Here is a 72,089-nt window from a genome sequence, read left to right as displayed (position 1 = left end):
TAAAGGCAAATTGGAAATACTGAAAGTGAAAGGGGAGATTAATAAAATTGAAAGTAAGAAAACCATTGAATATTAAGTAAAATTAGAAACTGGCTTTATGGAAAAAATAAGGTAGATAATCAATGGCTAATTAGATTTTAAAAAGGAAAGAAGAAAGTCAAATTATTAACATCAAAATGAAAGGGATGAATTCACCAGCAATGAAGAAGAAATTATGACATTAGGCATTATTTTGCCAAATTATATGCCAATAAAATTGACAATCTAAGTGAAAGTGATGAATATTTACAAAAATATATATTATCCAGATTAACAGAAGAAGAAATAAAATACTTAAATAAATCAAGATTAGAAAAAGAATTTGAACACACCATTAATGAACTTCATAAGAAAAAATCACCAGCGCCAGATGGATTTATAAGCGAATTACACCAAACATTTGAAAAAAAATCAGTTCCAATACTATATAAACTATTTGGAAACAATAGATGAAGGAGTCCTACCAAAGTTCTTTTATGATACAAATATGGTGCTGAAACCAAACCAGGAAGAGTCAAAACAGAGAAAGAAAATTATAGGACAATTTCCTTAATGAACATTGGTGTAGAAACTTTAAGTAAAAAGATAGCAATGAGACTGCAGCAACACATCACAAGAATAATACACTGTGACCATGGTAGATTTATACCAGGAATGCAGGACTGGTTCAATATTAGGAAAAATATCAACTTGATTGACTATATCAATAACAAAACTTAAAGAAATCATTGGATTAATCCTATAGGTGCAGAAAAAGCCTTTGACAAGATGCACTGTGATTTCCTAAAGAACTAAAGAACATAGGAACAAATGGAGCCTCCCTTAAGAAAAAGCAATATTTATTTAAAAGCATTATTGACTTCAGGGAGGGAAGATGGCAGAGTGGACAATAAATCATACTCACTTTTCCTTACTGCCATTGAAAGGCCCATAAATTACTGCCCCAGGAAAAATCCTGGAACAGTGAAGCCAACAGAAAGGCTGAGTGTGACAGTTTTATTGTTTGTTTTTGTTTTTTTGTGATTTTTTTTTAGCTCATGAGGCTAGGGAGGTGAATGGGAAAGATTCCTCTTGCTATGGCTAAGGGGAGCAGTTCAGGATAGAAGGCATCTTGCCATACCAGATTTCAACCTATATTATAAAGTAGCAATTAAGAGAACAATCTGGTATTTTTTTAAGAAACAGATTGGTAAAACAGTGGAACAGACTAGGTTCAAATTACATTATATTAAATGACTACAGTAGTCTAGTACATGATAAACTCCAAAATTTAAAACTTTTGGAACAAAAAATCATTATTTTGCAAAAAAAAAAAAAAAACAACTAGGAAAACTGGAAAATAGTCTGCCATAAACTAGGTATAGACCAACATTTCTCATCATAAACCAACATAAGATCAAAATGAGTACATGATTTAACCATAAAGGATAATATCATAAGTAAATTTAGAGAGCATGGAATAAGTTATCCATCAGATTTATGGAAAAGGAAAGCATCTGGAAGGAAGGAATATGGGACTAAAGAAGATACAGAGAGCATTACAAAACACAAAATAGATAATTTTGATTACATCAAATTTAAAAAAAAAATTGCACAAACAAAATCAATGCAACCAAAATTATAAGGAAAGCAGAAAAATGGAGGGACATTACAAGTATCTCTGATAAAGACTTCATTTCTCAAATATATAGAGAACTGAGTAAGAATCATAAACGATCACAAGTTAAACCACAAAAAATACACCAGATTTATAAAAAACCACAATTTAGTTGACTAGCAGTTAAAAGATATGGTCAGTTTTCAAAGAAATCAAAAGTACCTGTGGTCATATGAAAAAATGCTGTGAATAACTAGTGATCAGAGAAATGCAAATTAAAACAACTCTCAGGTATCACCTCATATCTATCAGAGTAGTTAATATGACAAAAAAGAAAAATGTTGGATGTTGGAGGGGATGAGGGAAAACTAGAATACTAATGCACTATTGGCAGAGTTACAAACTGATCCAACCATTATGGAGAATAACTTGGAGCTATACCCAAAGAATTGTAAAACTGTGTACCCTTTGATTCAAGATTCAATTCTAGGTCAATATCCCAAAGACATTCAAAAAAGGGGAAAATGGCCTCTTTGTACAAAATATTCTTAGCATCTCTTTTTCTCGTGGTTAAGAATTGGAAAACAAAGTGATGCCCATCAATTGGGGGATGGCTAAACAAGCTATGGTGTATGATTTTAATATGATATAAGTATGCTATAAGAAGTTACAGGCTGGATATTTTCAGAAAAATCTGGAAATACTTAGATGAAATGATGTATAGTGACATGAACAAGACTAGAACATTGTATGCAGTATCAGCAGTATTATTTGTTGAAGAACTGTGAATAGCTTAGCTGTTCTCAGCAATACAGTAATCCAAGACTATCCCAAAGGACTAATAAGGAATCATACTATCCACCTCCAGAGAAAGAATTGATACTGATTGTATACAAATTTAACATGTTATTTTTCATTTTCATTTTTTTCTTTTATTTGGGTCTTCTTGTACAAAATGGCTACTATTGAAGTATTTTGCATAATTGCACTTGTATAACCTATTACTAATTGCTTACCATTTCAGGGAATGGGGAGGGGAGGGAAGGAGGGAGAAATAGAACTTAAAAGTCAAAAGTTTAAATAAAAATGCAAAATTTGCCCATAAAAGTTAACAGGTCTTTCCCAAAATATGTGTTAGAGTCAATATTTTTCAAAGAGTTTTTTCTCAAGTGTTTTCTGACATCAAGACCAGGTTTATATCCACTACATCATGTTGCCTCTTATATCAATATATGGAAAACCTATAATAAATGTAAGAACCTGGGTTTCTCTAGGTGAATGAATTTGCACCAAATAAGCTATGGAACTAAATAGAAACACAAAATGGATTATCATTTTTGAAAACTTATTTTCTAAATAAAGGCACACACCCTTGATATGCAATTGAGTATAATGTAATCTTGAAGTGATGGCCTAGAAGGTATATAAAATATTTGAAATTCAAACTGAAGTTTTTATTTTTATTTTTTTAAAGAACCCTGTTATATAGGAAGTGGACCATAGTAGATAGAAAGTTATGTAGAGATTCAGGAGGTCTTTCTTGGTCACTTAATAGCTATGTGGGACAAGTCACTTAACTTCCATGTCCATCAAGTGATTCTGCAGGACTTATTTACTATGTCATATACTAATAATAGCCTAAATGTATGTAGTGTATTTCCATGTTGTACTTTTCCCATGTTGAATAAAGAATTCTTTACATATCCAGGTATTATTAGATCTTTAGTACACTGTGGATAACTGGACATCAATATGAATTGTGTTTTACCTTACAAGGGCCACAAAAGTAGTTCATATGATTATAGATTTAGAGACGGAAGGGATATCAGAAGCCAGTTATCTCTCTTATATTTCTTTTACATATGAGGCACTGAGATCCAGAAAAGTTAAATGACTGTCCAAGATCATACAAGCAGCAAGAGACAGACAGAAGTGGGACTTAAACCCAGATACTCTGGTTCCAAATCCTAAGTCCCCTAAACTAGTTTCATCTTAACAGTAGATTTTTCTGTTGCTACACAGTGCATCTAGTGCTAGGTCAAAAATCAGGACCACTTGAGTTCAAATTCAGCTTTCAAAGTTTACTAGCTGCATGGCCCTAAACAAGTCACCTTGGTTTGCCTCAGTTTTCTCAACCATAAAATGAGAATCATAACACCTTCCTCCCAGGGAAATATATTTCTTTTCAAAACATCAAGAATAAGGACAATACCTGCAACTACACCTGCAACATTTAGATACATACCAAGCAACTGCAACTCTCTAAAGAATGCACTTGTCATATGTTTCTGCCCTATACCCCTAATCATTCCATAGAGTTATGAGTTATGTTTTATAGAACAGTTGTATACCCTACTTTCAGGAATTTGAGAGGTTCAGAAGAGCATTTTTATGTCTTAAAATATCAAATAATTTCCTGTTATCATTATTGTTCCTCCTGTTTTTATCATTATGATTATTAGTGTATAGTCACAAGCTCTGTAATGTAATGATGACTTCTTCTCTGAGACTTCTACTGTATTCTCAAAGAGCTCAAGCAAGCTCTATCATTTTGACTTTTGTCCTGTCACTATACCTCAATAACTCTGAAAGAGGGATTGAGGCTGACAACTTTCTAAAACTTCGTCACATTGAAATCCTATTCACTCACAAATCAAGTGAAGAGCTCATACAATGTGTGTGGAACAATATGGGAATGTTCAGGTAAATGTTCAATAACTGGAACACACAAAAATGTACACCCTTTTAAGTTTATTCTTCATTATTAACATTTTTTGTATATACAATCCACAAAATAATAATTTTTATTTTGGACAAATGTAAATGTAATGTAAATTTTTATACTGCAAATTTAATATAAACCCTTAAGAGCTAGTTAGAGTTAGGTCCAGCACACCTCTGTCTTTTCTATTCAGTATTAATATTATGCATAGTAAGTAGATATTTTTTTGTTGTTGTTGAATGGATGATGCATTGCAGACATCCTCCATGGAGTGTCATTGAGAAAGCATAAAAAGAAATTACACAGTACAGAGTATGAATGATTTTCCATCTTTCCTGTGGTGGGGTGGGAAAATCACATCAATGAAATTGAAAATTCATGGTAGTTTATGTTAAACAAATGAATGAATTGCTTATTATGATAATTTCAATAATTGGGAAACCATTTTAATAAAATCTCTTGATATTTTGTCATAAAACAGATTATTTGACAAAATTCACATTTTGTTTTTGCTTCTTTCCTTGAGTGGTAGCATGGTGCAAAGGAAAGATAGATGGTTTTATTGTCAGAAGACTTGGATTGACATATTGACTCTGTCACTTAAAACCTATTTGACTTCAGACAAGTCATTTAGTTTCTCTGGAACTCATTTGTCTCCACTGTAAAAAAAAAAATGAGGGAGCTGGAAAAGATATTCCCCAAAGTCTCTTCTATCTCTAAATCTCTGATCATTTGATATAATCTAAATGAATAAAACATGTTTTTATTATTGTTGTTTTGTGTGTATGTATGTATAGAATAAGTTGTCTGATATTCCTCAGGAAAATCTGTGAAATCCATTCCAAGGATCATAGACACAGAGGTGGGAAGGAGTGACAGAGATAATCTATTAAATTCTATAGATGAGGAAATGAAGACCCAATAATACTAATGCATTTGCCCAAAGTCATATGAGTATAAACAATCAAAGTCAGGATTTAAACCCAGGTACTTTGATTCATAAGTAAATGTTCTTTCCACATCTCTGATATCCTTTCATTTTTGAAGGGAGAAGATACAAGAAGAGGTGAGGGTGGTTTTTAGATATGTGATTTCATCCTTGTGGGGAATATCTGTTGCGACAATTCCTCTATAACTTTCACAAAATCCAAGTTTAAATTATGCATGTAGCTTAAAATTTAGAGAGTTGCCCCAAGAGTTGGTTCCAAAATTAACCTACCAATGATGCCACAATGCCTCTCTTGATATGCTTTGTTGATAGCAAAATATTCATTCAGAAATGTGAATACAATGTGTTAATTATAGATTTTTGTGGTAGAAATTTTTTCTCTAATTTAAAAGTCGTATTTATAAGATATATTGCAAAAATAATTATCACAAGAATTTGAATGACAGACAATCTGCAATCTACAGTCTGTGGTAGAACATATACCTAGATAGATAGGGATGCTCACCTTCTTTGTACAAGAAGTTCATTACATTTTTAACTAATGCAACTTATTCCTAATAAAAATTACCACATGACTCAAGTAACACTGATAAACACCATGCAAATTTATCATCATCATTGTTCTTACCTTTTTAGCTAAAAGTTAGATACAAATGGTCTAAGAAGTTACTATCCTACATTTTCTGATATAGTAGATTATTACACAGGTGGATAAAATGAGTTTTATGCCATTAAATAAAATTATGAAAATATAAACTTATCTTTCTAAGAAACATTGAAAGCACCTTTGGAGCTAGATAGAATAGTAGAATGGCTATATAACTCATTGTTTTCCCTATCATGATTTTAATTTTTTTGTCCATATTTTGAAGGTTTTCCATTCAGTATAATTTTGAATTTTTGTACATTCAGTATGGTGACTTTTGTTAAAAATATTTACCAAAATATGTATGGAATAATGTCATATCTGGGGCTTTTGTGGCAAAAGTTCTTTGGTTCCATTACAGTTTACTGAATTCTCAATGGTGTTTTAACATTTATATTCAAAGAATGAAGATTTGTTCTCTATTCATTTGTAAAAAAAAAAAAAAAAAAAAAAAAAAAAAAAAAAAAAAAAAACCAAAAATAAAAACAAAACAGCAAACAAACAAAAAATGTTACTAGTCATCTGATGCTGCCTTTCTTTGCTCAAAAAAAAAAAAAAGCATTACCTCTACAATTGAATGCTTATAGATGTGTTTTCTTGAATCTCTCTCAGGCAGCACAACCTGCTGCCTCTTGATGTATCTCATTCCATTTTTGTATCACTGAAGTTGTTGGGTATTTTTTTCCTTTGTATTAAGGCTAAATTTGCTACTTAGCAATTTCTACCCATTATTTCTACTTTCTTCTCTTATAATATGTTTAATGCATCTTCTTCATGATAGATCATTAAGTATTTGTATATGACTGTCACATAGGCTCTTTAGAACAATCCCCCACCACCACAGCCACCTGGCCATCAAATGCCCTTTCCAAGCTAAATATCTTGAAATACTTCAGCTAATGTTTATTATAACATGGGCCACAATCTTGTTGCTGTTGTCTGACTTGCCTTGTCTTATTCTGTTTTACCCTACACATCTTTATTCCATTTTATTCCCCACCATGTACCTAATCATAGAGGAAGCTGCAAATATTACTGCTTTCAGTACCAGTATCAATTTCAGAAAAAGAATAAAATCATAGATTATGAAGAAAGAGATAAAGAATCAATAACATGATATCATAAAGACCTTAATAGGGCACCAAATTCCTCTCAAATATCTGCCCAACTTACTTCAGTTCAGACTCATTTTCCTCAAACACGTTCAAGGTAGATATAAAACTTATTTCTTAAGCACTGTTATTATTTTTCAGTTCTTTATTCATTGAAGCACTACACCTAAATCCTGTTGTGGTACTTAGAAGCTCCCATGGTATGCTTGTATTACTCAATCTCTGTGAAGACTATTTTGTTATGATTCAGAATGATTCATCACCAACTAAACTACAGGGTGATAGATGATTTTTTTTTTTCAAACAACAATTCTTGAAAACTTCTGCTAAGTCGTAAAAGTGCTCTGCAATGGACATCCATAGAGCTAGTACAATAAAGAAAAAAATCAGAAATTCTTGAAATCCCATAACAAATATTTTGAGAATGCCCCTAATCTACAATGATCCTGTGATCTCACTGATGTTGTTATTGCATCCAGCAAGATGCATCACTCTTGTCTCAACTGCCCATACTGAGTCACTCTCATTTAAGTCCTTCTAAAGATTTCCCATAGGGATTTCCCTAAATGTACTGAACATCTTTTCATTTTCTCAACAACATATATGATTCTGATAAAACACAGGGAGTCTTATTTGGCTATTTCTTCTTGATATCATATGACTGAGCCATTTTTTTTCTCCTGCATTATATATTTTTGATGATACTTTGCATACTGATGCTGCATAATTTGAAGTTTGTAATGTGTTATATTCTGATCATGAGCAACATTTTCTCTCCATTGCCTTTTGATTGATTTTTTTGGAGAGTTTCATTTTCTGAGACTCACACTCATGGTAGAATCAGAAGAAAATGAGTATTCCTTTACATTAGTTTTCATTACAAATGCACAACTATATTTTGAAGCAAGCAATGTATCACATTTGAAACAGGTTTTTCATGGACTATGTTAGAAAATTAACCACTATTTATTTTATTTCTAGGGGAGAAAATATTATATTTGTCAAACAACCAATCTGAAAACAGAACAATAAAATCCCTCCTTGAACTAAGTTCCAGGGTTTGCCTCCAAATTGACTTTCATATTTTCATTTATCACACAATGGAACCTCGATATCCTAATGGATTTACTGGAAACCTTGGTCTTAATTCAGTGATCTATTAGTTATCAATTCATCCTGGGTAATAATAATAGGTGACAACTGTGTGGCACTTTAATGTTTACTAAACGTTTTAAAAATGGATATCTTATTTTTTTCTTACAACAGCTCTGTATGTTATATTTTGCAGATATGATTTCCCCTATTTTGGAGATTAAGAAAGTGAAGTCCAGATCCATTAAATGACTTGATCATTCTCACATTAGTACTATGTGCCAGAGCTGTTATTATAAATGTATGGTCTTTCCAAAATAATAATATCTTGGGGAGGTAATGAACTTCCATTGCCTGTCCTTTCCTAAATAAGAGATTTCCTCTAAATGGGTAGTGAGTCCCCTCTTAGCTCTAGATTTGCGATTATGTTATCTATTTCTCTACTATTTTAATTGTGTTTTCTAATTTTTAATTTTCTCCTTTAAAATTATCTTTGTGTATTTCATCTGCTGTTAACTAGTTGCTGATCTCTCCTTCCCTTGATATCCTGAGAAATCCTGATCTATATTTTTCATAACTCCCTAATAAAATGTTCACCCTATGTTCCTAATGCCTTTCCCCCTCCACCAACCTCACTCTCCCACATCCAGGGAGTACCAAACACTTCTAATGCTGTCCATCGATTATTATCTTCTTTAATAAATGATGGGACCATTGTCTTGTACATTTATATATTTCTTCACTTAGAATGATAATGCGTTCTTTCACAGAAAATGTATAATTGGTCAAACACTGAAATATACTTATGTATACAATGACTGATCTCCTTCTAAAAAATTCTAAATTCACCCCCTTTTCTATCTGGCCTATGTGTATAAGATATAAACACTGATGAAGTAATTTCACAGCAACCTGTCCAGCGATATTTCATAATCTGGATGTATATTTAAGTTTTACTCAAATTTATTTTAAAGTGTTGTGATTGACTTCATCCTAGAGGCTTTGTTAGTGTTCCAAGTCTTGATGACATTTTAAAATATCTACAGAGATATGCATTTGGACAACACCATTTAATGTTGACTTTTGTCTTAGTTAATCTTTTCTTTTGAACTAAGTAGTTTATAAATTCTAAATTTAATGTCCTTTAGGAACATACATTGCTTTTGTTGAAGATATGTCATTTTCATTTTAAATTAATTCAATAAAAAATCCTTTTGTATAGAATATGGTGCTAGGCCCTGGGGAAAATAAAAGGTTGAACTAGGGCTACTGTCATCATGGAGTTTTCAGTTTGATTGGATATATATAACATTAGAAAAGATGAGTATAATGTAAACTAATGTTTAATCAATTCATTGGAGACATAAAAAATGAAGTTTTATATGAAATCCAAATGTAAGAGAAAGGGAAAAGTAAAAAAAGAAATATATAAAAATGATATCTAAATTTCAAACATAAGAGATAATATGAATGTTATCACTAGTAAAAATATTATTCATAATTCATATATATATATGAATCAAATTTTAAAGAAATTTAAGAAGTTCAGTCTTGGAAATACTGATCTCTCAATATTAATCCCTCAATGGAACTTTTCAAGTGTGAGAATTGAGTCAAATCACTCCACTTTGCAACTACAGTTCTTTTTTAATCTCAACTGTAGTACCTGATGCAACACTCTAGCTTCATGCCTCCAGTTTCCTCTTAGTTATCTTTCCCCATCAAATTGTAAGCTCCTTGAAGACAGTGATTTTTTTCTTATTTGTATTCCCAGAACTTAGCCCATGTAGTGGTACTTAATAAATATTTATTGAATTGAATTGAATGTCATAGTGGGAAATGCTTTGGGTTTGTAGATTTAAGACATGAATTGAAATTTGGACTCTGGTCCTATTTCTTCTATTTTGACTGTAGGCAGATGGCTTAAGTTCTCTGGAACTCCATTTTCTCATTTGTAAGACAAAAGGGTGATAACAGAAGATATCAAATGTCCTAGTCAACTCTCTGATTGAATTGGAGAGACCATGTAAACATTTGGGAATATTGGTTTAGAGAGCAAAGGGATATGATAAGGTAGATTTAGGAGTTGTTCACAAAAAGTAATGATGAAATTATGGCAGCTACAAGGACTGGCAAGGTCTTCATCCTGCCCCCACCTTAGCTTTTGACATTAAATTTTTCCCCTCCTCCTACATATGTTTTTTTCAAACCTTCACTTCTATGACAGTACTCTCTTCTCAGAATTGCCTTACGTAAATGACTGGAGACTGAAAAATAACCAGTGTGATTAAAGGAATATAACCATAGTAGTATTAAAAATATTTTCTCTTTTTACATTCCTTTTAAATTATTTTATTTTCTGGTCTTCTAAGGCAAAATGCCTTCCACATTCAGAGAAAAAAAACATGGAATTCAATCACAGAATGTAGCAGATCATTTGTGTGTGTGTGTGTGTGTTATGTTTTGGTTTGTTATGTGATTTCTCCCATTTATTTGAGTTCTTCTACTCAGCATGACTATGGTGAAAATGTATTCAATAGGAATGTATGTGTAGATCCGATATAGAATTGTATGCCGTCCTTGGGAGGGAGGGGAAAAGTAGCAGGGAGGAATGAAGAAAAGAGAGTCAAGGTTTTATGGTAGTGATTGTAGAACATTAAAAATAAAAGAAAATGTATTTCATTGTCAAAATTCCCACAGCACAAAAACTTCCAAAAAGCCAAGTTCTGTATGGAAATATACACCTCAATTTGAGTTATATTTGGACCAAATATAACTTTTCGTGAGTTACAATTGCCTCTACAAATAAATGAATGCATATTGCTATTCAAATAAGGTTGAAATGGAAGCCTTTCAAGGTCATTATTTCTTGGATACTGTACTATATTGTTAATCTTATGTAAATATTATGCTTTAACAAAAGTTTATAGCTTTTAAATAATGTAGACACAAGGTCCCCATCTTCATTAAGTATAACGATCAACCGACAGCATAATGTTAAGCTTGGTGTTGGTAATAAAATCTTTCATAAGACTAAACTTTCAAATGCATAATTCACATGCCTTTATAAAGTATCTAAAATACATCTCCTGTGTAATGGCTCTCAATTTCTCTATGCAGTGTACCATACTGTGTGTCAGTACATTATGGAAACACATATTTTGTTAAATATGGAAAGTAAAATAAAATCTCGTTTTTTAAATTCATTTTGAAAGAGCATGAATGTTAGTTAAATTTGTAATATCTAGAAATATAGTACATATTGGGTAAAGTACCAAAAGCTATTTGTGGAGGAAGCAAATGTATTTCAAAGTTTTTATGACCATAAAATAAAATTGTTGATGTGATAAAATAACTGTTCATTTACTTGTGAAGTTGAATACTAAACAATGCATTTTCATATGAGAAGTGAAATGATAAAATTTATCTTTCTAAATAATGTATAGAAGCATAGGTAGTTATCAGCACCTTATTCCTAAAATAAATGTTTCTGTTGTAAGTATTTCTTTAAAAAAAATACCTGTGTGTCTGCTTGCTCCCCCTATGAATTGTAACCTTCTTGCAGAAAGATACAGGCATACTATTTTATTCTTTATATATCTAGTGCATGATACTTACTGCCTACTTGTTAATTGATTGATGATATGTTCAATGATATTAGGATTTAAAAAATGATTGTCACAAGAATCTATAGCAAAAGATCCCACTCTTCAGGGCCCCATAACAATTCAACATTGTCTTTCTCTTGGAATGAAATAGCAGAAACATAAGGGAGTTACTTTCTTTTATTTGATGAAAGTTTGTGTACATTTACAATAGAGCCCATTAATTACATTTTATGAAGTGAAGGAACAGGTAACAAAATTTATTAGAAATTCATAACCCTCTGATTCAATTAGCCTAGGAATATCTCCTGGGCAAACCTTAGCACTATTGACATATTTTAGATAATGGGAAAGTTGGAATCTCTGTTCACCTTGCTTAGATTGCAGGGATCCCAGCTTCCTGATCTACATAGTTTGATGCCTTTAAGGAGAGATAATGATGAGCAAAACCAAAAAAAAAAAAAAAAGGGTTTAGGATTCTGCTTTTAGAATTCATCCACGTATAAAAACTTAAACGACTGAGGACAGTATAAATGTAAATGTGTTATGGATTAAAAATTTATTGTGGAAAGAATTCTATATATAAAGTCAAATGATCTGGTATGTAATACTGGTTCTGCTTTATATATCTGAATGATCATGAGCAAGTTACAATTTGAGTGCTCCATTTCCTAATCTTTAAAATGAAAGGGTTAACTTGAATAACCTCTATTCCTCCCACTACTCTAAGTATCCATGTCCCTAGAGCCATCCTTCCAGTTTTTCAGGCTTGCAACCAAGTAGTCATCCTGAACTTCTCACTATCTCTCACCATTCCATCCTACTCCACTGCATTACTAAGCTGTTGCTAAGACATGTTGATTTCACCTTTTAAACACATGCCAAATACTCCCCCTTCTCTCTGACATAGCCAGACTCTCATTATTTCAGTCTTGGATTATTGCAATTGGTGCTTATAGGTGTGTCTGCCTCAAGATTCCCTCCAGTCCCAATCCATCCTCCATTCATTCACTAATATGATTTTCCTAACATTCATGTTTGATAATGTCATCATTCTCCATTCAATAAACTCAAATGACTTTTTATCACCTCCAGAAACAAATACAAAATTTTGTGTTTGGCATTCAAAGCCCTCCATAATCTCCCTCCCTCCTACCGTTCTAGTCTTCTTACACCTTAAACCTTAAACATTAAACAAACTCTTTGATTCATTGAAAGTGGCCTCCTAGATCTTTCACTCCTAGGATTTTCCTCTGGCTATCCCCCATGCCTGGAATACTATCTCTCCTCCTCTCTGATTAATGATCTCTTTTATTTTCTGTAAGTCCCAAATAAAAGCTACCTTCTTTTTCAATTCCTTTTCCAATTCCTTTTGTATATGATATGTGTGTGCATACATATGCATACATATTTATTTATTTATAATTTCTGAAATTAAGCAAGCATTTCTATAACATAGCACAATAAAAAGGATGAAACTGAAAATCCATTATGCACAATTTGATATTCCTTTTAAATATGAAACAAAATTATCATTTAAATTTCTTTTTACTTCCCTCCCTTAGTTATTAATTATTTATTGTGATTATAGCTCACTTTGTCTATATCTGTTTCTATATTGCTTCCTTCATAAGATTGTAAGTTCCTCTAGGCCAGGGACAATGTTTTGCCTTTTTTTGGATCCTCAGAGCTTAGCGAAATGTGAATATTGAGAATTTATATTGAGAACATATATTGCGAACTTATGTTTATTGATTAATTGATCAATTAATGGATATATACATCTTAGGCTCTTTCTAAAGTGGTCATCAAATATTTACATCAACTTTGTCTTCTTTGTTAGTTATCTTTTTCTGTCTTCTCCTTTTCTTCCTTGGGGATAACTAACACAATCAAGATGGCTTATAATTTTCATTTCTGCTGTTTATACTTTTTCATGTTTTCATAGTGTTATCCTAGTGCTTTGCCATAAGAAGAATCTTCTTTTAACAAACCCTGCTGGAGATGATAAATTAGGTCATCCTACATTTCTACAGGTTTTTTTTTTTTTAAATGAATGTGCCACAGGAGAATAAGATGCTTGTGGGTCCAATTCAATGTATAACATATTCATTATAAAAGGTAACAAAAATGGTGCTACATTAACCAATTACATGGCCCGTTATGGAAATGAACAGTGCTTTTGGAACCTCCTGAACATATTAGTAATATCATTTACCTGTAGATATACAGATCCACACAAAAGGGGAATAAAATGTCTGGAATTTCTAGCAAGTTGTTGTCTGTTTTTGTTTTTCTGTGTTTGTTTCTTGTCATTGCTGAAATACTCTCTTCAAGGTAAGTGATAATGCATATTTACAATTTTTTCTAATGACATTTTTCTCTACTTACTGCCTTTATCTAAATCATAGATACATACTACCATCATTTTCATAAACTTTAAAACCTACAGCAGCTTTTTAAATGAGCATTTTGGCTCATATATATTATTATCTGGTTTCCTATGAATTACAGCTATGAAAGAAGACTACACAACCTAGGGGCACTTATTTGCATTCAGGAAAAATGGTAAGAATATTCTAATAATTTTCCTCTAAAGTTGCCACGGTAACACTAACTGCTTATGGCATCATAAGTCACATATGAGAATATTAATCAGAATTTTAAAGAATACAAAACCAATGGGAAGAGAAGCTTGTTTCCACTTACAGAAAGCCTCAATACCCTGCTATCTTTATAATGTTCACCTCTCCAATTTCTTAGCCCACAGGATAACAGATACCTAAAATCTGCTATTACTCACATATTTGAACATTTTATTCCCATTTAGGTAGAAATATTAATCCCCCGTTATCTCATATCAATATTATTCTTTCACCAAGTCACCAACATCATGGTTTCCTTTCTACAAATAAAAATCACCATAGAATTATTATTTCTCAGTCTGATGGCTCATTTTCCCCCAAATATGAATCATATGTTATTGTAATTGATGCTAGTTTGAAAATTTTAACAGTTCAAATTTCTGTTTGACTTCCTTCATGTGCCTTCTTTCTCTTCGAGTACATTTCTTTCTAAGTATAAACTACCAATCTGAGGATATCTTAAGAAAAACCAACTACATAATCTTAGTCATTGAATTAATGAACAGTTAATCATACATCAATACACTGAATCCATTTTTCTTAATTTGAACTTTTATAAAAATGGAGGATTTGATCTTGACAATAATATTTCATATTTTACACTGTATAGCATACAACCTTCACATTATTTTTGGGGAAGTAGTACCATTGTCATTATCTTTAACTTACTATTAAAATTTAGTATTAAATTTAGTAGTTACTAAGTTACTAAATTTGCTATTAAAATTGAAGTTTAGAGAGCTCTTGGATCCAGGTCAATCAAGCCATCAATCAGTATGTATTTATTAAACATTTACTACATGTAAGATCTTCAGCTGGCAAAGTATGCCAAATATAGTCTTCTAGACTTCCAATTGTAATTCTTGTATTTGCTTTGTGCTTGTATATGCACAGGTATATTAATATAACATATATACATGCATACATGCAAACACACATATGATGCCAATGTAGATGCCATATTACCTTGGACATATATGTTCAGTAGATGAAATGATCTACTGATTCTCCCTGACTTTTCCATCACTGCAAATTTATAAGTGGAGGATAGATGATCATTTATTATGGTTGTTGTAGATGTATGTAGTTTGCTTTAAATGTAGATGTATATAGTTTGTTGTAGATATCTGAAGTTTGCTTTAACTGATCTCAAAGGCTCTACTCATTGATTCCATTTTATGACAGTGGCATTGACAGGTGCCACAAACACTTTCCTACTTCATAATATTGTCTAATACTAGCTCTGGTTAAAGCATTTTAAAGAGAAGTTGGGAATGGGATGGGAGAAAATCACAGAATTATCCCCCAAATAAATATGTTACATTCCACCATGTAGAAGAATATGGAACGGACATTTGGAGGTGATAGTTAATATAATTTCGTTGCAAATAGATATGATAGATAGCCATGTATATTTAATTGAGTAACTAAAATATTATTAGTAAAATTTTTGTAAAATTTTTTAAATTTTTAACTAATTTGTTACGTTAGATGTTGATGTTATGATTTTTCCTATTAAATTATAAAATGTTTATTCTTGTAGTTCTTACCCTATTGAAAGCATATATTCTCAGGGAAAAAAATGTTACAAGTCAAAATAACGTAAGTTAAATAAAATTTCCCCAGTTGTTTCATCCTTATCCAACTATTCTTGAACCCATTTTTGGACTTTTCTTGGCAAATACAATTCTTTCTCTAACTCATTTTGCAGATGAGGAAACTGAGGAAAACAGGGTTAAGTGACTTGAATAGAGTCTTACATCTAGTACGTATCTGAGGCCATATTTGAACTTAGTAAGATAAGTCTTCCTGAGTCTAGGACTGAAACACTCTCCACTATCCTACCTAGTTGTCCTTATTTTACAGTTGAAGAAACTAAGGCAGACAGTAGTTAAATGACTTACTTAGGGTGACACAGCTAATAAATACATGAGTCTGGATTTAAATTCAGGTGCATCTTGAATTCAAGCCCAATGTTCTCTGTTTTTTGCTACCCAGTTTCCTAATATAACTTTGAAACCAGAAATTTATACTATCCAAGTCTTTTGACTAAATAATATAAGCATAATTGATTTATGAATGAGTGCATAAAACAGTATGTGATTTTAGTCCATCATCATTCAATCCTTACAGACTTACATCAGTAAGGAATTGAGAAATCATCTAGTCCAGTCTCCTCATTTTGCATATGAGTTCAGTGTCTTGACAAATTAACCAGATTGACTAAGTCTTGGAAGCTGTAAATTGGAAGAGTGAGGATTCTAATCTCGGATTTCTGACTCCAAAGCCAGCATTCTTTTCATTATTCCATACTGCTTCCCACAGAAGAAAAACAAGGGCATCAAATGAACTCAAAAAAAGTATTAAAAACAGGGAAATTCATTCTGTCACTGATGGAGATATGAACCTGACTCCCTGTTCTTCTACAAATAGCCCATTGGCACTTTAACTTTCTCTAGCCTTGCAGAATAGCATTTCTGGCCTAGAAAATGACCAGTGCCAATGAAACCCTGACCTTGTCTTGTATATATAGCTTTTAGACATTTCTCTGAAGTTGCAATGACAGGTCAAGTTCAAGGCTGGTGTCCTACCTCACCACACTTTCATGCCTCCCCTCTATACAGAAAGAGCCTAGACTACCCTCATCTACATATGTCTGGCACATAGTAGGTACTTAATCAATGTTTAATGAATTGAATTTAATTGAATCTAAGCTTGCTAATGGTGATGGGGGAGGATTTGGACTGAGAAACTGGGAGCTTGTAAATGTCTAATGACTTTTTCTTCTGTGGAGAGGGGACTGGGAATTACTTTTGACACACTTTAAAATTGAATCCATATTATTGTATTTCCCCCTCTCCCATCATCTGCTTGAGTCTAGAGCAGAGTAGTCAAACAAACTGTTGGTAATGTGCCAGTACTAGATTAAATTGCAATTTGGAAATATTTAACAACATAATTAAAAACACAATAAAGCATAGATAATATCAATGTCATTTTCTAAGACAATAATATGGCTAGCCTCTTTATATACAGCTTAGTGGCCCTCATTTCCATTTGAATCTGACAGCTCTAGTCTAGATAAAATAAATAAATAAGCAAACAAGTAAATAAATAAACGAATGAATGGGGAGACGAATGAATGAATAAAGCATGCAAATACTGAATGCTAGTTTGCCAAATTCTAATGCCTAAATATTCCCATTAAAAATTTAACAATCAGTTTGCCACCCTCTTGTTCTGGTTCCAGCAAACCCATGACAGGGGCTGTGAAGAGAATTTTCTCTGTGGAATTAATCAGAAAGATAATTGATATAGTGTAGAAAGTGAAAAGATTTCTTTTGGAATGTGATGTATGTGTGATATATTTGGGTTCACTAACTTTCTCTCTCTCTCTCTCTTTCTCTCTCTCTCTCTCTCTCTCTTTCTCTCTCTCTCTCTCTCTCTCTCTCTCTCACTCTCTGTTTTTCTTGCTCTGTCTCTCTGTCACTCTCCTTACAAATTTATTTTGTTTTAGTTTGCAACACTCACTTCCAAAAGTTTTAAATTTTCTCTGCCTTCCTCCTCTCCCCCCTCCCCAAGACAGCATGCAATCCAATATAGGCTCTACATATACATTGCTATTAAGTATATTTTCATATTAGTCCTGTTGTGTAGAAGAATATAAATGTATGGAAAGAACCACGAGAAAGAAAAATACAAAAGAAAACAAAAAAGAGCAAATAATATGTTTCAATCTGCATTCAGACTCCATATGTTGATTGCATTGTCCATCATGAGTTTATTGAAGTTGTTTTAGGTCCTTGCATTGCTGAGAGGAGCTAAATCTATCAAAGTCAGTCATATATCAATATGACTGGTAGCATGTACATTGTTCTACTGGTTCTGCTCACCTCACTCAGCATCTGTTCATATGAGAATTTCCAGGTTTTTCTGAAGCTGGCTAGTCATCATTTCTTATAGCTCAATAGCATCCCATTACATTCATATATGACAACTTGCTCTGTCAATACTCAATTGATGGGCATCCCTTCAATTTCCAGTTCTGGGCCACCACAAAAAGAGCTCTTATAAATATTTTTGTGCATGTGGGTCGTTTTCCCATTTTTATGATCTCTTTGGGATACAACTCTAAAAGTAGTATTGCTACGTCAAAGGGTATGCACATTTATACAGACCTTTGTGCATGTTTCCAAATTGCTCTCCAGAATGGTTGGATCAGATCACAATTCCATCAACGATGAATTCATGTTCCAACTTTCCCCCAGCTTCTCCAACATTTATCATTTTCCTGTTTTGTTATGTTGACCAATCTGATAGGTATGATGTGGTAACTCAGAGTTGTTTTGATTTGCATCTCTCTAATCAATAGTAATTTAGAGTATTTTTCATATGAGTATAGATAGCTTTAATTTCTTCCTCTGAAAACTGCCTGCTCATATCCTTTGAGTATTTATCAATTGGGGAATGATTTTTATTATTGTAAATTTGACACCTTTCTCTGCAAATTTCAGAAATGAAGCCTTTATCACAGATATTAGTTTTAAAAAATTCCCAGTTTTCTACTTCCCCCTAAACTTGGTTGCATTGGCTTTGTTTGTGCAAAAACTTTTCAATTTAATATGATCCAAACTAAGGGAACTGATATTCTAATAAAGTAATTTGGGGAAGCAACACACAAATTCGTTTTGAAAAGCAAGAGATGGAGGATAACTATGCAGGACAGAGGCTGATGAGAAAGACAATAAATGCCATGAAGTCCATGGTAGAGTAAGAGAAAATCTTACCTGTTAGAGACAGTATATACAATACTACAATTCAATTTTCCAGTGAAGATAGAAGGAAAGTATGACCTTGAGAAGTAAACATTATAGTCATCCAAAGATCTTAAACATAACAAAAGAAGAAAATATGAAAAAGAGAATTAGGCAATATGAATATGTCTAAAGTATAATCACCAGTGACTCATATGTGTGCCTAGAAAATCTCTTATGGATGGCCCAAGATTTTTTACCTTTTCATACTTTTTTATTATTCACAAAGATTCTTTTTTCAAAATGTATTTATTTAACTTTTAACATTCATTTTCACAAAATTTTGGGTTCCAAATTTTCTCCCCTTTTCTCCCCTCCCCCAGCCCAAAACACCAAACATTCTAATTGCCCCTATAACCAATCTGCCCTCTCTTCTAACATCCCTCCCTTCCCTTGTCCCTATCTTCTCTTTTTTGACCTGTAGAGCCAGATAACTTTCTATACCCCATTATATGTATTTCTTATTTCCTAATAGTAAGAACAATACTTGACAGTTGTTCTTAAAACTTTGACTTCCAACTTCTCTTCATCCCTCCCTCCCCACCCATTCCATTTGGGAAGCAAGCAATTCAATATAGGCCATATCTGTATAGTTTGGAAACGACTTCCATAATAGTCATTTTGTCTAAGACTAACTATATTTCCCTCCATCCTGTCCTGCCCTCCATTGCTTCTGTTCTTGTTTTGGATCCTGTCCCTCCCCAAGAGGGTTGACTTCAAATTGCTCCCTCCTCCCACTGTCCTCCCTTCCATCATCCCACCCCACCCTGCTTATCCCCTTCTCCCCCACTTTCCTGTAGTGTAAGATAGATTTTCATACCAAAATGAGTGTGCATTTTATTCCTTCCTTTAGTCGAATTGATGAGAGTAAGCTTCATGTTTTTCGCTCACCTCCCTTCTTTTTCCCTCCACTGAAAAGACTTTTCCTTGCTTCTTTCATGAGAGATAATTTGCCCCATTCCATTTCTCCCTTTCTCCTCCTAATATATTTCTCTCCCACCATTTAATTTCATTTTTTTAAAGATATGATCCCATCCTATTCCATTCACTCTGTGCTCTCGGTCTCTGTCTGTGTGTGTGTGTGTGTGTGTGTGTGTGTGTGTGTGTGTATGTGTGTGTATGTGTGTGTGTGTGTGTGTGTGTGTGTGTGTGTGTGTGTGTAATCCCACCAACTACCCAGATACTGAAAAGTTTCAAGAGTTACAAATACTGCCTTTTAATGTAGGAATGTAAACAGTTCAACTTTAGTAAGTCCCTTATGACTTCTCTTTGCTGTTTACCTTTTCATGCTTCTCTTCATTCTTGTGTTTGAAAGACAAATTTTCTTTTCAGCTCTAGTCTTTTCATAAAGAATGCTTGAAAGTCCTCAATTTCATTGAAAGCCCATTTTTTCCCCTGAAATATTATACTCAGTTTTACTGGACAGGTGATTCTTGGTTTTAGTCCTAGTTCCTTTGACTTCTGGAATATGATATTCCATGCCCTTTGATCCCTTAATGGAGAAATTGCTAGATTTTGTGTTATCCTGATTGTATTTCCACAATACTTGAATTGTTTCTTTCTAGCTGCTTGCAGTATTTTCTCCTTGACCTGGGAACTCTGAAATTTGGCCACAATGTTCCTAGGAGTTTCTCTTTTTGGATCTCTTTCAGGTGGTGATCAGTGGATTCTTTCAATATTTATTTTGCCCTCTGTTTCTAGAATATCAGGGCAGTTTTCCTTGGTAATTTCATGAAAGATGATGTCTGGGCTCTTTTTCTGATCATGGCTTTCAGGTAGTCCCACAATTTTTAAATTGTTCCTCCTGGATCTATTTTCCAGGTCAGTTGTTTTTCCAATAAGATATTTCACATTATCGTCCATTTTTTCATTCTTTTGGTTTTGTTTTGTGATTTCTTGGTTTCTCATATAGTCATTCACCTCCATCTGTTCCATTCTAGTTTTGAAAGAACTATGTTCTTCAGTGAGCTTTTGGACCTCCTTTTCCATTTGGCTAATTCTGCTTTTTAAAGCATTCTTCTCTCCATTGGCTTTTTGAAACTCTTTTGCCAATTGAGTTAGTCTATTTTTAAAAAGGTGTTATTTTCTTCAGCATTTTTTTGGGTCTCCTTTAGCAAGCTGTTGATCTGCTTTTCATGCTGTTCTTGCATCTCTCTCATTTCTCTTCCCAGTTTTTCCTCCACCTCTCTAATTTGATTTTCAAAATTCTTTTTGAGGTCTTCCATGGCCTGAGCCAATTGAATATTTATTTTGGATGTTTGGGATACAGAAGCTTTGATTTGTATATCTTTCCCTGATGGTAAGCATTGTTCTTCCTCACCTGAAAGGATGGGAGGAGATATCTGTTCACCAAGAAATTATCCTTTTATAATCTTATTTTTTTTCCCCTTTTTGGGGCATTTTCCCATCTTGACTTTTGGGTCCTTTGTCAAGAGAAGGGTATACTCTGGGAATCTGTGAGATCTCAGTTCCTCCAAGGTGACACAGTCAAGCATGTACTGGTCTGGACACAGAGAGGGATTTTTATGCCCAGAATCTTAGCAGATACCTCTCCACAGCCACTTGGCCTCCAGTTCCCAAGTCAGCACTGAGGGCTGATTTTCAGATAAGGTGGATAGGCAGGGATGCCATTCAATGTGAGACAAAGACCAGCTCAGCCAGGGCTTCCACTTAGGGTGGAGGCAAGACTCAGCTCTTCAATACTCTCAGGGGTTTTTACACTCCAACAATGGAGCTTCTGTAAGGGCTGCTGTGCAGGCTCTGTGGCTGCTGTCTGCTGTTGGAGGTATGGGAAAGCCCTTCTCCCTTCCTGGCCTTCTGATTAAACCCCATCAGTGACCTTTGGCGCCTGTAGACTGAAGGATCTGAGGTCCTGCTACTGCAACTGGAGATTCTGCCCCCAAGGTGTCCTCCTCCCAGAGTCTCATTGTGCTGTGCCGCTTGGCCAAGGCTGGGCTGGGCTCTGCACTCAGCTCTGCGTCTGATGCAACTGATGTTTCCGTGGGCCTTTCAGGTCACTGTGGGCTGGAAATCTCCTCCCCTCTGTTGTTCTCCACTTCTGCTGCTCCAGGATTTGTTGAGAGTCCCTTTCTACAGATATTTTATGGGCTGTGGGGAGGACCATGATGTAAGTGTGTCTTTCTAGTCCACCATCTTGACTCCACCTCACTAAGATTCTTGATTGTTAAATTTTTAGATGATAGAAAATGAAGAAAAATATCTTCCATCTCCCTTCACATAGCTTAAAAATCTGGAATGCTTAGATGAATACAATAAGATAATTTAATTGGAGTAATCATACCTGGTTTCAAAATTAACTTCACAAGTAGCAGAATGAAGAAACTTGGATATTCAGCAATTTCTTTAAAAATATCTGGGGGATTTAAGTAGGCTGGGAGTTCAATACTAGTCAAAAATATGCTAAGTCAACCAAAAGGATATTAGAACTTTGGGCTTCAGTAAAAGAATACAGCTTCTGGGAGTATGCTGTCCTCTATACCTTTCATAATACACCTAATTATTTTTGCTGAATTTTAGATCCCAATTTTTAGGAAGAAAATTGGTAAGACTGCAAATATTTGGAGGTGAGCAACAAGATGAATGAAAGATTTTGTGTTTGTGCCAAAAGAAGATTGGTTGAATCAATGAAAGAAGAATAATCAGGAAGATGATTATCATCCTCATGGATTTGAAGGAGTCACATTAGGCTTATTTTCTTTGTTCCAGGATGTTGAACTTAGGTCAAGGATAGGAAAGTGTAATGAAGGAACAAGAAAAATTATACTCATCATCTTTATTTTCATCATCAAAACTTCTTAACAATTAGAGTTAGCTTGTGAGATAGTGGATTCCCTCCGTTAGGTATCTCAGAGCAAAAGATTGTCTAGAGAGTTGTAGAGAAAATCTTTTTTATTTTGTTTTTTGTGTTTTTCTTTTGGCTGGATGGTGGAAGAGATCAATGACTACCAAGGTTTCTTACCACTCAAAAATTCTGTGGAAAAAAAAAAAAAACAACAAACTTATTTCTAATGATTCTTCTTGCAACAAAGCTATGAACCAATATTGCCTAACTCATAATGGTATATATTTGTTAAGGAATAAATGGTAGTATATATTTTATAATATATGCATGCCTTCCTTTTTGATGATAGAGTGTTATAATACTATTATTGACATCCTGAACTAGTTCTGTCTTATTTGATTTCAGTGAGACCCAAAGACAGCAATTTAATTAATGAATCTTTTAAATTATTCAAAGCAAGGGGAAAGTCCATATTACTTAACATGATCTATATTGTTGAAGACATAGGGAACTAAACTTCAAAGTTCCAGAATATATAGGCTATGTTGAAACACTTTTCTTCTCATCTTGCATGTATGGGCCATACAAACTTGGGGTTTAAGGGATGAGTTGGGGGAAGGAAGGGAAAATTTAGGCTGATAGAATTGTGTGCTGAAGACTGAGAAATATTTCTCTTTAACACATTTATTTATTTGACAAAAAGCTTGAACTCTCAAAATGGATAATTTTGAATATTTATTTAATGTGCATTAAAAATAAATAAGTTGTTGAGATCAACTTGTAGACTAACGATAGTCAAATCTTTAATTAGAACAGCTGAACCAAAACCATGGAGTTGGTAAATGGTGGAAAGAAAGTTCAGATCCTTGAGAGATAATCCTTTGTTGCCTCTAACTGAAAACAAAATGAAACAAAATGGTCAAAGCATTTCTCCCAGTTTATTGAAAAGGATGACTCATTGAGAAGCAAGTGTGATTACTGAAAAAAAATTATGTAATTGACTTCCTTAAAGTCAAAGTTCTTAATGTTCAATGCAGGAGGAAATGATAGAGATCAAGTTCTTTTTGTGGAGGATATAGCAATTATAGAAGCATTATAATTATTTTTTCCAAATTGATATACACCAATGAACATTTTAAAGGCTTAAAATGAAGGTTGGGAGTGGCAACTTTCAATAAGTTTTATTTCATTTGATGTCAGTATGGAAATGCGTTTCCATTTCTCCTTTTTCTCTCAAAAAAAAAGAATGAGAGAAAGAGACAGAGACAGAGAGACAGAGAGAAACAGAGAGACCAAGAGACAGAGGGAGATTAGGTGAGAATAAGATTTTCTCAATGTTTATGCTCAAGAAATATTAACTTTTTTGGTTTTCTTTCAAAAAGGCATACTTTCAATGGAAACTATTGTTAGGGTATCATAAGAGGAAAAAAAAGATGGAAAAGAAAGCAAAGGATTGAGTTCTCTGCTTTCCCTGTCACAAAATCCTATGCCTTTTTTTTTTGTCTTGTTGGTTGTCAAATTCTAAATTAACACAGTGACACGACAGGACTCTATTCTGCTTTCCTAAACCAGGCATCAGGGATATATATGTTTCCTGTGATGTTACTTGTCCAGTACTGATACATAGTTTTTGTCAAGAGAATGGGATGTTGTAGGCATGAGAGAAGATGTATCTATTGATGTTGGTGTGGAAAATTACCTCTGCACCTTGTGGGCCCCACTTCCAGTTACCCTGGAAAATAACTGCCATGGAATGAGTGTATGTGAAGAGAGGGGTGCCATATTTCAAGGCCTCAAGAAGTAAATTCATATGTGTCTTTGAAGTATTTAATAGCTACCCTAGAAATATGGTGAGTAGAGGTCTGCACACAAGACTATGGAAGGCCAGCCCTAGAATATGGTAAGATGGTATTTGTTGTGTCTTCCATCAGAGAGAGTGTTTGAAAGGATGGGAAACTCAGGAGATTCATACCCTGCATTTGGGGAGGTGAGGTGGTACCTTCTGGCAAATTTGGATGATGTCCCAGAGACCCCATGGCTTTGCTCTTCTGGAATAGCTTGATTAGGGAGTAAAATGAGTTTTTATTTATACATAAAGCTTATTAATGGAATTTTTTCCTTGGAGAATCATCATGATGTTTGCAGGGGTAAGGGATATAACTTGATTATTAGTGCTTAATCATACAACATATGCCAGTGCAGAGTGAGCAGTGATCAGAATCATAAAACAAAATGTTGTATTTGAGGAATTACTTGGTGACCTAATAGTTTCAGTGACAATTTAACAAATTAATTGTTTCTTTTTCTAATGAGGGCTTTATTATTTCTCACTGTTATTGTAGAGACGGGTCCAAGGATAGCATAATTTCAAGCTGAAAGGAAAATAAATGATTTATTGATCTACTTTGACAGAAGTCTACTCAAGCATTATGTCTATGATTCTATATTCATATAGGTAGCTAATAACAAAACAGATTTGAATCTGTGTCTAATGACGTCATAAGGTCATGAAGATATGACTCTCCTGATGACATTGGTCTTTTTTTTGCAATAAAGGAAGAACAACAACCACCACCACAACAACAGTGATCTAAAGTAGGATTTATACTGCATCTAATTTTACTGCAAAGGAAATTGAGGGCCAGGAGAGATTGACCTACTCAAAGCTTGTAAAAAGAACATGGACTACCCTGATGCCTACTGCTTGAAGGACAAACGAATTAGATTTCTCCCCTCATGCAAGGCTTTTAGGGCTCTTTAATAACATGTAGGGGAAATTGATAAATGGTCAAAGGATATGAACATGCAGTTTGCAGAGGAAGAAATTAATTTTAGCTATAGTCATATGAACAAATACTCTAAATTCACTATTGATTAGAGAGATGCAAATCAAAACAACTCTGAGATACCACTTCACACCTCTCAGATTGGCTAACATGATAAAACAAGATGATGATAAATGTTGGAGAAGATGTGAGAGAGTTGGAACATGAATTCATTGCTGGTGCAGCTGTGAGCTGATCCAACCAATCTGGAGAGCAATTTGGAACTATGCACAAAGGGCTACAAAAATGTGCATACCCTTTGACCCAGCAATACCACTTCTAGGACTGTATCCCCAAGAAATTATAAAAATGAGAAAGGCTCCCATATGTACAAAAACATTTATAGTAGCTCTCTTTGTGGTGGCCAAAAACTGGAAATCAAGGAGAAGCCCATCAATTAGGGATTGGCTGAATAAATTGTGGTGTATGAATGTAATGGAATACTATTGTGCTATAAGAAATGATAAACAGAAAGACTACAGAGAAACCTGAAAAGACTTATATGAACTGATGCTGAGTGAAAGGAACAGAACCAGGAGAACTTTGTACACAGCAGCAACCACAGTATGCGAAGATTTTTTTTTTTTTTCTGGTAGGCTGAGTACTTCATTGCAATGCAAGGACTTAAAAAATTCCCAATGGTTTCTTAAGGCAAAATACCTTCCACATCCAGAGAAAGAACTATGGAATTCGATTGCAGAATGTAGCAGATCATTTTCTTTTCTATTGTGGTTTGGTTTGTTTTAGGATTTCTCAAATTCATTTTAATTCTTCTATGCAACATGACTAAGGTGAAAATATTTTTAATAGGAATGTACGTGTAGAACCTATATAAAACTATATGCCTTCTCAGGGAGGGGGAAAAATGTAAGTTACATGGAAGTGATTATAGAACACTGAAAATAAAATTAAAAAAATAACATTTAGGGGAGTCTATTCTTTCTGTCAATGAATCTAGCGTCTATTATGGTCCTGCTCCATCTGTTGTGGTGCTTACTACACCTCAGTTCCATTGAGCCACTAGCATTCAGATTGACTTTTCCAGAGCAATATATAATTCAAGAAATGTCATTAGAAATATATATATATATATATATATATATATATATATACATACATATATATGTGTGTGTGTGTGTGTGTGTGTGTATGTATATATATATATATATATATCTTCCCTAGCAATAGACCTAAATTCCCTCCTCACCTTGTATTACCTCAGTATCTAGGGAAATGGGAAATAGTTTAACAATTTAGCTCAGTTCCTGTAGAGCAAAGTTCCAGTTCCAATCCCCAAAACCACTTCTGATTTGAGACCTGAGCACCCTAATTTCTTATGGCTGCCATGCTGGACTGACTGACTCTAACATCTTGTGCAAATTCCTGGTTAAAGTTTTTTTTTTTCCCACAGCACTTGAAACTGAGAAGCACAAACAACACAGAATGGTGACCTTAGGCCCACTTCTTGGTGTTGATGTAAAAAAGAAGGAGAAGGATACGATTTATTCGATTTATAGCATTTGCTCTGTGGATAAATGATTGGTGAGTGGTCATCTTTAAACTCTGTATATAGTAAGAAATGACCTTCATGGATGTTTAGTTAATCCACAGGTTAATTGTTTGGCATATCCATCATTAAAGGTAAATCTGTTGTTGATTTGACTATGCATTTTGATCCAGTAATACTATTATTAGGTCTGTGTCCCAGAGAGATTTTTAAAAAAAAAAGTGTGTGTGGGGAGGATCTATATGTACAAAAATACGCATAGCAAGACTTTTTGTGGTGGAAGAGCTGGAAATTGAGGAGATGCCCATCAATTGGGGAATATTTGAACAAGTTGTGGCATATGGTTGTAATAGAATATTTACAAGAAATGATGAGTAGGCAGATTTCAGAAAAAAAAAATAACTGTAAAGACAAATGAGTTGATGCAAAGTGAAGTGAGTACAACCAAGACAACATTGTATGTTGTAACAACACTGTATCATGATCAATGGTGAATGACTAAGCTTTTTTCAGCAATATATTTTTCCAAGACATTTTCAAAGAGCTTATAATGAAAAATGCCCTCCACTTACAGAGAAAGAATTGATAGGAGATGGAAAGCAGATGAAAGCACACTATTTTTTTTTCATTTTAATGTGTTTCCTTTTAATATGGAGCTATGTTTTCTTTCACAACATGACTAATATATATATATATTTTGAATGACTAAACTTGAACTACATGAAATTGCTCACTGGCTCAGTGAGGGGAGTAGCAAGGGAGGGAGGAACTGGGAAATCAACTTTTCATTCATTTTTCTGTTAAATAATTTTATTTGTTTTCAGCATTCAATAATCATGTCCATATATCTTAGATTTTTCCCTTCCCTTCCCCTCCTTTTCCCCTCCTTTCCTACTCCTTCCCTGAGATGGTGTATAATCTTTTTTAGGTTCTATACATAGATTCCTATTGAATACATTTTCCACCTTAGTTATGTTGCACAGAAGAATTAAAATGAATGGGAAAAACCATAAAACAAAACACAACATAATACAAAACAAAACGGTCTGTTTCATTCTACGATCCAATTTCACTCTTTTTTCTCTGGATATAGAAGGCGTTTTCCCTCAAGAGACCATTGGGAATTTTTTAAGTCCTTGTATTTCAATGAAGAACTAAGTCTACCAGAAAAATTCCTTGCATACTCTGGTTGTTGCTGTGTACAAAGTTATCCTGGTTCTGCTCCTTTCACTCATCATCAGTTCATATAAGTGATTCCAGGTCTGTCTGAAATCTTCCTGTTCATCACTTCTTACAATACAATAGTATTCCATTACATTCATATACCACAATTTGTTCAGCCATTCCCCAATTAATGGGTATCCCCTTGTTTTCCAGTTTATGGTCACCACAAAGAGAGCTGCTGTTATTATTTTTTACATGTGAAACCCTTTCCCATTTCTAACATCTCTTTGAGATACAGTCCCAGAAGTGATATAGTTGAGTCAAAGAATATGCACATTTTTGTAATCCTTCAGGCGTAGTTCAAAATTTCTCTTCAGAATAGTTGGATTAGGGGGCGGAGCCAAGATGGCGGAGTGAAAGCAATGACTCACCTAAGCTCCTGGAAAAACTCCTCTGGATATATCTGGGGGGAGAGTCTGACCAGACTTTGGAGGTGTAAAATCCAGTGGGTGACGGACTTTGACAGATTCGGAGCCCAGGCTGGACCAGAGGGTCCACGGGAGGGATCTGTTCCGCGGGGGTAAGACCTCGGCGCACAGTGCAGCGCGGTCAGCGCGGCAGGGCGGAGGGGACCAGAGGAGCCCGAGAGTGGCGGGCGAGACCAGCGGAGCAGGAGATAAGCCAGGCCGAGCCGGTGAGAGCCGCTGAGTGCCAGACATCAGCGCAGCAGCCCTTGAAATCTTCAGCCTGAAGACGGACTTCGGTGGGTCACTACTTGAACTTCCAGGAACTGGGATGGCAGAGTGATCAGTAAGTGCTCTCTCCTCCCCCCTGATGACCCTGAGGGAACCATAAAATTCTTCCCCAGATTAATCCTGGATCACCGGGAACAGCAGAAGGGGGCGGGTGGTCTCATAACACCAGAGGCTGGAAAAGTGGCAAAGGGGGATTCTTCCTATTGTGGTGGAGGTGATCTGGAGGGACAGACGACCCAGGGCAGAGAAAATTCGCACTGAGACCCAGGCAAGCCTCAGAGCCGGGAGACGAGCCCCAGGAGGGGCGGGAACACGCGTTAGCTTCTAGGTGTGCCCCAGCCCTGCAGGGGAAAAGGGAAGACAATAGGGAAGCTGGGATTACCATCCCCTGACCTTGCCTTTGCCTCAAGTCAGCTGAGGAGATAGCCTGAGACCAGACCACACCTCCCACACACCTAACAAGCTAACCCCAGGGTTGATCGGGGAAACAAAAAACAAAAGCCTGCTTTTAGCCCAGACACACATCAGCTCAACTTAAAGATCTGTACCTTCTGACTGAAAGAACCAAAAGCTACAACACTCAGCCAACATCATGAATCGGAAAAAGCAGACGAAAAGTGAAAAAACCATAGAATCTTTCTATGGGGATAAGGACCAAAACACAAACACCAAAGAGGTAAGAGCTGAGACTGTACTTCCATCTGAAACCTCAGATGGGACTATGAATTTCTCGCAAGCACAACTAGATTACCTGGAACGTCTGAAGAAGGATACAAAAGAAAAACTGGCCAATGATTTTAAAACTATAAAAAAAGAATTCACTGATGAGAACATCACCCTGAAAAAGAAAATTGAAGAAATGGAAAAGGAAGTTCAAAAATTAACTGGAGAGAATAATTCCCTAAAAGGAAGAGCTAATCAAATGGAAAAGGAAACCCAAAACCTAATTGGGAAAATTGATCAGATGGAAAAGGAAACCCAAAACCTAACTGGGAAAATTGGTCGAATGGAAAAAGAAGTACAAAAATTAAATGGAGAAAATAGCTCCCTAAAGGGAAAAATTGGTCAGATGGAAAAGGAGATGGAAAAGCTAACTGAAGAAAACACTATGATGAAGATTAGAATTGGGCAAGTAGAAACTAATGACTCCATGAGGCAACAAGAATCAGTCAAACAAAATGTAAAGAATGAAAAGATAGAAGAAAATGTAAAATATTTAATTGGAAAAACAACTGACCTGGAAAATAGATCCAGGAGAGAAAATCTAAGAATTATTGGCCTGCCAGAAACCCATGATGAAGAAAAGAGTCTGGACAATATCTTCCAGGAAATCATCAAGGAAAACTGTCCAGAAGTACTAGACTCAGAGGGCAAAATAGTCATCGAAAGAATCCACCGTTCCCCTCCCGAAAGGGATCCCAAACTCAAAACCCCAAGAAATATAGTTGCCAAATTCCAGAGCTATCAAGTGAAGGAGAAAATACTACAAGCAGCCAGAAAGAAACAATTCAAATATCAAGGACACACAGTCAGGATCACACAGGACCTTGCAGCTTCTACATTAAAAGATCGAAAGAACTGGAACCCAATATTCCGTAAGGCAAAGGAGTTGGGACTTCAACCAGAATAGTTGGATTAGCTCAGCACTCCACCAACAATAAATTAGTGTTCCAACTCTCCAACATCTTCTCCAACACTTATATGTCTTATTTTATCATGTTAGCCAATATGATAAGTGTGATGTGGTGCCTCAGGGTTGTTTTGATTTGCATCTCTCTAATCAGTAGTGATTTAGAGCATTTTTTTCATATGGCAAGAGATATTTCTTCCTCTGAAAACTATCTGTTCATAACCTTTGATCATTTATCAGTTGGGTAATGATATATTCTTGTACATTTCACTCAGTTCTCCATACATTTTAGAAATGAGGCCTTTATCACAGACACTAGTCCTAAAAATTCTTTCCCAGTTTTCTACTTCCCTCCTAATCTTGGTTGCATTGAGTTTGTTTGTGCAAAAACTTTTCAAGTAAATGTAATCAAAGTTATCCATTTTTGTATTTTATAATGTTCTCTATCTCTTGTTTGGCCAAATATTTCTCCATTCTCCATAAATCTGACAAGTACCCTATTCCTTGCTACACTAAGTTGTTTATAGTATCAATCTTTATACCTAGATCATTTGTACATTTGGACTTTATTCTTATATATGGTGTCAGGAATTGGTCTAAGCACAGTTTTTTCCATACTGTTATCCAGTTTTCTAGGCAATTTTTATCAAACAGTGAGTTCTTATCCTAGAAATTTGAGTCCTTGGGTTTATAAAACAATAGATTTCTAAATTCATTGACTATTGTGTCATGAGTACCTAACCTATTCCATCACTTTCTTTGCCATTGAATACCAAACTTATTCCATCACTTTCTTTGCCATCACCAAGTGGTTTTGATGATTGATGCTTTGTAATACAGAGATCTGGTAGCAGTAGGCCACCTTTGCTAGCATTTCTTTTCATTAGTTCCCTTGATATTCTGGAAATTTTTTCTTTCAGATGAATTTTGATATTATTTTTCTAGCTCTAGAAAATAATTATCTGGTAGTGTGATTGGAATGGCACTGAATACATAAATTAATTTGGGTAGACTAGTAATTTTTATAATACTGGCTTGGCCTACCAATGAACAACTGATGTTTTTCCACTTAATTAGATCTGACTTAATTTGTGTGAAAAGTATTTTGTACTTGTGTTCATACGGTCCCTGGGTTTGTTTTGGCAGACAGACTCCAAGATATTTTATAGTGCCTATCATAGCTTTAAATGAGATTTCTCTATCTCTTGCTGTTGGGCTTTGTTTGTAATATGTAGAAATGCAGATGATGTATGTGGGTTTATTTTGTAACCTGCAACTTTGCTGAAGTTGTTTATTATTTCAAGTAGTTTTTTTACTTGATTCTCTGCAATTCTCTAAGGATATCACCATATCATCTGAAAAGAGTGATAACTTAGTTTCTTCTTTGAATATTGTAATTCCTTCAATTTCTTTTTCTTCTCTTTTTGCTACAGCTGACATCTCCAGTACCTTATTGAATAACAGGGATGATAATGGAGATCCTTGTTTCACCCCTGATCTTACTGGAAATGAATCTGGCTTGTCTCCATTGCATATAATGCTTCCTGATGGTTTTAGGTAGATACTGCTTATTATTTTATGGAAACTTCCATTTATTTCCATGCTCTCCAATGTTTTCAATAGAAATGGATGTTGTATTTTGTCAAAAGCATTTTCTCCATCTATTGAAATAGTCACGTGGTTTCTCTTAGTTTTGTTGTTGATATGATCAATGATGCTAATAGTTTCCTAACACTGAACCAGCTATGCATTCCTGATATAAATCCTAGCTGATCATAATGTGCTATTCTCAGGATAAGTTGAAGTATTCCTTTTGCTAATACCTTATTTGGAATTTTGACATCTATATTCATTAGATTAATTGGTCTATAATTTTCTTTCTCTGTTTTGTCTCTTCCTGGTTTAATTATCAGAACCATATTTGTATCATAAAAACAATTTGGTAGGATTCCTTCTTTGGCAATTTTCCCAAATAATCTATATAGCACTGGAATTAACTGTTTTTTAAATGTTTGATAGAATTCGCTTGTAAATCCATCTGGCCATGGAGATTTTTCCCAGGGAGTTCATGGATAGCTTCTTCAATTTCATTTTCAGAGATGGGTTATTTAAGTATCCAACTTCCTCTTCTGTTAGTTTGGATAAATCATATTCTTTTAATTTAATCATCCATCTCATTTAGATTATCAAATTTATGGGCATACTGTTGGGTGAAGTAATTTCTAATTATTGTTTTAATTTCCTCCTCCTTAGAGGTGAGTTTATCCTTTTCATTTTTGATATTGATAATTTGGTTTTCTTTCTTTTTTTAATCAAATTGACCAAAGATTTATCAATTTTATTGTTTTTTTTCATAAAACCAAATCTTACTTCTATTTATTAGTTCAGTAGTTTTGTTTTTTTTTTTTTTTAATTTCAATTTTATTAGTCTCTCCTTTGGTTTATTTCTAATTTATATTTACTTGGGGATTTTCAATTTGTTCTTTCTCTAACTTTTCCAGCTATGCCCAATTGATTGTTTTCCTCTTTCTCTATTTTGTTCATGGAGACATTCAAATACATTAAACTTCTCCCTATGAACTGTTTTTGCACTATCCCATAAGATCTGAAAGGTTGTGTCATTATTGTCATTCTCTTGAATGAATTTGCTGATTGTTTCTATGATTTTTTTAATCCACTGATTCTTCAGAATTAGATAACCAATTTTTCGAATAAGTTTTTGTTTATCTCTCAGATAATTACATATTATTTTTATAGCATAATGATGTGAGAAAGATGCATTGAGTGTCTCTGCCTTTCTGCATTGGCTTGTGAGGTTTCTATGTCTTGGTACATGGTCAAATTTTGTACATGTGCCATGTACCACTGAGAAAAAGGTATATTCCTTTCTATCCCAATTCAATTTTCTCCAGAGATCTATTGTATCTCGCTTATCCACAGTTTTATTCACATCCGTAACTTCTTTCTTCTTTGTTTTGAGGTTAGATTTACCAAGTTCAGAGACAGGGAGGTTGAGGTCCCCCACTAGTACAGCTTTGCTCTCTTTTTCTTCCTCTAACTCCCTCTACATCTCCTCTAAAAATTGGGTGCTATACCACTTGGAGCACAAATGTTTAGTAATGAAATAGTTTCATTGTCTATGATGCCTTTTAACAGGATATAGTTTCTTTCCTTATCTCTTTTGATTAGATCTATTTCTGCTTTTGTTTTTCTGACATTAGCATTGCTACCCCTGTTTTATTTTTTTTTTACCTCACCTGAAATGCATTGTATTCTGCTCCAACCCCTTACCTTTACCATGTGTGTGCCTCCATTTCAAATGTGTTTCTTGTAAACAACATATTGTTGGATTATGATTTTAAATCTATTCTGGTATCCATCTCTATTTTATTGAAGAGTTCATCCCATTCACAATCATAGTTATGATTGCCATCTGAGTCTTTTCCTCCATCCTCTTTTCCCCTGTATATGCTTTTATTTCTCCCTTCTCCGTTTCCCTTCACAATAGAGTTTTAATTTTTGACCACCACCTCCCTCAGTCTTCCTTCTCTTCTTTCTGCCTTGCCTCCCTTTTACTCTCCTTTTCATTTCCTACTTATTCCCTCCCTTTTAGCCTCCTCTTTCTTTTTTTCCCTTCATCTCCTGTGGCTTATAAAGCTTGGTATATTTGCATACTTAACTGAGTTTGTTGTTCCCTCCTTGAACCAAATCAAATGAGACTAAATCTCAAACAATGCTCATCTACCTCCCCTCTTTCTCTATTCTATAATATATTTTGTGCCTATTCCTGTGATGTAATTTACCTTTTTCTGCCTCCTCCCTTTCACAGCTCCCATTACAGTCCTTTCACAACCTTAAATTGTATTTTTATCATCATATCCTTTACCTTATACTCTCTCCTTCAATCTATGCATATTCCTTCAATATATCATAATAAATATACAATACTCAAGATTAATAAATATTGTCTTCTTTTATTGGAATGTAAACAGTTTGTCCACATTGATTAGGCAGTGTTTTTCCTTGTTTACCTTTTTATGCTTCTCTTGAGAACTGTGTTTGAAGATGTAATTTTCTATTGAACTTGGGCCTTTTCATCAGGAAGGTCTGGAAATTCCTTATTTCATTAAATGTCCATCTCTTTGCCTGAAATATTATGCTCAGTTTTGCTGGGCAACTGATGCTTGGTTGTAGTCACAGCTCCTTTACTTACAGAATATCATACTCTAATCCCTTCGATCTTTTAATGTAGAAGCTGCAAAAGTCCTATGTAATCCTGACTGTAGGTCCTCGATATTTGAATTATTTTTTTCTGGCTGCCTGCAGTATTTTCTCCTTCACTGAATAATTCTGGAATTTGGCAACTATATCCCTTGGTGTTTTTTGTTTGGGATCCCTTTTGGGAAGTGAAAGATGGATTCTTTCAATGATGATTTTGCCTCTGGATCTAGGAGTTCTGGACATTTTTTCTTGATGATTTCTTGGATGATACTGCCCAGGATCGTTTTTTCATCATGACTTTTTGGTATGCCAGTAATTCTTAGATTTTCTCTCCTGGATCTGTTTTGGAGATCAGTTGTTTTTCCAATTGGATATTATACATTTTCTTCTGTATTTTCATTATTTATTTCTGTTTTACTGATTTTTTATGTTTCACAGAGTCATCATCTTTTACTTGCCTGATTCTAACTTTTATCAAATTGTTTTCTTCAATTAACTTTTGCATCTCTTTTTCCATCTATCCTTTTGTTCCTTTTAAGGAGTTATTTTCTGCACTTCCTTTTCCATTTGTCAGATTTTTCCAGTTAGTTTTTTTCTCTTCCTTTTCCATTTGTCCAACTTTCCTTTTTAAGGAACTGTTCTTTTCAGTGAAATTTTTTTTCATATTTTTTAAAATCATTGACCAATTTTTCTTCTATTTCTCTAATTTCTCTTTTAAAATACTTCCAGAGCTATTCTAAGAATGCTGTTTGGTCTTCAGGCCAGTTCATATTCCTTTCTGAAGGTTCTGATGTGTGTACTGTCTCAATGCTGACTTCTTTGGCATTTGTGTTTTGGTCCTTGTCCCCACAGAAAGATTCTATGGTCTTTTCTACTTTGCTTCTTACTCATGATGATAACTCTATTCATGACTTTTAAAGTACATCTCTGCTTCAGTGGCACAGGGGATTCTGTCCTACAGCTCTTGTGCCTTGAACTTGAGGCTTTATGTGGTGTGCTCTCTGATTCCTTCAGCTGGAAGTGCAAATGCTGCAGCTTATGTGGTGCTGAGTTGACTGGTGTTCGAAAGCAGAGACCAGGTGCAGTTTTTCTGTGTTTCCCTGGAATTATCTTGAAGCTAATTCGGTTAAGTGTTGGGGAGATGTGGCTTAGTCACAGGAGGTCTCCTCTGCTGAGCTAGAGCATAGGCAAGCTCAGTGGTTGGTGAACCCATCTGTGCTAGTGTCTTCCCAATTCCTTTGGGGTGTTGAGACATGCTTGGGGTTGTGGTATTGGCAGTTGCAGGTTCCACCCCTCTGGGGCTTAGAATATCCTCCTAGTTTGCTGAAGTGGGATTGTCTGGGACAGCTTTGGATCTGCATTGTTCTCCTTCAACCACTGTAAGAAGGACCCTGCTTTGTGATTTTCCTAGCCTCATGGGCTAAGAGATTGTTAGCCCCTTCACATGGTCCCACTGTTCCAGGACTTTTCCTAAGGAAATATGCTCTGGCCTCTTCAAAGTCCACTAGTGGAAGGAGATTGCAATTACTGATCACTCTGCCATCTTTGTTATCCGGAAGTTCAAGTCCTTTTTCTTTTTTTTTTTTTTTAATTTTTATTATTTCCTTTACATGTAACTGGAGAAAAATAAAATATTGTCTAAAAAATAAAGTGGCAAATTATATGGAAAAAATGGACTGGGTACCAGGTTTCCAAAGTTATTTGGATCTAATCAGTTGTGGGATTCAGTTACATATGCTGGGTAATTGTATAGTCACTCAAGACAGTTTTATCTCTCCACTATGAATCTAAGTGGAGAGTCTCTTATGAGAGTGAGCATTCTTTATGAATCTAAGGACTTGACATAATGCCACAGTTACTTGTCATTTGTCCCTCAAGTCATTGGAAGTTTCTCTGGCTTTTCTTAGTGCCTATAATCTCATTCCTTGCCTTCACGTCTTGGCTTTTCTGTCTTCCCTTAAAGGTCACCTCAAGTCTCTCATTTTTCAAGATGTAGGCCTATTCCATGTTCACCCCAGCCCATAGTTAGTGTTTTTTCTCTGTTTACCTCTTATTTCCATCAGTATTCCTAACAAAATTCTCTCCTATCCTCTGAATTTTCTAGAATTATGATCTTTCTCTTTTTCTTTGGAATAGCTCTGAGAGTCAAATTTATCAAAATCTTAATTTAGAAATTGTTTAATTTGAGATAACCACATGAATATGAAAGTAATTTGTGGAGTCATATTTTGCCATCTTATTTGGTTATTGACAAACATTGATCATTCTGCTTAATATGTGCAAACAGACAATGTAAACAATATCTTTGAGAAATAGTTCAATGGTTACTGGAATGGAAGTTTTTTCATCTCTTTTTTCAGGGATACTAGAAAAGGATGGAATTTCCATAAGTATGTGAGTATAAAACTTGATCTTTACTTTCCCCCTAATTCCCTTTATATAGGAAGGGAAGATGATGAGAGACAAAAAAGGAAAAAAATCCATAGACTTAAAGGCAACATAGTGAATTAAAATCAATACTTAACATATGTAACCTCAATGTCAAAGTTCCTACTTAGGGGTTTCTCCTCACAGGAAGAAAGAATGTCATACGCAGTATGAGGGGTAGGGTGGAGTCTGTGAAAGCAGGGAGGGATCTCTTCCAATTTCTTTGAATTACTTTTCAAATTTTCTTGGAGTCATTTTGGACCCTGTAGGCACTCTTGAATTCAAGTTTTAAGGAGGAAGATGGAAGAGGCCAAACCCTTTTCAGGTTGAAGTTGAGGACTTCAACATATATCACTTTTGACCTTGATAAATCTAACAAAAAATAATAAAATAGGAAAAAACTTGTTTCTGCAAAGAATTTTGGAAAAGTCAAATATGATATTAATACTTACTATGTAGAAATATACTAAGGTACACATACTTCTCAATAGTACATGTCACCTTTAAGAAAAGTAACTACATAATAGGATCTAAAAAAATCACAAACAAATGAGGAAAGAGATAAACAGATGCTTTACTGACAACAGTGCTATACAAGTTATATTCAATATGTGACTTTGAAGAAAGTATTAAAGAATAATTGTACAAAAAATAACTTAATCCTAAAGAATTGGTCAAAAGATTATAAAATTAATAGATAACTTAATCAAGGAAAATGAGAAAAATGGTTAGCATTAAGCCAAAGCAGTAAATAAAATTAAATATTTAAATTCTTCCATCAAGAAAACAGAAGAGTGAATTGGGATTAAATTCTTCATGAGTTTTTTCTCCTTTTTGGAGATTGGATTATTGGGGTTCTTTTTACAGTTTATCTTGAACCATGAATATGGAAATTATATATATACATATATATATATATATATGTGTGTGTGTGTGCATACACACATATACATATAGATATATAGATATTTATATATGTATGTATGTGTGTCAATGTTCACCCATTTTATCTATGTAATAAATAACATCAACATATAATTGGTCAATAAATTTCCTAATAATTGTTTCTATACCTTCTTTCATCGTGAATTCTTCCTTGTCATGTGTATATTGTTAATTTGACATTCCTCTCTTTCTTCAACGAAAATAGTTTATATTTATCTATTTTATTTAAAATGTTCTAGTTTTATTTACTTTTAAAAGATGTTTATCCCTTCTTTGATGTATTGATTTTGTAGTTTTGTTTCTTATATGATTATATAAATAAAGGAAAACACTTTTGAGAATCATGCAATATAGTAGGAATAAATGGATCTTTACTTAATATGGTAGATATCACACACATAAAATGAAGAAGGCGTATTATATTTATTGGGAATAGAGGCCTTCTCAGTGATTTAATAAATATTTCAATAAGATTTCTCAGCCTTTTGATGCTGCTTTTCATCTTGATTATGTCATTAAACCTGCTAAAATTGATGAGAATATGATTTATGCTTTTATGCAAATAATTTACAGCAATTAATTAATGCTGTTTGTAGTTCACTATGGTTATTATTCACTATGAAGTCATAATAGTAAGGGTAGTAGCCAGGATTTATATACCATTATATATATGTATGTATGTATGTATGTATGTGTGTATATATACATATATATATATATGTATATATACACACACACACACACACACACACACCATGTGGCAAGGGGAGTAGGATGTATTAAGGGAAGACCAGCACTTTTCGTGGGATGGTTGCTGAGCCATTTTTAGGGCTCTTTCCACATTTAGTATCCACCTGTTCCACCTAACTCTCACCTGTGGCTCCAAGAAGCTGCAACATTCCCAGAGGCCACACCCTAGTTAACTGTTTGGGTAGACAGGCCAAGCAAGGTTGAGGGTAACCAAGGGGTCTCATATGAATAGGTGAGTTAGAGGGGTAACTACCACAAGCATGTGAAGACTTCCTTTAGTGGAATGGGCAAATGAGAACAGTTTGTTCCAAAGGTTATGAAGGCAGATGAAGCAGACAATGTGGAGTATTTAGAGCTTGGTTAGACAATGAAGATGTCAAGGGAATCCACTACATCCTGAGCTAGCACCAGCTGTTTTGACTCTGTCTATCCCCTGGACTATGATGACTGGAGGAGAGAGTGAGGCTGATGACTTCCTACTACTTTGCCTCACTTAAATCCAGTTTACACGTGAATCAAAAGACATCAGCTATACCATTTAACTCTGATGCCTCAAAGTCCTGTGGCAACAGGCAAGTGAGGAAGCAGCAGGTGCAGATACACTGGGAGCTGTAGTCACAATCCTGCACACAGGCAGCCTAGGCTATATGGACGTTTCTCACTGGAAGCAACAGCAGGACTTGGCAGCCCTCTGAGTGTCTGAGCAGCCTTGTAAGCATCTCATTGCTCACTTCCTGGTGTCAGGAAGGGGTTGGAAAAGGTGCTATAAACATTGTCTCCTTACTCAACCCTGGCCTGAATACTGTGGCAAGAGGGGAATCCCTCTATGTGGTCAAAACATAAAAAAAAATGTACAAAAACATCTGGAAAGATGATTCCACTCATCATTGCCACATGGCAATGTGGACAACGCAAAACCCAGTAGATGTGATAGAAGAACTGCTCTTGTTGCAGGAGAACTCAAGAGGTATCAAATCCAAATAGCAGCCCTGAGTGAAACAAGGTTAACAAATGAAGGCCAGCTTACTGAAGTTGGAGCTGGATACAGCTTTTTCTGGAGTGAACACAGTGAAGGGAAGCTCCACGAAACTGATGCAGGTTTTGTAATCAAAACTAATCTAATCAACAAGCTGGTATGCTTGACAAAAGGAGCGAATGACAGGCTCATGGTAATGAGATTGCCACTCACAGGAAAACACCATGTCATCATCATCCGTGCCTATGTTCCCACCATGACAAACCCTTATGAAGTCAAAGAAAGATTTTTTGAAGACTTAGAGACCCTTATTATCAATGTGCCAAAAGAGAAGAAGCTTATCATTCTGGGTGACTTTAATGCTAGAGTAGGCTCAGACTACCAGACGTGGCAGGGAGTCCCAGGGAGGAATAGAGTTGGAAACAGCAACAGCAATGGTCAATTACTGCCGAAGACTTGTGCATCCCATGATCTTCTCATCAACGACACTGTTTTCCATTTACCTAAATACAATAAAACTTCATGGATTCTCCCTCTGAGCATCTAATAGACTATGTGATTGTAAGGAGAAGAAACAGACTAGATGTGAGAGTGACAAAGGCAACATTTGGTACAGAGTGCTGGGCTCATTATAGATTTATTCTTTCTCAGCTAAATATTCCTACTCATCAAAAGCGCCATCACCAAGGCAAAAGAACTACCAGAAGAACTGTCGACAAATCAGAGCTCTTCTCTGAGCATGAGCAGTTTGTTGCTAACTTAGAGGGAAAGTTGAGCCAACACACAGTTGGCAACAGTGAAACAGAAAAGGAGTGGGCAGCTTTCAGAGATTTAGTATACAGCACTCCATTTGCTCATCTGGGTTAGAATACTCGCAAACACCAAGACGGATTTGATGAAAATGATAGGGAAATTCAGAAGTTGCTAAATGAGAAATTGGAACGCCACAGGATTTACCAGGAGGATAGGTCATTCACCTCTAAGAAGGAAGCATTTAATTCTATCAAAAGCAAAGCACAAGCAAAGCTTAGAGAGATGCAGGATTTCTGGCTCAGTAATAAGGCAGATGAAATTCAGGTTTATGCTGATAGTAACAATCCAAGTTGCTTTTATGATTCCCTGAAAGTTATTTATGGACTAAAAACCTATGGTGCATCACAACAACTCAGAGCTGATGGTGCCACATTGATTAGTGATAAGAACATGATCCTAGAGGGATGGGCTGAACACTTACATAATGTTCTCAACTATCATCAATCAATGTTGAAGCCATTGACCATTTACCTCAGGTTGAAATCAATCCCTCCTTAGCTGAACTTCCAACTGAAGAAGAGGTTTTGAGTGCCATTAGGCTCCTTTCATGTGATAAAGCACCTGGTGCTGATTCTATTGCAGCTGAAATTTAAAAGGTAGGGGGATAATTGCTCATACAAAAGCTGACTGAAGTTTTCTAGGTTATATAGCAAGTGGAGGTTATCACCCAGGAATTCAAGGATGCTTCCATTGTCCATCTCTATAAGGGTGAAGGAAATAGATTGTCCTGTGACAATCACAGGGAGATCTTTCTCTTAGTCATTGTTGGCAAAATTTTTGCTAGAGTCCTCCTTAATAGGCTGATCCTTCACCTAGAAGATGGTCACATACCTGAGAGCCAGTGTGGCTTCAGAAAGGGCCAAGGAACAGTTAATATCGTGTTTGCTGCCTGACAACTCCAGGATAAATGCCAGGAGCAGAACAGAGGTTTGTGAGCAATGTTTATAGATCTGACCAAGGTCTTTGACACTTTTAGTCTTGAGGATGTATGGAAAATTACATCAAAATTTGGTTGGCCAGAGAAGTTCATCAGTATGATGGCATGTTTGCCTGGATCCTGGATAATGAACAATGCTCTTGTGCCTTCCCTGTTACCAATGGTGGGAAACAGGGCTGTGTGCTTGCTCCCATGCTTTTTATCATGAAGTTTTCAGCCATGTTGTCAAATGCTTTCAATGAGGATAAACTGGGCATCAAGGACAACTACCACAGTGACGGTAAGTTCTTCAATTTGAAAAGGCTTCAAGCCAAGACCAAAGTGGAGGGAGTGCTGGTACATGATTTTCTGTTTGCAGATGACTATGCACTCGATGCAGCCTCTGAACCTGTGATGAAACAAAGTATGGATCAATTTTTTGGTGCTTATGCTAATTTTGACCTAATAATTAACACCAAAATACAAAGATGCTCCATCAACCACCACCACACCATCCATACGTGGAACCATTGGTTATAACAAATGGAGAAGTTTTGAATGTTGTGGATAAGTTCACTTACCTTGGCAGTGTGCTTTCCAGGGATGTACACATTGACAGTGAGGTTGATGCATGCTTTGCCAGAGCTAGCTCAGTGTTTGGAAGGCTCTGAAGAAAAGTTTGGGAGAGAAGAGGTATTAGACTGACTACCAATCTGAACCATTGTGCTGACCTCATTGTTATATGCTTATGAAACATGGACAGTTTCCCAGTGTTATGCCAGGAAACTGAATTACTTTCATTTGAACTATGTTAGGAAGATTCTGAGGATCTTCTGGCAGGATAAGTTAACAGACACTGAAGTCTGGTTGAAGTCGAGTTCAACTGCCAAGTATTCAAACTATGCTTCAGAGAGTGCAATTCTGATGGGCTGGCCACATTGTTTGAATGCAAAATGTGTGCTTGTCAAAAAGACTATTTTACGGAGAATTCACCTGGGGCAAGTGATCACATGGTCGTCAGAAAAAGGGATACAAGGACACTCTCAAGGCGTCTCTCAAGAACTTTGGATTTGACTGTGCAACATGGGAGACACTGGCACAGGACCACTCAGCATGGCATGCCCACATCAGAAAGTGTGCTGTGCCCTTTGAGTAAAGCAGAATTGAGAGAGCACAAAGTAAAACATAGGATGTGCAAATTTGGGATATCCACCACAAATATTCACATGAACTATCTGCGGCCAATCTGCGATAGAGCATTCCGAGCTCATATTGGTCTGATCAGCCACTGTTGGACACATTGAAATTTTATTCTATCATGGTGATGTCATTTGGTCCTCTTCAAAGATGAAGGACAACAACCAATCGACCAAACAACCAATCATGTGCCAAGCACTGTGCTAAGGGCTTCACAAATACTACCTCATTTGTTTTCTTGATCAACGTTGGAAGATATGCACTATTATTATTTCCATTTACAGGAGAGGAAACTACAGAGGCTAGGTGACTTGCCCAGAGTCATATGGATACAAAGTGTCTGAAGTCAAATTTGAAGTCAGTTCTTCTTCAGTCCAGATGCACCAATTTATATATTTATCCACTGTGACAAAAGAGCCCAAAGCCAGGCATAGGTCACTGAGGTATTGTGCATAAGTAATAAGTCTTCTAAGTTGTCTTATTGAATCCTTTTTGGATTTATTATTCTACCAGTTCAGAATCCAAATTGCTGTGCTATTACCTAATTATATCTTTCTTGTTCATGTGAATATTATGAGTAATTAAAGAAATAATTTGTTAAAGTCTGTTCAACCATGTCTAACATATTTAATTTTATCTAATCTTTTATACCTACTAAAAAAGACTGGATTAAATCTTATATTATCAATTCTTGATGAAGTCTGCCTGGCTTTTTGTGATCACAGCTGCCTTTTCTAGATACTCAGTAACCATCCCTTCAATAACATATTTTGCTAGGAATTAAAATCGAATTTATTGGTGCAATGATTCTTATTGTACCCTGTTATTTAAAAAAAAAAAATCATACTAAATTATCTGCCTTTTCTCCAATCTCCTGTATATCTTTAGAAAAAGTAAAAGTTGGTAAATGAGTTTCCTATACATACCTTCTTAAACAAGTTTATCATTTATTTTTTCTTTGAAAATTATCAAAAATATTTAAATCTTAGCTATTGAAATCAATATTTTCCATGGTTTGTCTATTAAAAAAAACTTGAAGATTATTATTAAAATATGTCAAGACTTCTTGACATGAAAATACCTAGTGAAGAGATGACTTTTTATTAACTGTTCAAGGAAATCACATTAACTATGAATCTTAGATCTGTTAATTGTGGAAAATAGTACCTGACTTATCTAACACACACATAGTTGTGAAAATTAAATGAGAAACTGTATTTAAAAATCCTTTGTTAGTTGCTATACAAACTGAAACAATGGCAATTATTATCTCAATGACCAATATATGCTAACAGAATTTTATTCGTTTGATTAGAGAAGAAAAGAAGTTTTATGATCAAACTTAATTTTAGTGATAACTTTCAAGATCTTCATTTCATACAACCATTTACCCAGGCTTAGGAGCACTAAGGATTTTTTTCCCTTAATGGACATTATTTCTCACATGGGTTTAAATAACTCCTTAGCTGACTTGGTCTAATTCTTTTTACTTCATACCCTTGGGTTCTATAACAGGTCAATATCACAAGAAAGTCAATGTAACTTCTGCATTTTTGGAAAAGGAAAGTGCTTCATATTCAGGTGAGTTTCTGGATAATACATATTCTCCTTCATGTGACCTCCAGTTTCTACAAGCAAGTTCAGTAATTGGGGTCAAAGTCTTCTAAAAATCTGTAAAGCCAAAGTTAAATGCACAGACAGATGTTCCTTCTTATTTAACTACGGTTAGATGTAAACTTTCCGTAAAGGAGATGTAATTACAATATTCATTACTCTGGAAATTGGTAAAACTCAGTACTAGAACCTTGAGGGACCAATAGTAATACAATAATAAATGAAAATTTTCCTAAGAAATCAGACTGGTGACTATGTGTCCATATCAGGGAAAAGCCTTTATTATTCAAAAGAGCCAGTTAGCTCGAACACTCTAAAAATATCCAAATAAGATATTAGAAGAGACAATGCAAAGAGAGTGTCCCTCCCCCCAGGTGGGGCATAAGGATGATATGTCCTAGACATTGAACACCATTATTTTGACTGTTATCAAATGCTCCCCTCACCCCCATTCTAGTTAATGGCACATATTTTGCTGTACTTCTTTCAACCTCATATTCCTTACTGGACCTACGCAGGACTATCATAGAGAAATTCAAATCCTGGGCCATCTGGCAACTGACAAAACAGGGCAAAGATCAAGGGTCTTTCAAATAGAGAGTAGAAGGCCTGCTGCCTCATCTTAATGTTCTTTACAGTGTTTTTAATCTTTTTGCAAGACTGGTACTTTGTTCCATGGACTTGTCAATTTCTGTTGCCTGGAAACATTTAAATTCCAGACCTTTGTTTCATAATATTTTATGTAGAACGTTTCACCTTTTCACTTCCATTAGGGCAAACTATCCCATATTAGGGGTTACATATATATACACACACATATACATGTATGTATATATGTATGCATGTATATATACATACACACATGTCATTATATAATATATGCATAAGCATATATTTTACATATAAAACATATAAACTAAGTAATAGTTCTTGGCTCATGTAAACAAATCTTCAAATGTCAGTAATTTTTTTAAAAATAATTTTTCAGAAACTAATATATAAGCTCTCCTTATCCTGCAGGATTTTAAAATAAGTTGTACACTAAACATGAAAGGCAAGGACTTTTTCAAACATTAATTTTTGTGAATCATAAAATGGAAACTGAATGTACAATTCACCACTTAACCACTGTGCTTACTGGCAAATTTTGTAGGGTTTGCAAAGGATAGTTCAGTTTTCAAGCAGTAGTAATGATGACAGGAGTAATGCAATTCATTCGAAATATATAAAAATAAAATACTATTGTAGCTTTATTTTTTTAAGATGATTTTGTAAGATGAAATGGAATAATTTTCTCTTATTAAAGATAAGGTAGAGAGTTTTTTCCAGAATAAAATTTAACCTAACTTAATTATTTAAATGGGGAATCTGTTTCATAATCTAGGTAACATATTCCCTCTTTGACACCTTTTGGCTGTGTCATCAATTTCTCAGTGTCATAGGGGACTGATTCGGTAAGCAAACAAGTTACAAAGCAAGTGCTTATCTTCACAAGCAGGGAAAGTTTTCTCCCTAGTATACTATCTTCCCATGAAATCATAGGAATTATAAAAAAAATTTAGGATGATTTTAAAATGAAGTCAAAGAATCATAGCTTCACAGATTCAGAGTTGGCAGAGTAAATATTAGAAATCTTCTAATCTGAAGGTCTCATTTTATAGATGAGTAAACTAAGACCCAAGTAGCTTGTCCAAAGTCATATTGGCTCTCAATGCCAGAGCTGAGTTTTAAACCCTACTGCCCCCACACTAGACCCAATTATATTTCTACTGCACAGTGCTAACTAATTATTGATGAAAAATGTATACTTATTTTAAAAAATATATCTAAGAATTATGATGAACTGGATGCCTTCTTAGAAAGGTAACTGGGAGATAAATATCTACATAGTTTTTCTCAGTTATTTTTCCTATTAATGTTAATCATTAAATTAAAGGTGACTACAGTGAGCATCTAGTCTAATTTAAACAATATTATTTAAATATTAATAATGGTAAATAAGTCACAAAATACAAGTTAGTCTTTTATTCCAGGCTATTTTCCATATTTTCCAGAAAGTTCTACTGCCAAAATGAAATAAACTGAAATGTCCATATCACAACTACAAGACATCTCAGAGGTCATCTTGTTCAAACCTCTCATTTTACTGAAGAGGAAAGTGAAGCCTGGATTACTTAAATGATTTTCCCTAGGTCATGCAATAACAGGGTCAAAGGTGGCATATGAACCCAGAATAGATGGTCTTTTTTTTCTGTTATCTGATGCCTCAGGAGACTGATTCAGCCACCTATCACTCAATTTTTTACAAACCCTGCCATAATCTATGCTAGGTCTAGACAAATGCAACTTTGGTTGCTCAACATATTCCAAGCATCGTGAATCAAGCACTGTGTAGGTGAAACATAGTTTTTACATAAATGGTTTTATCTCAGCTGAATCAAAGGATCATATAGGTCATCTAATCCAATTCTCCTAATTGTGAGACAAGGAAATTGAAATGTAGAGTAGTTAAGTAGTGGGCCCAAGGTCTCATAGGTAATAATGATAATATTTATTTATGTTTATATAACTTTTTCTTTTATTGTTGTGAATCTCTTAATAGTTCTTCTGGTTTTATCAGGATAGGTCTATTTGGAAGATCAGAGACATGGGACTGAAATTCACTTCTGTTTGAGCACTGACTAGAAGGAGGAGAATCATTTGTTTCAGTCAGTCCAGGTAATAACAGACTCGTATTTGCTGAATAGTCTAGCCTCACTGTCTTTATTCAAGAAAAAAATTAAGATAGTGAATGTTTGCCTTGGATTATTTTACTGTATTTTGACCAGCCTGAGGAAGTTACTTGGCAGTTGATGAAGTATTTATATGTAGCTTCTAATTTTTACTAAAATCTTACTCCTGACATGCATGAATGAAAGTCTAAGAAAGAAAGTTCTACAATATTTCAGATTCAGAAAATGATTGGGGAAAGAAAATGTATACCTTAGCTTAAAGACTGTTTGACCAAGAAATGAGATACCGGGGTATTAGTTTCAGGCCTGCTATCACTAGAAGTGTTATCTTGGACAAGTCACTTAGCCTCTGTGGGTCTCAGTTTCCTCAAGTTTTTTTTTTTTTTTTTTAAGAGGGGCATAGGCTAGATAATCACTTAAGTCCTTATGGTTGTAAAGCTGTGCTCCATTGAAAACAATCTCTTTCTGAACAAAAATTAAGAAGCCTTTACTATGTGACAGACACCATGCTCTGTTCTGGGACTAGGAAGGCAAAAGACAAGATGGTTTATGCCTTGTTTCATGCTTTTATTAGTCTTTTACTAGTTATGGCTGTCAACAAATCACAATCTAGGTGTCATCCTCTTCTGGGGAATACAAAAAATTACAAAAACCATGACAACAGTAATAATATTAATAGTAATATTGATAGTAGATAACATTTATATTTCGCTTACTGTGTGCTGGACAATATTCTAAATGTTTTACAATTATTGTTTTATTTGGTCCTCACACAACCCTGGGAGTTAGGTGTTACTATTATCCTCATTTTACAGTTGAAGAAACAAGTTAAGTGGCATATCCAGTGTCACACAGAGAGTCAATGTCTGAGGCCAGATTTCAGCTCAGGTCTCCCTGACTCCATGTCTGAGACTCTAGGGTCATCATGATCATCAAATAAGATAATGTATCCGAATTTTTTCCTAAAAACCTATAAGATTGTGAATTTAATGAATTCATTATGGGAAAAGAAAAACAAGGAAGTTTGAAACAGCAGTATCTATACTTAGTGTTGTCTTAAGAGAATTGTAAGTGTAGGATGCGGCAGCTAAGTAATGAACTAGAGAGTGCTGGGGCTTACTAACTGTATTACTTTGGACAAGTCACTTAACCCAGTGCACCTCATCTGCAATATGAAGTGGAGAAGAAAATGTTAAATTGCTCCAGTATCTTTGCCAAGAAAACCCCAAATGGGGTCATGAAGAGTCAGATACAAGTGAAAAAAAAAACTGAAGAAAGAGTACATATTTTATTCTTTTTAAATATGGTTGTATGCTATATTCTCATTTTCTTGAAAGTTCCTTATAAATCTTAGGTTTTTGATTCCTACTTTCCTCTTAGCTATGCATTTGTGCTGTTTCCTTACATTGCAAATCCTGTTTCCTTCTTCCTCTCTCCTTAGATATTTTTAAGAATTTAGAAGTGTAAGGGTAGGGACTAAGTGAGTCATCTCATTTATCCTAACCTTTATCAGGTTAGACTATATCTCAGTTGAATAACTAATCAGAGGAATGAACTTGATGTTAGTAAAGCCTGAGCATTTTTCTGTTCAATCATGGTATTCCAAGCAGGTTGGAGAGGATATCTATTTTAGTTGGTTGAATTTCTTGGTCACATCCTGAGGAACTGTATAGAACTAGAACCTAATTTAGTATAGGAAAATTCAGCATCTAACATTTTAGTGGTGAAAGACTCTAAATGATTTCCAGAGAAAGAATTATTTTGTGTGGAAGGAAAGAGAAGGGGATGCCTGGACTTCAGAGTACTAAGAAAAATAAGATTTTCATCATAACCGTAGTATACTTGGGAAAACAATTATTGCCAGCAACGTCTGTATGAAGAGCTTAGAATGATTGGATAATATGAAGAAAGGCAGATTCATGATTAGACAAGGAGATCAGTTGAAATACTACTTCCTCCATAAGGAAGACATTTTGAGAATACAAATAAAAGACTTTAATGAGCTCTGACTTATCTCTTATCACAAGTATTCACAAGCTGGAACTCATTTTTTACCAAAACCATCTATATCAAAGGGAAAGTATGTAACATAATTTTAGAGAGATGTTTTATACCAATTGTTCTTAATATAATTTTTAGCAAATATTCATTTTTAAAGGCTAATTGAGGCTGGATGACCAATGGATAACAACTGAGAGAAGATTATGTGATCCCTTAAAGGACACTGGTGGTTACCCCACTCCCCAAGGCCTCAGATTACCTTTATATTTTGAAAAGAGACCTTGTAGTCACCTTGTGAGCCTAAGCTATCCATGAATATGAGAGTTTGAAAGAGTAAGTTCAAAACTTGCCTATACTAAAGAAGTTTCTTCCAAATCACTTGGCTTTCCTGATATACCATTTGATAATTATTTTTAGGTTGGATGAAATTTATTTTGTCACAGCAGTGAGAAACCAAAGTCATCAATGATATCCATAGAATATTCTAAGAAAATCATTGAACAAACTAACATTGAAGAGTTTTTGCACATATTAATAAGGGTGACTACCATGTCTCACCAATATTACCAAAGTCAATTAGAGAGAAATTGAGGTGTGCTTGTTTCACTTCTTCTGACCACAATGTGAGTGCCTGCCTTATGTGAGTTCTCTGTAAAATAGTCTTTTATGTAAATGTACTTTTGACAATTGAAAAGGTAGGCCAACCAATCAGGTTTTCACCCCCTGAAATACAGTTTGAATGCTTGGCAGTTCAGCCTCACTGTCTGATACCTTATCTTGCCAAGCAATCTTCAGAATTTGCCTGTGATAATTCAAATGGAAGCAGTTTAATTTTCTTGCATGACTCTGGTATACTGTCCAGTATTCACAAGTATACAATAATGAGATTGGCCCAGTGACTCTGTAGACCTTCAGCTTTGTAGACAGCTTGATACTTCTCTCCCACACATTCTTTTGGAGACTTCCAAATGGTGAGATAGTTCTGGAAATGTGTACTGTCTATGTGTACCTTCATGAAAAGTATACTCTCAGGATAAATGAATTTATTTATAGTATTTAAAATTTCTCTACTACAGTTTCCACATGTGGATGGTACAGTACTTGCTGGTAGAAAATGTCTGTTTTCTTAGCATCAATTGTTAGGCCAAAATTAGTACAAGCGACAGTGAATCAATCCATAATTTGTTGCATCACAGCTTTGGAGGCTTCATTGAATGCTCAATCATCTGCAAACCAAAAATCATGAACCAAATCTCCCTCTCCTTTAGTCTTGAATTGTAGCCTTTTCAAGTAAAATAATTTAGGATCTATGTGATAACTGATCTTGATGCTTTTTTTCTCCTTGTTGAAGGTTTCTGACAACGTTGCTGAAAATATCACACTAAAAAGCATGAGAATAAGCATACAATCATCTTCCCTCCACTTATAACTGGGAAATCGTGAGAGCATTATCTATTTTATACAGCATATGCAAACATAGCATCATGAAACTGACAAATAATATTGATGAACTTCTATGGACAACCAAATTTTGCCACAATCTTCCACAAGCCCTCACAACTGACAATATCAAAGATCTTGGTTAAATCAACAAGTATTGTGTACAGACATCTGCTTCTGGATTTTCTCCTGGAGTTGTATGAAAGCAAATACCAGGTCAAGCATTCCTTGGCTTTTTCTGAAGTTACATCAGCTTTCAGCTAGATAACTCACTTCCAGGTGAAGAATCAGTTTGTTAAGGAAGACTTTGGCAAGAATCTTGCCAGTAATGCCTAAGAAAGAGACTCCTCTGTAGTTGTCACAGGAAAACATATTTCCTTTTCCTTTATATTGATGGACAATGGAGGCATCATTGATTTCTTGGTGAATAACCTCCTCTTGCTATACAACCTGGAAGATTTCTATGAGCAGTGGAGCTTCTGCCTCATAGATCTCTGCTGGAATGAAAACAGTACTACTGGGTTTGTCACATAAGAATAATCTAAAACTATTCAATCTGCTTCTTCAGTTGGAAGTTTTGCTAGTGAAAGACTGCCTCAAACTGAAGTAAATGGTCTTCAACATTGATTGACAACAGTTTGTTGAGAACACTATGGAAATGTTCAACCTATCTTTCCAGGATCATCCCCTTAGCATTGATCAATGGGGCTTCCATTGGAAGTGAGTAGTTGAGATGCATCAAAGGTCTTTGGCGCACAAATCACTTTTATCACATTACAAAAAAAAATTCTTTGGATAGTTGCCATAAGCATGAAACTGAATTTCATTTGCCTTCTTACTGGGCTAAGAATCCTACATACACACACATACATACATACACACATTATCCATGCATTCATACATTGATATATAATATATCGTTAGATGATGGATGATAAATAGATAGATACACAGATAGATAAGCAGACAAACCTAATTGGTAACTGGAAAATCATGAAATCGTTGTCCATTTTATACAACTTGTGCAAACAAGCATATAGCTAGAGAGAGAGAGAGAGAGAGAGAGAGAGAGAGAGAGACAGAGAGACAGAGAGACAGAGAGACAGAGACAGAGAGACAGAGAGAGAGAGAGAGAGATTTTTCCCTTCCAAAAATATAAACGTTCTAAGAGTTCGGAACTCATTCTATTTCTGCAATCCCTAATACTGCTGCCATTTCACAGTAGAAGCAGAGAGTGCTAACAGAAATATGAACAGATTTTAATTAATTAGAATTTTCATTTAATAATTTAAGCTAATTTTAATGATTACTGAGAAATTCTTAGCTTTCCAGGATTTTAATAGATCTTCTAATTATTTCCTTCCCTCAATTTTGCAGTTCATTCATTAATAGAAATTCAAACAATTCCTTCTTTATGTGAACACTGTTGTGAAATTATCTCTCTCAACGTTTATTTTAATGGATATATTTTATTTGACCTGACAAGTATCTCTGAATAAATCTGCAAATATCTTGTGTATTTTCTCATCTTCTGGAACGTCAGATTAAAAGCTGGAGTTTCCTTACCTTTTAGGTGATTCTAATAAAAGACCTTTCCAGTGTAATTAATTGTTTTCTATTTACTTCTAAACATACAAGATCAATTGCTAATTAAAAATGTGTTAATTATCGACAGTGTAATAATGAAGACAAAATATATTAACTAATCAATTGGTATCTGAATATTCATTATCTTTATAAGTTAACATCATGTGCAACTTACAAGTATCTACAAGATCATTACATTTAAGATATTTACTGTGGAGTATCTAATTTTGTTAGAATTATTTTTTTTTTGGCAAAGTAATCATTGACTATAGGGTAGCTAGGTAGTGGAGTAGACAAAATATCAGACTCTGAGTCACAGAGACCTCTTCCTGAATTCAAATCTGGCCTAAGACATTTACTAGCTGTGTGACCCTAGGTAAGTCACTTAAATCTTATTTGCCCCAATTTCCTCATCTTTACATGAGATGGTGAAGGAAATGACAAATGCTCTAATATTTTTGCCAAGAAAACAGCCCATGGGGTCACAAAGAGTCAGAAATGATTGAAAAATGATTGCAAAACAAAATCAATGATTATAGACACTTCCATTTATAGAGGTGCATTTAAGTAAAAGGAAAAAAAAAAGAGAAGTTCCCTCCTCTTCTCCCTTCTCCCTGGCCATGGTGGGAAGCTCTAGCCCAACTCTGCCTAGGATGGTGCTGCCATGCTTCTGACCCCTAAGAGAGACTGACGGTCAGCCTAGGCAGAGCAGCAGCAGTTCTAGTAGAAGAAGTGGTCCCAGCGGTAGCAGCAGTGGTAGCAGCTGCAACACTTTGAGCCCTTTTATGCAAAACTTCCTCCTGGACTTATCAAGGAAGATCAGACCAAGCCCCAAGAATGTATACCAGATATACTGGCAATGAATAGGCAGGAGAATTACTGGCTCATGCTCCAATTAAAGGAATCTGGATGCCCCTGGGGAAAGAAGTCAAGATTGTGTAATACTGGCTCTGTAAATGGTGTGGACACAGAACAGGTGACAAAAATGCCAGTTCTTGAGGCAGGCAAAAGACTTTTTAGCGGAGGGAAAAAGAGGGGAGGTAAGAGAAAAACATGAAGTTTACTCTCATCACATTCAACTAAAGGAAGGAATAAAATGCACACTCATTTTGGTATGAAAACCTATCTTACAATACAGGAAAGTGGGGGAGAAGGGGATAAGCAGGGTGGGGGGGATGATGGAAGGGAGGGCAATGGGAGGAGGGAGCAATTTGAAGTCAACACTCTGGAGAGGGACAGGATCAAAAGAGAGAATAGAAGCAATGGCGGTCAGGATAGGATGGAGGGAAATATAGTTAGTCTTACACAACACGACTATCATGGAAGTCATTTGCAAAATTACATAGATATGGCTTACATTAAATTGCTTGCCTTCCCAAAGGGAATGGGTGGGGAGGGAGGGATGAAGAGAAGTAGCAACTCAAAGTTTTAGGAACAACTGTCAAGTATTGTTCTTGCCACTAGGAAATAAGAAATACAGGGAGTGGGGTATAGAAAGTTATCTTGCCCTACAGGACAAAAGAGAAGGGGATAAGGGGAGGGGATGTTAGAAGAGAGGGCAGATTGGTGATAGTGGGAATTAGAATGCTCAGTATTTTGGGGTGGGGGGAGGGGAGAAATGGGGAGAAAATTTGGAACCCAAAATTTTGTGGAAATGAATGTTAAAAGTTAAATAAATTAATTAAAAAAATAAAAAAAAATGCCAGTTCTTTATCAAAGGCAATCAGAAATTAAAACAATTCAGTGTACCACATGAAGATACTATATATGACATTATAAGGGGAATAAGAATCATGAAAAATATGTGAAGATACAACAGCTAAAGAAGCTAATAGAGGATTCTACCTCATGTGAAGGTGGCAATACTTACATCTCCTCAGAATGTAAGGAGAAGCATAAGAGAAAGAAGGAGAAATAGAAGAAGATGAAAGGGGAGAAGATAAAGAAAAAAATAAGCACAAATCTAAGTCACATGAGATTTCAGACTGACTAAAAAGTACTTTTCTTTTAATTCACTTTGTTACCCCAAATCATAGCTGAATGATATAGGAACTAAAAGAGAAGTAGCTAAAAAAGGGACTCAACTGACAGCAGGAATTAAGATGTGTGTCATTAGCATCATTTCTGTGGCATTTTGCTCTTGCTTCCAACAATGATGAACTCAATATGATGTTCAGTTGCTTATATTCCATACTACAGCATTCTCATTGTCATCTTCCCTGATTACTCTAGTTAATGATATTTTTTGAAGAAAATTAAGCATAAGATTTGAAGACATTGTGGCATTTCCAAAAGAGATTGCCCAGTGAAAGCAGAGGGTTATTGAGGCTGTTGGCTGACTTGAAAATGCCAGATCTTTAGCATTTTCAAGTGAATACTGTCAGGTGTTCAATAACAAAACTCAGTTATCTCAGACCTAAAAGTGAACATTCTTGCTGCAGACGAGAAACTTGTTTGAATTATAATGGTGTTACATGGAAGAAGGCAGCTATATGAAATATCTTCATTGTAACCATTCTGTTTTGGAATTTGACATTACACTAAAGTAACTGTTTCATAAAGATATTTAGAAAAAAAAATATTTTTCAATCAGCAAAAATCCTTCCCCTCTCCCTCCTACCCCAACCTAGTGGCAAGTAAAGAACAAAAGAAAAATAAAAGCCATTAAAAACATGTACTAAAACAAAAGAGAAGTATTTTATTCTAATTAACTTATTTTTAGTTTTCAACATTAATTTCGACAAGGTTTTGAGTTCCATATTTTCTTCCTATCTCTCACCTCCTCCTGAACTAAGATGTCATGCATTCTGATTATCCTTTTCCCCAGTCTGTCCTATCTTATATCATCACCCCTTCTCATCCCCTAACCCTTCATTTACTTTCTTGAAGGGCAAGATATATTTCTATATTCCATTGCCGGTATATCTTATTTCCCAGTTGATGTAGAAAACATTTTTTTTAACTTCAGTTTTTTTAAATTTTAAGTTTCAAATTCTCTCCATTGTTCCCTCCACACCCACCTTCATTGAGAAGATCAGCACTTCAACATAGATTATACATGTGTAGTTATACAAAACACTTCCATAATAGTCAATAGTTATAGACTAACTATATTTCCATGCATCTTGTATCACCCCTCCCATTTTTTAATTTTGTATTCTATTTTTTCCTTTGACTCTCTCCCTTTTAACATCACCCCCTTATCACCTTGCTCCTTACTTTCCTGTCTGGGAAGATATACAATTGAGTGGGAATTTTATTCCCTCCATAATTCAAATTAGATAAGAGTAAGGTTCACTCATTCCTTCTCACCACCCCCTTCATTCTCTTCATTTTGAAACCTTTTTCTTGCTTCATTTATGTGAGATAATTTACCTCATTCTATCTCCCCCTTTCTCTACTGAGAATGGTCTCATGAGTTACAAATATCATCTTTCCATGTAGGAGTGTAAACATTTCCACTTTAACAAGTCTCTTATGATTTCTCTTTCCTGTTTACCTTTCCATGCTTTTCTTGATACTTGTATTTGAAAGTCAAATTTTCTATTCAGCTCTGGTCTTGCCATCAAGAATGCTTGAGAGTTCTCTACTTCATTGAATATCCATTTTTCCTTTGAAAGATTATACTCAGTTTTGCTGGGTAGGTGATTCTTGGTTTTAATCCTAGTTCTTCTGACCTCCTGAATATCATATTCCAAGCCCTTTGATCTCTTTATGTAAAAGCTGCTAGATCTTGAGTTATAGTGATTGAATTCATCAATAGTCAATTTTTTTTTTCTGGTTGATTGCAATATTTTATCCTTGACCTGGGAACTCTGAAATTTGGCTACAATATTCCTAGGAGTTTTTCTTTTAGGATCTCTTTCATGAGGTGGTCAGTGGATTCTTTCAATTTATGTTTTACCCTGTGGTTCTAGAATATCAGGGCAGTTTTCCTTGATAATTTCTTGAAAGATGATGTCTAGGGTCTTTTTTTTTTTTTTCATCACGGCTTTCAGGTAGTCCAATAATTTTTAAATTATCTCTCCTGGGTCTATTTTCAGGTCAGTGGTTTTTCCAATGAAATACTTCACATTGTCTTCTATTCTGTTCATTCTTTTGGTTCCGTTTTATAATTTCTTGATTTCTCATAAAGTCATTAGCTTCCATTTGTTCCATTCTATTTTTTAAGGAATTATTTTCTTCAGTGAACTTTTCACCCTCTTTTTCCATTTGTCCAATTCTAGTTTTTAAGGTATTCTTATCCTTATTGCCTTTTTGGACTTCTTTTGCCATTTGGATTAGTCCATTTTTAAAGATGTTATTTTCTTCAGTATTTTTGGATCTTCTTTAGCAAGCTGTTGACTCGATTTTCATGATGTTCTTTCATCACTCTCAATTCTCTTCCCAATTTTTCCTCTATTTCTCTTACTTGATTTTCAAAATCCTTTTTGAGCTCTCTATGGCCTGCTACCAATTCATATTTTTCTTGGAACCTTTAATGTAGGAGGTTTGACTTTGCTGTCTTCTTCTGGTTATATATTTTAATCTTCTTTGTCACCAAAGTAATATTCTATAGTCTGGCATTTTTTTTCTGTTTATTCTTATTCCTTGCCAAATACTTGACTTTCTAACTCTTTGTCAAGGTAGGACTCTGATTCCAGTGGGATTGGGAATGGAGGTAGGTGTACTCTTCGAGGCTTCAAGGATTTTGTACCAGCCAATTGATCACCATTGTCTGTGAGCTCTGGAAGCAGTCAATGGTGCTGCTGGTGCCTCTGTCGCCACTGCCACCACCACTAACACCACCACCACCAGTGCTCCAGGGCTCTGGCCAAAGTCTGACCAGACCATGAGCTCATATTTCATCCAGGTCCTACAGAATTTTCCCACTGACCTTTCAGGCATTTGTGTGCTGAGATATCTGGAAACTGCCACAGCTGCCAGTGATTCAGATTTTCAGACCTGCTCCAGCCCATCTGTCCTAGACTGTGACCCAATCTTTTCCTGGTAGGATACATCCCTCCTGTCCACTTTCCAGATTGTCTTGGGCTGCAGATTTGTTTCACACTGGAATTTTGTGGGTTCTGAAGCTCTATAATTTGTCATTTCTGCAGGTATTTGGAGAGCTTTGGGAGAGACCTCAAGCAAGTGCCTGCTTTTACTCTGCTATCTTGTCTTTTTCCTCCCAACAAAAGAAGTATTTCAACAATTTGTAACAAATGAAAATGACAAATATCCTAGGAATTCTCTGATCTTTCTGCATTTGCCTTCTTTCTTTTATTTATTGGTAAATTTACAATATATGCTTTCCCACAAATATCATTACTTTATACTTGAATGAGATTGAATTGTGATTCAGCTTTTCCAAATTTCTTTGATGACAAAATTCAAAAGATGTAAAATAAAAGTAACAGGACACAGTATCATTTAAGAAATATTAGTCTCTAACTTTCAAGTCAGAGTATCTGAGTTGAATCCTATCTCTGTCATTTACTAGTTGTGTTATCCTGAACAAATAATTTCAACCCTGGGGGCTTAGATTTTCTCATCTAAAAACAAAAGAGGTTGTAGTGGATGAGAGGAGTTACAGTCAAATAGAAACAATCTGGTTTGCCACACACTAAGTTTGACAGCTCTGGAATAAATCACCACTGAATTCCTCCTAGACTTAAATCTATATTTTTTTGCTACTGGGTTGCAATAATTATAATGGAACTTTCAATTCAATCCCATTCAACTTAACAAATGTTTATACATCTTCAATTGTGACCAATCAAGGCAAACATTAAAGAATATCCCAGCTTCTGAGAGCTCTACAAGTAATCAAAAGATAACTTCTGATCCACTTTTTGTTAGTCCCCAACTGTATTCAGGCACTGTGGTAAGTGCTGGGGATACAATTAATAAAAGGAAAGACAGTCCCTGACCTATAGGGGCTCATAATCTAAGAATTCCTGATAAACAGCAACAACATATAATTACACAATTCTGTCAATAGTTTATTTTTTTTCTCTTTTTCCCAGAAGTGGCTGAATATTCTCCAGAAGAAAGCAAATTTAGGGTTATAGAGACCCTCATAGGTCATCTCATCTAGCAATGGTAATTTATATTCAGCATAAGGAAACAATATGCCAGAGATTTTAAATTACTTGCCCCATATAACATTTACACTAATTGATAGAGTTAAATTTGAATCAAGGTTATGTAATACTAGATTCAGTACTTTTTCCATCATATCAAGTTGCTACTCATTTATTAGTCATTTACTAGAGGGCCATGATGGTACCATACAGATAAAGAATGCAACTCTAACACACATCACCAACCTACAATATTTTCAATTTGGATGGCAAGTCTTTGAGCATTAAAATTTTTTTGTGTTACATGTTAAAGCAAAAGCTGCCATCCCATTTTCAAGAAGAGAAATGATCCTAAATTTCAATATCACAATTTTCAAATAGTTGCCTTGCTCAAATATAAGAGGAGCTAAATTCAGGACAAATTATAAGGAGTTTGGAGAATTCATAGGTCTGATATAATTTTCTTTTTTTTATTGTGGCACAGGGAGTTAATTTTATCTGCAACAGATTTACGATGAAGTCTGCTTGTAATATATTAATTACATGATGGTGGAATGAAATTGGTAGGGGTACACTTATGGGGTTTATGCTCATCTGTAACCTTGAAGCAAAAAGAAGAAAGTTTCCAGAGCAAAAGACAGGCGTTCTATTCAAAATTTGTGGGGGTAAAAGGAAGATTGTGAATAAAAGTTTAGCACACCAATCAATCCATTAATGATCATTTATTAAACATCTATTATATACCAGGAAACAGGTTATGTAGGTTAGAGAGATTCAAAGAACGGTCAAATATCTGTATATTTAGGGAACTTAGATAAATAGATAAAAATACAGCAAAATAAATGCAAACTACTTGGAGTGATTATCGCCTGACAAGCCAGGAAAGGTCTCATGTAAGAGTGAGTGCCTGAGCAAAACACCGAAGAAGATTAGGAGCAATAGGTGGAGGTGAGAAGCAATGAGAATTGAAAAAGATGTGTAAGCCTGGAATCTGTATCACAGGAAAGAAATAACCTAACCATTGCTACAAAGGGCTCTCTTAAAGTATGAAAGTAAAAAATGTAAAATGTAGTTTTGTATTAATGCATAACTTAGGTGGCTCAACTATTATCTCTAATTCTTACGACATTAGTACATCAGATCACTTCCTTTTCCAAACACACTCATTTTAGTAATGCCATTCATAATACTTCTGACATTTCTGTCATTGATGATGTACTGCACTCTACTTATCTTTACCATCCATCTATCCATTGCATTTTCTTCTGAGGTTTTAGAGTGTACCATGTATTCTCAGCTAGTTAATATGAAAAGATTTAAAGGAAATCATTACAGAAGTTGACATCTGAGAGTCATTGAAAAAATTAAGTAAGTTATTAAGTGCAGTTCTGTCCAAAATCTTCTTCCTACTCAGGCTGAGACTCTGGGCATGTATCCATCTGTAACACTTTTCTAAAATGCACTCGTTGGAGGACTTGTTGATGGACAACAGCCATTTTCTTTTTCACATGTAAAAGATTTCTACAGTTTTCACTGAAAAGATTTCCTTCATGCCTCAAGGTAATTAATGTCACATACAAATTAGAACATTTAGGGAAAGCTGATAAAGATTGTGGAATCTTTGGCTTATTTATTTTGCTTAATGACACTTCCACCAGAAGAATTCCCAAAACCTTTGCTATTTGATAGGATCTAGCACAGATTAAACTACACTGACATAGCCTTTAAAACTCCTTTGGCACCTCCACAAAACAATGGGATCAGCGATCCTAGTTCATCAAGAATTTTAGAAACTCACTATCAATAAATCAAAGATTAATTTAACATATATTATTTTAAGGCAGAATGAATTACATATGATATCTGTCTCCAAAGAATTCGTAAGAGAATATAGATATTAAACAAATAGACTTACATGTCCTAAACAAGTAATTACATTAGTGAAAACATTAAAACAATATGAGAGTGTATTATAACTAGGTATAAAATTATCATTATAAGTAAATAGAATTTAGGATTAACAGTGAAGGTGACTAACTGTAAGATAAATTCTTAAATCCCATAAGCATTTGTCACGATTATTAGTACATGTTTGGCTATATGGAAAGTGCTATGCTAGATGACGGTGATAAAAGGTTAAACAATAAAGCAGTCCCAGCTTTTAAAGAATTTATAGTCTAGTGGGGGTGGTTAAGGTAGCTGAAGAATGAAACATATTAAGACATGTTCAGCACAATGAGGTTGTTGCCTCTTTCTTTTTAAGTTTTTGCAGTCATGAACAGCTAATGCCCAAAACACAAGCCGTTTACTACTTAACTGACTTCTTGAGTATATTATATCAAGTACCCAAAATACATACTTTATATTTATCACTTATAAATATAATTCAATCTTAGTTTCCCTTAAAAAATATGCCTCTATAGAAAGTTTTCTCCTGACTAGTGTTCTGTTAAATCTATTTGTGTTGATTTTGTTCTGTTATATCTTTTTCTCATAATAACTGCAGAATATCACATCATTTCCTGGTGTTTATAGGAGGCAGATGGATATTATATAAGTATGACCTACATATATCATTACTCTAATTCTTATGTTCTTCTGACTACTTCACTTAATTTTTTTGAAAAATAGTCTTAGTTTCAGTGCAATTTTAGGTCTTTATGCATATGTAAAAATGACTTTAGATTGGCTGCCAAAGGTTGTGAAGAGTTCATTTGGTATTGCTATTAATGCAATAGTTTATGGGATTGCAAACAGCAAACTTGAAAAAAAACCAACAACATATTACTGATCTTATAGCTATAGCTGCTTGCTTTGTGCCAAATAATAGAGACAAGACAAAATTTCAAATTGATGGTCTCATTGATTTTCAACTTCCTCATCCTGCTTTATGTCAAAGTCATTCGTTAATAATGAAACTGTCTACTGATTGAAAACAACAGTCCAGCACTTAAGGTATGGAGGTTATTTCACTATTTTTACATTTTATTCATTATTAATGACAATAATAATTTGTTTTAGTTAAAAGTGGCATTAAAAGTCATTGAAGAAACACCGGAGATAAATATTTGTGTCTCCTTAGCCAGAATTTTCAACTTGTCTTTTCCTCTTTCCAACAGCTAAAGAATATAATTATTTTTTAAAATTATTTTTATAAATAGAAATAAAATACCTAGAATATATTATAGATCTGACATTATTCAAAAAAAAAAAATGTTCTTTTGTTTGCTGTCCAGAATGGCTACATTAAATATAATGAAATGATTGTCTGCCTAAACTTTGTAGTTGAAGCTCATAGTTTCACATAGATGCTATCACATAGAAACATCTTGTTAAGCATTATGGGTGAAGTGAGTGGTTAATATCATATAAGAGTATGCCTTTGTATGATACAGTGCCTTATGTAGAGGTAATCAAATAACTGAGTTTTAAATAAGGCAACTTAACCAGAGAGTTAAGTATTTTTCAGGGGATGAAGTTACATCTGTGGATCCTTGGTAAGGAAATGTGGATTTGGAGAGATTTTATACTACATTCTTATCAGTGGAAAATTGACACTGTATTCCATAACATCTTATTGAGGAGCAACGTCTATAAAACCTCTCCTTACAAAAATCAGGCTGATATCCATAGAAAGCTATAAGCCACCACATATAGCTTGAAGGCATCAAAGACAAAATAGCATCAAGCAAAGCAGAGTAAACCAATCAACCAAAGAAACAACAACAAAACCCTCCAGCTTGACTTTCTCAGCAAAAATCTGTGATTTCTTTTAATTTTCTGTACCTTATGCTAATTACAAAGACATGATCCCAAGGCAACTGTTAGCTAATGATTCTATGAGACATCAAGAATCAATCAGGCAAGTTCAAAAGATTGGAAGAAAAAGAAAAATTAGAATGCCTTATTGGAAAAAGACAAAACAACTAATCTGAAAAATAGATCCAGGAGAGAGAATGTTAGAATTATTGGACTACCTAAAAGCTGTAATTGTAAGGACAACCTAGACAGCATCTTTCAAGAAATTATCAAGGAAAACTACCTGGATATTCTGGAACCAAAAGACAAAATAGGCATTGAAAGAATTCAGTGAATTCACCTCAGGAAAATGATCTCGAAATAAAAACTCCAAGTAACATTATAAGGAAAAGGAAAAAAAAAAAACAAAACTGCAAATGGCCCAAAAGAAACACTTCAAATATTAGGGAGCCAGAATCAGGATTACTCAGGGTTTAGTAATTGTAATATTAAAGCGTCAGAAGTCATGGAACATGATAATCTGGAAGGTAAAGGAGTTATCACTATAACCAAGAATCAGCTAGCTCGTGAAATTATGCATAATACATGAAGGGGAAAATGGTTATTCAATGAAATAGAAGGATTTAAAGTCTTCATAAGGGGAAGACCAGAACTGAACAAAAAGTTTGATTTCCAATAAAAGGACCCAAGAGAAGCATAAACAAGTGTAAAGGAAAGAAAAAGGTTCAATGCAGGTGAACTGTTTACATTCCAACATGGCATGAGGATAGTTGTGGTTTGTAAAAAGTTTACACCTGATGGATCAGATAGAAGAAACATACATAAACAGAAGGTATGAGTATAAAGTGAATTTGACAGAATGACATAAAAATAATTAACTGATGAGAAAGAGGGCTATACTGGGTGGAGAAGGAAGAGAGAGGTAGTATCAGATGAATTATTTCACATGAAGAGACATGAAAAGCCTATTACAATGGAGTGGAAGATGGAAGGATGGGTAACGGGCATTGCTTGAACCCTACTCTCATCAATATTGGTTCAAAGCGGGAATAATATACATAATCAGTTGAATATACAAATCCATCTTACCTGACAAGAAAGTAGGAGGGAAGGAGATTAAGTAAAGGTGGGAAGGGAACTGAAAGAAAGGTAGCCAGATGAAGGAGGTGGTAGACAGAACTAAAACACTGCTAGGAAGGAAAAGGGTGAAAGGAGAGTGAGGACAAACAGGAGTAAGAATAGGATGGAGGGAAATACACAAGTAATAATTATAACTATGAATGTGAATGGTATGAACCTTCCCATAAAACTGAAATGAACAGCAGAGGGGCTCCAAAACCAGAATCTTATTTTGAAAAAACACTCTTGAAGCAAAGAGCACACACAGAGTAAAGGTAAGGGGCTACAACAGAATCTATTATGCTCCAATTAAATTAACAAAAAAAAAATCAGAAGCAGCAATCCTGATTTCAGATAAAGCTAATTAAAAGAGATAAGGAAGGAAACTACATCTAGTTAGAAAAGTATTGTAGACAATGAAGCAATATCGATACTAAACTTAAAGGCACCAAAAAAGTGATATGAAGAGGCAGTTTTCAGAAGAAGAAATTAAAGCTATCTATAGTCATATGAAAAAATGCTCTAAATCTGTATTGATTAGAGAGATGCATATCAAAACAACCCTTAGGTACCACATCACACTCATCAGATTGGATAATATAACAAAACAGGAAGGTGATAAAGGTTGGAGAAAATGTGGGAGAGTTGGAACAATAACCCATTGGTGGTGGAACTGTGAGCTGATACAACCATTCTGGAGAGCAATTTGGAACTATGCCCAAAGGGCTACAAAAACATGGGTACCCTTTGACCCATAAATATCGCTCCTAGGACTGTGGATCAAAGTGGAAAATGTCCCAAATGTGAAAAATATTTATAGCACCTCTCTTTGTGGTGACCAACAACTGGAAATTGAGGGGATGCTCATCAATTGGGGAATGGCTGAACAAGTTGTGGTATATGAATGTAATGAAATGCTATTGTGCTGTAAGAAATGATGAACAGGAAGACTTCAGAGAGCCCTGAAAGGGCTTATATGAACTGATGCTGAGTGAAAGGAAGAGAGCCAGAAGAACATTGTACACAGTAACAACCACAGTGCAGGAGGAATTTTTCTGGTAGACTTAGCCTTTGACAGCAATGCAAGGACCTAAAACATCCCCAATGGACTCTTGAGGCAAAATGCCATACACATTCAGAGAAAGAACTCTGGAATTGGACTGCAGAATACAGAAGACTTGTGTCATGTTTTGTTTCATTTTGGTTTTTCTCATTGTTTCTCCTATTCTTTTCATCCTTCCATGTAACATGACAAATGTGAAAATGTGTTTAATAAGAATGCATGTGTAGAACCCATATTGGATTGCGAGAAAACTTAAGACTTAAGGAAGTGATTATAGAAAACTGAAAACAAAAAAAAATTAATTAATAATAATATTACTAATAATAAAAGCTTTTATCGTAACAAAAACTCATATATAGGCGTCAAGTGCTTAATCTTAAAAAAAAAGTCAAATTCTTAAAAAAGTCAAGTGAGTTTCAGGAAGAAATAGGAAGTAAAATCATACTAGTGGAGGAAGTCAACTGTCTCCCCTCTCAGAATTTGATAAATCCAACCAAAAATAAATAAGAAAGAAACTAAAGATCTAAATTGAATATTAGAAAATTTAGATTTTACTGACTTTTGAGGAAAAGTGAATGAGAACAGAAAGCAATATATCTGTTTCTTAGCAGCACAAAGCACATACACACAAAGAAGTGATCATGTATAGGGCATAAATACCTCAGAATCAAATGTAGAAAGGTAGAAATATTGAACTGATATTTTTGAATCACAACAAAAATTATATTGAAAAAAGACATTGGAAAAAGTAGATTAAAATCAATGGGAAATGAAATAATCTAATCCTAAAGAACAAACGAATCCAAGTACAAACTAAAGAAATAATCAATAACTTCATTAAGTAATATTACAACAACGACACAATATACCAGCCTTTATGGGATGTAGCCAAAACAATATTTATGGGAAAATTTGTTTCTCTAAATTACTATATCAAAGAAATACTAAAAAGACCAGAATAATGAATTGGGCATGAAATTAAAATAAAACTAGAAAAACAACAAATTAAGAATCACCAATTGGGGACCAAAGGGGAAATCCTAAAATCAAAGGTGAACTTAGTAAGACTGAGATAAAAAAAAAAATACTATTTAGCTAATGCATATATTTATGAGCTGATTTTATTTTAAAACAAAACAAACAATAAAAAAGGCTGGATTTAAATAGAAAATCAAATATCCAAGATAAAAAATAAAAAGGGTGAAATCACCACTGATGAAGAAAAAATTAAAGCTGTCATTAGGAAATAATACTTAGTTACATGCCAATAAACCTGACAATCTAAGTGAAACTGGTAAATATTTATGAAAACATAAATTTCCGAGACTGACTGATCAGAAAATAAAATGACTAAGAAACTCTATATTTGAAAAAGAAATTGAACAAGCTTCTAATGAACTCCCCAAGAAAAAACCCCTAGAGTCACATGGTTTCACAAGTGAATTCTATCAATCATTCAAGAACAATTATTTCAATACTGTATAAAACATGTGGGAAAACAGGTGACAAAGTCCTACTAAACTTCTTTTATTTAATAAATATGGTGTTGATACCTAAACCAGGAAGTGCTAAAATACAGGAAAAAATTAGAGACCAATTTCTTTCATGAAACCTAATGCAAAATTTTTGAAAAAAATACTAGCAAGGTTATTATAGAAATATATCACAAGAATTATGCACAATGACAAGGAGGGATTGATACCAGGAATGCAGAGTTGGTACAACATTAGGAAAACTATAAACATAATTGACCATGTTGATGACAAAACCAGCTGAAATCATGTGATAATCTCAATAAATACTGAAAAAAGCTTTTTGACAAAATACAGGACCCACTCCTATTAAAACATAAGAGAGCATAGGAATGAAGAGAGCATTCCTTAAAATGATAAGCAATATCTATCTAAAACCATCAGCAAATATTATCTCCAAGGTTGATAAGCTAGAAGTCTTCCCAATAAGATCAGGGTTGAAACAAAAAAGTATACAATCATCACTATTACTCAATACACTAGTAGAAATGTAAGCTATAGCAATTAGAGAAGAATAACAAATTTAAAAAATAGAATAAGCAGAGAGGAAACCAAACTATAATGTTTTGCAGATGATATGGTGGTATACTTAGAAAACTCTAGAGAATGTATTGAAAAACTACTTGAAATAATTAACAACATTAGCAGAGTGGCAGGATGTAAGATAAAGTCACATAAATCATCAGCATTTTTTATATGACCAACAAAGCACAACAACAATAGATAGAAAGAGAAATTCTATTTAAAAGAACTGTGAACAATATAGAATATGTAGAAGACTACCTGCCAAGACAAATCCAGGAAATATATGAACATAATCACAAAAGACTATTCATCCAAATAAAGTCATATCCAAAAAAGAGGAAAAATATAAATTGCTCATGTGCCAATAAAATTAAAATGACAATTCTGCCTAAACTAATCGAACTATTCAGTACCATAAGAATCAAACTATTGAAATTTATTGATAGACCTAGAACAAACACAGCAAACACAAGATTCGTCTGGAATATCAAAAGGTAAAGAATATTGAGGAAATAAAAAAATAAATAAAGGTGATCTCACAGTACCAGATCTCAAAAGAACTATATTATAAAGCAACAATCATCTCCCATAAAATGGAAACAGACAGCAGAATGGATTAAAACCTGTAACTCCACAATATGTTGTTTACAAGAAACATATTTGAAACATAGAGATACACATAGAGTAAATGTGAAAGGTTGGAGTAGAAATAACATTCTTCATACACACACATGTACACACACATATATACTTCAGCTGAAGTTTAAAAAAAAAAAGCAAGTATAGCAATCCTAATAGACAAAGCAAAAGTCAAAACACGTAGATACTATAGACAATGAAGAAATATCATTGGTAACCACATACACAAAGTGGAATGGCAACAAAATTCTTAGAGAAGTTAAGGGAGTTAGAGGAAGAAATTTACAGGAAAACTGTACTAGTGGGGGACCTCAAATTCCCCCTCTCTGAACTTGATAAATCTAACCTCAAAATAAATGAGAAAGAAGTTAAGGAGGTGATTAGAATTCTGGAAAACGTAGATATGATAGACCACTGGTCAAAACTGAATGGGGATAGAAAGGAAAATACCTTTTTCTCAGCGGAACATGGTACATATCCAAAATTGAGCATTTGCTAGGTCATAAAAACCTCTCAATCCAGTGCAGAAAGGCAGAAGTAGTCAACGCATCCTTTACAGATAATGATGTAATAAAAACCACATGCACTAAAGGGCCATGGAAAGATATACAAAAAATTAATTGGAAACTAAATAATCTAATCTTAAAGAACAAGTGGGTCAAAAAAGAAATCATAGAAAAAAACAATAACTTCATTCAAGAGAATGAGAATAATGAGACAACTTATGAAAACTTATGGGATGCATCAAAAGCAGTTTTTGGGGGAAGTTATATATCTCCGAATTCTTATATGAATAAAACAGAGAAAGAGATCAATGAATTAAGCATGCAACTGAAAAAAAAAAAACTAGAAAAAAGAAGAAAATTAAAATCTCTGATCAAATACCAAATTCGAAATATTGACAACCAAAAGAGAGAGTAATACAAAGGAAATTAAGAAAAATAGTGAACTAATGAACATAACTAACAACTAGCTTCATGAAAAAAAAAACAATAAAATGGATAAACCTTTGGTCAATTTGAAAAAAAAAAGAAAGAAGAAAACCAAATTACCAGTATCAAAAAGGAAAAGGGTAAATTCACTTCCAAAGAAAAGGAAATTAAGACAATAATTGAAATTATTTTGTCCAACTGTATACCAATAAATCTGACAATCTTAGTGAATTGGATGAATATTTACAAAAATATCAATTGTCCAGAATAAGAGAAGAAGTAAAATACTTAAGGAAGCCCATCTCAGAAAAATATATTGGACAAGATATCAATGAACTGTGTAGGAAAAAGTCTCCAGGGCCAGGTGGATTTACAAGTTAAATCTATCCAAATTTCAAAGAACAGTTAATTCCAATACCATACAGACTATTTAACAAAATTAGCAAAGGAATCCGACCAAATTATTTTTATGATACAACTTTAGTGCTGATACCTAAACCGGGAAGAACCAAAACATAGAAACAAAATTATAGACCAATTTCGCAAATGAATATACCTATAAAATTTTTGAATATTATCAAAAAGATGACAGAAACTTATCATGAGAATAATAGACTTATAATTCATAGGATTTATACCAGAAATGCAGTGCTGTTTTCATATTAGGAAAACTATAAGCATTATTAATCAAATCAACAGAAAGCATATGATTATCTCAATAGATGTAGAAAATGCTTTTGACAAAATACAATACCCATTCCTTTTGAAACACTGGAGATCACAGGAATAAATGGGGTCTTCCTTAAGATGATAAGGTCTGATGAAGTCAAAGAAAAATTTTATGAAGATCTGGAAAACCTTATCATCAGTGTGCCAAAAGAGGACAAGCTTTTAAATCTGGGTGACTTTAATGCTAGAGTAGGCTCAGACTATCAGACTTGGCATAGAGTCCTAGGGAGGAATGGAGTTGGAAACAGCAACAGCAATGGTTACTTGATGCTGAAGACTTGTGTATCACATGACCTTCTTATCACCTAGCCAGCACATCTGAGTATAATATTTAAGGGAAAAAATGGTCATTCAGTGAAAAAAAGGACTGTCAAGCATTCTTAATGAAAAGTGAGAGCTGAATACAAAATTTGGCTTTCAAACACAAGAATAAAGAGAAGCATGAAAAGGTAAAAAAGAAGGAGAAATCATAATGGACTTACTAAAGTTGAACTGTTTACTTTCCTACATGGAAAGAAAATATTTGCAACTCTTGAAAATTTTCTCGGTATTTGGGTGGGGTGTATAATCCCTCAGCTGGAGGGATTATACAAATATAGCTATAGACAGAGAGTACAGGGTGAGTTGAATAAGAAAGGATAATATCTAAAAAAAATTAAGGGGTGAGAGAGGAATATATTGGAAAGAGAAAAGAGAAATGGAATTGGGAAAACTATTTCTCACAAAAGAGGTAAGTTAAAGCTTTTTCAACGTGGGAGAAAAGGGGGAAGGTGAAAGGGAAAAAGAGAAGCTTACTCTCATCACGTTTGGCTTAAGGAGGGAACATGCACACTCAATTTGGTGTGAAAATATATCTTATACTACAGGAAAGTAGGTGAGAAGGAGAGAAGTGGCACGGGGGGATGATAGAAGGGAGATAAAATGGGAGGAGGGTGCAATTAGAAGTAAACACTTCAGGGGAGGGAAAAGATCAAAAGAGAGAATAGAATAAATGGGGGGCAGGATGGGATGAAGGATAATATGAAGTCTTACACAATATGGCTATTATGGAAATGTTTTGCAAAACTACACGTATATAGCCTATATTGAATTGCTAGCCTTCTCAGTGGAGATGGGTGGGGAGGGAGGAAGGAAAAGAAGTTGTAAGTCAAAGTTTTAGGAGCAAATGTTGAGAATTGATTTTACATACAACTGGGAAATAAAAATACAGGGAATGGGGTATAGCAATGTATCTCACCCAACAAGAAAAGAGAAAAGATGGGAATAAGGGAAGGGAAGGGTATGAGAGAAGAGAGGGTAGGTTGGGGGAAGGGGTAATCAGAATGCACAACATTTTGGGATGGGGTGGGAAGAGAAGGGGAGAAATTTTGGAACTCAAAATTTTGTGGAAATGAATGTTCGAAACTGAAATTAAATAAATAAACATTGAAAAAGAAAACAAAAAAAAATGAAGTTCTTGTAGACATTATAAAATATTTGGGAATCTGCCTGCCAAAACAAATTCAGGGACCATATTGACACAATTGCAAAACATTTTTTGCACAAATAAAGGCATATCTAAATAATTGGAAAAAAAACATTATTTGTTCATGAGTAGGCCAAGTTAATATAAAAAAAATGACAATTCTACCTAAATCACTTTATTTTTTCAGTGCCATACCATTGAAACTACCAAAAAACCTATTCTGTAGAGCTAGAAAAAATAATATCATAGTTCATCTGAAAGAACTGAAAGGTCTAGAATATAAAAAGAATTAATGAAAACAAATGTTAGGGAAGGTAGCCTAGCCATTCCAGATCTTAAATTGTATTATAAAGCAGCAATCATCAAAAACACTTGTTACTGGATAAGAAATGGAGGGACAGACCAGTGGAATAGGTTATGTACACAAGCCACAGTAGTCAGTGACTATAGCAGTTCACTGTTTGATAAACCCAAGGACCCCAAGTTCTCGGATTAGAATTCAATGTTTGACAAAACTACTGGAAAAACTGGACAATAGCATGGCGAATATTAATCATAGGCCAATGACTGACACAGTATACCAGAATAAAATTCCAGTGATCTAGGTATAAAAGCTGACACTATAAAGAAATTAAGGGAGAAAGGAATAGTAATGTTGGAGATGTGGATGAGTTGGAAAACTAATTCATTTTTGGTGATTCTGTGAGCTGATCCAACCATTCTGCAGAATAATTTGGAAGTATGCCCAGAGGCTATAAAATTGTGCATACCCTTTGACTCAGCAATATGTCATCTAGGGTTATATCCCAAAGATATTATAAAAATGGGAAAAGGACTTGGTGATGCCCTCTGGCTCTGAAAAGTCTATAAATACTCTGAGATGAGGTTTGACTTTGGGGTTTACTCATTAGAAGTATTTGTTTCACCAGACAAGACTCTGGGCAGATGTTAAGGAGCCTTCTGGCTTTGAAAACCTAGATATTGGTACTTCTTTCTTTGGTAACTATATATGTATGGTCAACCAGTTTGATCTGGCTGTTGATCTGTGATGCATGTATTGCTTACAGTCAGACAGTAGGAAGTTCTGTCTGTTGATTACTATTTTTATTTTCCCTGAAGTTCAGGGTGCTGACATTTTTACCTAAACTAAGAGAATGATATGTGTGCTTGATTAAAGTGATTGTTGACCCCTCAAAAGATTTCTTTCCTATTACAAAATCATATCAAAGAACCTGTGATAGCAGGACATCCTAGATGTGTCAGGGTTCTTGCTTTTACACAGACCTAGTTCCTCTGAGATCAAAACATCAGTATATGTGTGTGCATGTGTGTGTGTGTGTGTGTGTGTGTGTGTGTACGTATGTATGTATGTTTAATTAAGGCCAAGAATGCTTTACAAGTTCTACAGAGGGAGAGATCACCTTTGACTTTGGGTTATCATTGATGGTTTTAGTAATGAAGGACATTGATAAGCAGGAAAAATTTCAATGGAGAGCAACAGAATAATCATGAACATGTGTAACCAATTGAAATGGTTAAGGATGTTTTGTGGAGAAGAGAAACTTCATGGAGATGTGAGAGTTGAGTAAGAGGATTTGTGGAAGAGAGATTCAACTTCTTTGTTATAAAGGGAAAAATGAAAAAAATGAGTGGAGGCTGTAATTGTGGGAGATTTCGGCTTGATGGAAGGAATATCTATGCTATATAGCCACCTATTAAATGTACTGTAGTGGAGATTATT

At 34.6% G+C, this 72,089-nt stretch overlaps 1 pseudogene; it reads left to right on the top strand.

Moving 5' to 3' along the window:
* The first annotated feature begins 24,680 nt into the window (after positions 1-24,680).
* Positions 24,681-54,512, top strand: LOC140522980 (retinitis pigmentosa 9 protein homolog pseudogene; annotated as a pseudogene).
* The last annotated feature ends 17,577 nt before the right edge of the window (positions 54,513-72,089 follow it).

The sequence above is a fragment of the Notamacropus eugenii genome, chromosome 2, assembly GCF_028372415.1.
Source record: "Notamacropus eugenii isolate mMacEug1 chromosome 2, mMacEug1.pri_v2, whole genome shotgun sequence".
NCBI lineage: Eukaryota > Metazoa > Chordata > Mammalia > Diprotodontia > Macropodidae > Notamacropus > Notamacropus eugenii.
Note: the sequence above shows the minus strand (reverse complement) of the source record. Positions and strands in the feature narration are given on the sequence as shown.